Source organism: Conger conger, chromosome 13, assembly GCF_963514075.1.
Source record: "Conger conger chromosome 13, fConCon1.1, whole genome shotgun sequence".
NCBI classification, from domain to species: Eukaryota; Metazoa; Chordata; class Actinopteri; order Anguilliformes; family Congridae; genus Conger; species Conger conger.
The window spans coordinates 45237842-45300870 of NC_083772.1; the positions used below are offsets into that span (position 1 = coordinate 45237842).

At 41.5% G+C, this 63029-nt stretch overlaps 1 protein-coding gene across 1 annotated transcript; it reads left to right on the forward strand.

The window, feature by feature from the left end:
* Positions 1 to 8749: 8749 nt before the first annotated feature.
* On the forward strand, positions 8750 to 53129 carry LOC133107596 (obscurin-like). Its single transcript, XM_061216581.1, has 10 exons — positions 8750 to 9014; positions 28168 to 28434; positions 40387 to 40551; positions 45684 to 45783; positions 48365 to 48604; positions 50501 to 50516; positions 51340 to 51538; positions 52286 to 52361; positions 52543 to 52692; positions 52864 to 53129. Exons 1-10 carry the CDS (start codon positions 8750 to 8752, stop codon positions 53042 to 53044), a joined length of 1659 nt encoding a protein of 552 aa, XP_061072565.1. The 3' UTR covers positions 53045 to 53129.
* The last annotated feature ends 9900 nt before the right edge of the window (positions 53130 to 63029 follow it).

The following is a 63029-nucleotide window of genomic DNA, read 5'->3' on the forward strand; positions in this document are numbered from 1 at the left end:
TCCCTCAAAATGTCTCTACATATCTCACTCGCACTGGGATGGAACATGGACCCGGGCCATCCCTCCAGGAGGTTGCACCACAGCAGCTCTTGGGTTTTTCCTCTCTTTCTGCGTTTCACAATTCTGAGAAATAAAATTCCTGAGAACTGGATCTTCATTTTGTTTTCCCGGCAGAGCCATTAAAAGTTTGCCGGGTGTCACAATGAGAAACGCGCCGTGGCACAAAGTGTGATATTTAGAGGTCCATAACTTTGTAAAGAAAAACCCTAAATCAATGTCTATGTAGGCATATTGTTATGTAGAACTCACCTAAGAAAACATGCATCGACTTTCATTTGGAGAACATACAGCTTTTTTCACCAGGGACTTATTTATTTATTTATTTATTTTTTTTTGGGGGGGGGGGATGGGTCGTATATCCAAAAGTAAACATACTTTTACTGTCATTTAATTTGTAAATGAGTCATCTGAGAACAGTTTCCCATTGTGTAAAGATAAACACGTTACTAATAACATTAGCTGACATATATCCCGCAGAATAATCAACTTGCCTGTTTTTGCCACATTTATACCTGTAACTCCCCTGTAATTTAAAATGGAAGAGTCTGATTGCCATTACCAGTATGGCCACTGTAGACTGTTCCACTTGTTAAACAGGGTTTACTGCATTCATCCTTGATCAACTTAAACAATAATCTGTTAATTTAGTTTATTGTTTTCTATCACTCCAAATGCTACTTGAAAATAGAATTGTTCAGGGAATTTATTGAAAAGAATGCCTCATTTCAAATCACAGCATGAAGAAATGAATTTTATTGCAAAGCATTCGTATGTTCAAATGTATCAAATATATATTGCAAAATATCACAGCTTATGAAAATATCACCAAGAATGTGGTTGAAATCTCTATCAAAAGGTTGGACCTCACCCACCATTCAGGAAATAGCGTCACCCGTGATAAAGGCAGTTATCGTGATAATTTTTCAAATGTTATGATTAAAAAAAAAAAAACTGGGACTGTGTGAATGTTTGCGTTTGTATGATCTTTGCTGTATATTTTCTTTCTTTTTATAAGAAATAATAGTGAGATAGTGAAATGCCAGTTGTATGTGAATTAAAAAAAGAATTGCAGTTAAATAAATAAAAAAATAAGCAAATACACGTTCAGTAAGTGTTGATTGAGAGTGAGAGAGATAGCTTTTATGATCCATCTAAATGGGCAACCATGTTGAATAAAGTTAAAAGAGCCTGGTTGGTGTTGGGAGGGTCAGGTCAGACCTGGGCAGATTTTCCATCTTTTCATTTGAGTACTTATCCCTCAAAATGTCTCTACATATCTCACTCGCACTGGAATGGAACATGGACCCGGGCCATCCCTCCAGGAGGTTGCACCACAGCAGCTCTTGGGTTTTTCCTCTCTTTCTGCGTTTCACAATTCTGAGATATAAAATTCCTGAGAACTGGATCTTCATTGTGTTTTCCCGGCAGAGCCATTAAAAGTTTCCCGGGTGTCACAATGGGAAACGCGCCGTGGCACAAAGTGTGATATTTAGAGGTCCATAACTTTGTAAAGAAAAACTCTAAATCAATGTGTATGTAGGCATATTGTTATGTAGAACTCACCTAAGAAAACATGCATCGACTTTCATTTGGAGAACATACAGCTTTTTTTCCACCAGGGACTTATTTATTTTTTTATTTATTTTTTTTGGGGGGGGGGGTCGTATATCCAAAAGTAAACATACTTTTAGTGTCATTTTATTTGTAAATGAGAGTCATCTGAGAACAGTTTCCCATTGTGTAAAGATAAACACGTTACTAATAACATTAGCTGACATATATCCCGCAGAATAATCAACTTGCCTGTTTTTGCCACATTTATACATGTAACTCCCCTGTAATTTAAAATGGAAGATGGCCAAATGGAATTGCCATTACCAGTATGGCCACTGTAGACTGTTCCACTTGTTAAACAGGGTTTACTGCATTCATCCTTGATCAATTTAAACAATAATCTGTTAATTTAGTTTATTGTTTTCTATCACTCCAAATGCTACTTGAAAATAGATTTGTTCAGGGAATTTATTGAAAAGAATGCCTCATTTCAAATCACAGCATGAAGAAATGAATTTTATTGTAAAGCATTCGTATGTTCAAATGTATCAACCAATCAATCAGTCATCCTTTGTTTATATAACTCATTTCATACACCTTAGTGCAACAGAAAGTGCTTCAGATTGAGATATACACTCACTGAGCACTTTATTAGGTAGACCTGTGCACCAGCTTGTTAATGCAAATATTTAATCAGCCAATCATGTGGCAGACATGGTCAAGATTGATGTGTGTACAAATGTCATTTCAAATCATCCATTTAACCCAATTAACAGATTATTTAGTTTTTTGTGTAAGATTACACCTAGTTTAAAAAGTGGAATAGTCGCAGTGGCTATACTGGTAAATGCAATCAGATTTTAAATAATAGGGCTGCCCGGCCCCACCACTGTTTGGCGGTATTGTGATCTTATCTCTCATTGACTTTCTTATCTCTGAAGCACTGCAGTTCAATGAAGAACATTTGTTTTGAATGGCTTAACCTTAGATAGCTATTACTTGTATTTCCTCTTTTAAAATGCACTCAAAGTAATGAACATTGTGTGTGAAATCTGTACTGTAGCGTATGGAGCATGATGCTGGTATTTATCCGTCAGTGGGGCCAGCCCTACAACCCATAGCCCTGGCAGGGAACCCCTTCTGCACATGTCATAATGCATTTTCTATGTTGGCCTGTGAGGCCCAATCACCTCAGCCTGGTAACGCCTACACAAATGTTAAGTGCAGGACGCAGAAATCATAGCTATGTATCAATTGGCTAGCTGTCTGTAGATATTCTCGTAGTAGTTGTAGCTGTTGTGGCGGCCATGCTATATAACTAGGGGACTTTCGTAGTAGCTTAACTGTAGCCTAATAAATATCACAGCTTATGAAAATATCACCAAGAATGTGGTTGAAAACTCTATCAAAAGGTTGGACCTCACCCACCATTCAGGAAATAGCGTCACCCGCTAGTGACCCGCAGGAAAGCACCACGATTTCACCACAACTTCACCTGGAGTGGTTCCACAGGCCTCCCGTCGGGATGTGGAGGACTCGACTAACTTGGTCAAATTATTTGAAACTACCAATTTTTACAATTTAGCTTGACAAGCATCATGCACTCCTTTGGTAAATTTCACCACAGAAAATATGATTAATTAAGAAAGTTAGCAAAAACAACTACCCGTCAGAGCCGTAAGTGCGATATGAAACCATGAATCATTTCAACTGTTTATGGTACTTTGTAGGGTGAAGCCCACTTAATGCTTCTAACACGTCTGACCACATAGGACAGTGTTGCTGCTCAACCCTTTTCTGATGTAGCTAAACTTGGAGATGGGGCAAGAAGTTGCCTGTCATAGAGAGAGGTGGATTTCTATTCAGGAATTCAGCACCATCCCCATTGTCATGAGAACTGCCCTTTATCCAGTGAGTCACAGGCAGCTTGCTCTGTCCAGACTTGTGGGAGCATCGGGGTAGAGATTTGTTTCCACACCAAAACCAGCTAGCTAAATCACAGACTGTGATAACGTAGCCAACGCTATTCAGCTGCCTACTTTATAGTTTGTATGGAGTTAAATGAGAAAAAAACAAGCAGAACAACTACATTTCTTAATAAAATCAGTTCATTATATGGGAATGACAAAGTTAAGGGATTCTTTAACTTTGATACTGCCATTGAACGTGATGCGATGGCCACAGTGGAGCTGCTGTCATTAATTATGAGTTGTTCCCTCAGCGCTCGATGGCTAATGGCATTGCTGACATCACAGTTTTGAACTTACAGAGGAAGAATTGCGTGAGCGCGACAGACAAGGGCAACTCAGCAACCTGTAAGTAAATATCAAGCTAACAAGCTGTATCAAAATCTTGGCTGTGGACACTTCTTCCACTTAATCTTCCATTTAATCCTCCTATTGCTGCAGAAGAAGTTGGTAAGCACTACAGGATGTACCAAGGGTTCAATCTAAGTTATTATTGGCAGCGATGCAAACTCTGTTGTTCTGGGCAGCGATGCAAACTCTGTTGTTATGGGCAGTGATGCAAACTCTGTTGTTCTGGGCAGTGATGCAAACTCCATGTCCAGTTGTCTGTGTTCCGCCGCTGTCTGTCTCGCCCACTCAGCCAATTCGTCCTCTGTAAATCCTGGCTCAAAACATATTTCCCCCCAAAAAACAGGTTCCACAATTATTGGCACCCCTGGTTTAATACTTTGTGGAAAAACACCTAGCAAAGATGAGAGCCACAAGTCTTTTCCTATCATTGGGGACCATTCCTCCATGCAAAGTCACTGATATCCATGTTATACTCTCCTCTTCAGTTAAGACAGGTTTTTCATGGAATTTAAGTTTGGAGACTGAGATGGCCATTGCAGAACATTGTTGTTGTTTTTACCATTTCTGTGTGGATTTTGATGTAGGCTTGGACTCATTGTCCTGCTGGACTATGTCTAAGACTCTAGCAGAGATTGATTGAATTTGTCATGCCATTGATCTTAAATGGTGCCCCTGGACCACTGGAAGCAAAACATCTCACAATTATCAATTACCCACCTCCATATAGGTATATTTCCCAAAATGTTTGTGTATTCCTTTAAGTTATTTGAGTCATTTATGTAATTATATTTTACATAGCTTTGGGCTAACCACATAATTATTTTGTTTGGGAAGCGGCATCGGAAGTCCATGCATGGGCAGCGGTTTTGCGCTCAGATTTCCAGGCTTATGACAGCAGGAGAATGCAGGAACTGATCCAGGCAGCTGTCACCATTTCTGCAGCTAAAGACATAGGGCTATTTTAGAATACAGGCATCATGGAAATAGCTGTCAGCAATATAGCATAAAGCTTTACCAAGGTAATACACACACACACACACACACATACACACACATATACACACATACACTCACTGACACAATCAACCCACTGCCAGGGACTGGCAAGTGCAGCTCTGGTCTGGATAAATAGATCTTTGGTGATTTCCGTGAAAAAATACAAAGGTTGGATATGTTTCTTTTTTATGAGTTCAGAACTTCTTCTCATGTGATGACATAAATTAATTTATATTTTCATCTTTGAAAGGCTAACCAAAAGGAGGTAAGACAATTATTCGATTAGATACTCGACATACATTAGTCAAATAAAATTCACAAATCTAGCTAAAATGTTTTGTGTGGAAATGAGTGGAGGATTGTGTACTTTTAGAGTCAAACCAACTATAATCAATCAAGTATGTAAATAACCAACAAATAATACGTAAAATTAATTAACGGCTGTTAAAAACTGTAACCACATTTCTCTTCACAAAGGACCATGTTCTTCTGGATTTCTAGCATATTTAGTACTCATGTGTAGATATTAATTTATTTTCAGGCTTACTGCACTCTGGGACCCAGAAGCAAAACAACCCCAGTTCAAATGTGCATGCAGACAGACAGCTGGTGTTATTTTTGGGCCATGGATCATAGAGGATTTAGGTGGCAAAGATGATCATTTTTCTGCACTGTGCAATGCAGAGAGACATGGTCTAAAACTATAACTGGCAATGTGTCCTATATACTTCATGATATTACATTTAAAGGATTTAGAAATAAAATGATTTGTTTCTCCTTAGAAAGGATATCGATTTGAAAATCGAAATATATCAGCTGATCTCTCTTGTGTCTTGATTGACGTAATGCATTGACGTAATGTGACTTTGCATTTGCACTGACATTATTCATTCAACTAAAGGTAATTAACAAATAGTAGAGAATTACAAAAATAAAGTAAAATCTATTATGTGTGGCCACATTAGATTTATTGACTGTTGAATAACAATAAATTGTTATTGTTGTGTGACAGCGTTAACAAATACCAACAGATACAGTGGGCTACAGAATTATAGGCACCCTTAATAAAAATGGAGAAAAAAGGCTGCATAACAACAACTTGGATAATGATCTACATTTTATGTTCAAACATACAGGAAAATGATGTACTTTTATTTTATTTATTTTATTTATTCTCATGTTTCAATGTTTTCTATTTAGTAATAAATTTTTTACTGAAAATCACAAAGGCCAAAATGATTGGCACCCCTAACAATTATTGAGTTCGCCAAACCTCATTGGAATTATGACTGGAAGAGAGTGGAATCGCACCAAAATTGAATGTTTTGGCAATACACACCATCAACAAGTTTGGCTGCAAAATGGAAAGCATACAAGGAGAAGAGCCTCTTACCTACTGTCAAATATGGCACTGGGTCATTGATGTTTCAGAGATATTTTGCTGCCAGTAGTCCAGGGTCACCATTTTAGATCAAGGGCACAATTAACTCAACAAAGTACCAGGAAATCTTTGCAGAAAATGTTGTTGCCTCTGCCAGGAATCTGAGACTTGGTCATAGGTAGATTATCCAGCAGGATAATTACTATAACCATAGATAAAAATCCACAGAGAAATGGTTACGTTGTCAGACACCAGGGCTGAAGAAGCAATCGCAACCAGAGAATGTGTAGAATAGAATTCTATGCATTCAACAGACAGATTCAGTGTCACAAGAAAAGGTTCATGCAGAAACAGGCACTCCGACCAGGTAAAGGTACAATGGCTGCCATCTTAGCCAGGGGTGTTTGCACAAAGTACAGTATTAAACCAGAGCTGCCAATAATAGTGGAACCTGTTTTTTTTTTTTTTTTTTTTCGAAAAATGTAAGACTTAATAAATAAAGCACACTGCTTTCCACGTGTTGGAAAGTAAAACCTTTGCTAATAACTATTATTTTTTTTAGTTTACAGCATTTGTTGTGCATATTTATCAAGGGTGCCAATAATTCTGGAGCCCACTGTACATATGTACTGGAGCATAAAGCGCTTTTTTTTTTTTTTAAGTGTCAATGTAACTCCATTACTTTGTGGCCTTGATAAGTAATTACATTTTATTTTAGAATTTTAAGAATCTGCTTTTTTATTTTATTTGTTAGCATTTTTTTGCCCAACTATTGGTGGAATTAAGGTGTATCCTCCCCCAAGAATATGCGGCCTCTGGCCTTACTGAATCAAGTGAACGAAGTGAGTCGTTCGAAATAGTCATTCTTTTGACTAAACGAATCGTAAGTAAACGATTCAGTAAAAAGAATCACATTGCACACCACCAGCAAGCAACACAGAAACCAGACTAAAACACAATCCTGGAGTTTTCAAACTGAAATGGGGTCATCAGTGTTTTCAAAAGTCTCTGTTTCAGGGGTTCAAAAAGAAAAGTAGCAAGTTATTTGTTTAAACAATACAAAAACACAAAAAACGTCACACTGATTGCACCCCTTAGTAGTTGTGGCCCTAATAACAGTGGTTGCCAGTGCATCATAGTAATGACTGAGCATGGTAGGTTTATAATACACAACACAGTATGCCTTTGCAGACCAAATAAAAACACACAATAGGTGCTATAGAGCTCCATATTCTGTCAAAATATTCCATAAAAATCACTGTTCAATCGCATCATTCTGAAAGTTGATGTAGTGGAACATCTCATATCACTGCTGAATCATATCATTCTGAAAGTTGATGCAGTGGAACATCTCGTATCACTGCTGAATCACATCATTATGAAAGTTGATGTAGTGGAACATCTCATATCACTGCTGAATCACATCATTATGAAAGTTGATGTAGTGGAACATCTCATATCACTGCTGAATCACATCATTATGAAAGTTGATGCAGTGGAACATCTCATATCACTGCTGAATCACAACATTATGAAAGTTGATGCAGTGGAACATCTCATATCACTGCTGAATCATATAATTCTGAAAGTTGATGCAGTGGAACATCTCGTATCACTGCTGAATCACATCATTCTGAAAGTTGATGCAGTGGAACATCTCGTATCACTGCTGAATCACATCATTATGAAAGTTGATGTAGTGGAACATCTCATATCACTGCTGAATCACATCATTATGAAAGTTGATGCAGTGGAACATCTCATATCACTGCTGAATCACAACATTATGAAAGTTGATGCAGTGGAACATCTCATATCACTGCTGAATCATATAATTCTGAAAGTTGATGCAGTGGCACATCTCATTGAAATAAAAATATGGACAGCATAATAGCTTGCCGCTATATTTCATTTCTATGTATGAAGTTTGGAACTCTCTTGTGCCATCTTGTGTTTTCATTGAGCTACTTTTCCAGGCTGTACACTTAGTATGGTTGTTGCAACATGAATACTAAATACTATTACTTCAATTGGCTTGGGAAATATTGACATTATTGAAAAGCCACACCAAAATCCAAGTTTACTGGCTTATCAATCAGGCATGTCATATGTACTTTTATGAAGGTTATGGTATAACAGGGCTATATGCCAAATTTCATGCAAATCGGTCCATTTTTGTAAAAAGTTTTTATATTTTTTATTTAAAATAGTAGAAAATCTACCCAGGTCTTTGGGACAAACTCATCCTCAGGAGGACAGAGACATGTGTACCAAATGTTGCGTGTTGTGACTCTAGGGCAAAGCTTGGACCTCAGCTTGCACCACTAATAAGACCAGCAGATACAATACTATTCCAGCAGCTCACTGCTTGTACTTCTAAAAAGCATGTGAGTTTGGTTTCAGTTCCAGAATAATATTTGTTGTGGTTTTATTTCCTAGCATGCCTATAATCATAAAGAAGAAGCTTGAGAACCGTACAGTTCAAGAGGATGAAGAGGTGACGCTAGAAGTTGAGATAAGGAAGCCTTCACTGGAGGTGACATGGAAGAAAGATCATGTGGCCCTACAGCCTGGGGGCAACATGGAGGTCCATGTTGAAGGGACCAAACACTCCCTTTCCTTTAAGAAAATCTCCAGTACTGACCAGGGACACTACTCCTGTGAGACCATGGATGACAAGACTCGGGCAAAAATAACAGTTGAAAGTAAGTATGAAGAGATCTAGTTTAATGTGTCCAGGGGAAGTTTCAGTATTTGGGAAGAAATATGAACAAATCCATGATATTTATATAATAATATAATATAAAGTGCAATATAATAATATATAGCATATAGAAACAATAAAATATAAAAACAAGGATGAATACATCCATTCAGGTACAGCGCAAAGCAATTGCAATATTGATTGGTATTATGTAATATGGCTCATGTACAGACAATGGGCCTCATGCAAGAACATTTTCTTATTCTTATCATAAATGTCTGTTACTTTTTTAGTACGCAGGACTCATACGAGAGTGTCATGATGGATTCAACAAACGCATTTAGCAAACTTCATAAAACTGTTCTAAATGATGATGTCCTGATTGGGTAGACTGTGGTTCATTGGATTTTGGAAAAACATCATGATATGGCAGAACATTAATAATAATAATTAAACATTTGACATTTTACATACATTCTATCTTAATTTTCGTCCACTAACATATGTTTCTGAAGACATATGAGGCGAGAAATAGGCAATGCATTTTGCTGAATCTTGATTCACATTTAATCTGCAATGCCTAGTTTGAAAGTTTGAGCCAAGGTCCTGCACTGGAAGGCTCGCCATAGAAAATGAACACATTGTTTACATGATTCATATGACAGGTTTGGACCATACATAAATGTTTTTCCGACCTAAGACAAAATTATAAATACAAGGAAATTCGTGAATGTACCAAGTTCTCTGAAATGACTAGTTTTAAGAGATTAAGTGAGTAGGAACAAATATATTCATACGAGTGATTCTTGCATGAGGCCCAATCTGCAGATCTGGCAATGCACAGATTCCACAATGGCTGAATAAATAAAATAATAATGAATGCTATTTCATGTAATAAATAGTAGTAATGACCATGAAGTGTAATATGATCTGTAGCGGAGATATGCGCTTAGTGTTCACACAGATAAAAGACATGGTTAGGTTTTACATGGAGCTGCTCTGAGAACTCAGTCTACTGCAGAAGATGCTCCTTTGCCTTACCAGTGGAGGGGGTTGTGAGCATGGTCCATGACAGTCAGGACCGTGTTCAGTGTCCTCCTTTGTACAACCGCCAGTGAGTTCAGTACCATGCCTAGGATGGAGCTAGCTGTTAGATATCGAGATTAGTCCACAAAATATTGCATTAAGCGGCATGCTCTCTGTTAGACCTAACCATAGGAATGCTGCCTGTTTCTCTCCCCCCTTCCCTCCACAGGCATAGAAAGGAATGTATTTAGGCAATACAGGTCACGCTGAGGGTCTTAGCTCTGCGTAGCTATCTGGGGCGTCCTGGAGCTCCTGTCCTGGGGAGTTTTCTGAAGAAAGAAACACAGAACCCCAGAACACTTGGGGGGTCAAGGGCCCAGTGTGGCCAAAGAATGCCACAAGGATCATGGTTTCCTTTTTTATTTTAAGGTGTAATGTCAACCCATTACATTTACATTTACATACTCAATAATTATCTATTCTTAATGTCTACACAGATAATGGCTTTTGAGGCCTTCCAGTTTCTAGAAGCAGTTACTAGCTGGATTTAACCATTATTGGACTACAATTTTCACCTGTGTAGAAGCATGCACATATAACCTCTGTAGAAGTAGATGTACATTTCCATTATTTATTAGGCTTAGCTGACCTGGATTACTTGACCTGAATTACCCAAATTACCTCCTAACATTGCTTAACCCTGCTGACAACAACACAAGGCAACTTTAATAATTAAATGTGTCAGCTTTCAGATAAGCAAGTGCTTGTCTGACTCCTCCTCCACACCTTCACTCTGACTCGCACAATCAGGACAACCTTCACTCTGACTCACACAACCTTCACTCTGACTCACACTACCATCACAACCTTCACTCTGACTCACACAACCAGGGCAACCTTCACTCTGACTCACACAACCAGGGCAACCTTCACTCTGACTCACACAACCTTCACTCTGACTCACACTACCATCACAACCTTCACTTTGACTCACACAACCAGGGCAACCTTCACTCTGACTCACACAACCAGGGCAACCTTCACTCTGACTCACACAACCTTCACTCTGACTCACACTACCATCACAACCTTCACTTTGACTCACACAACCAGGGCAACCTTCACTCTGACTCACACAACCAGGGCAACCTTCACTCTGACTCACACAACCTTCACTCTGACTCACACTACCATCACAACCTTCACTCTGACTCGCACAACCAGGGCAACCTTCACTCTGACTCACACAACCTTCACTCTGACTCACACAACCAGGGCAACCTTCACTCTGACTCACACAACCTTCACTCTGACTCACACTACCATCAGAACCTTCACTCTGACTCACACAACCAGGGCAACCTTCACTCTGACTCACACAACCAGGGCAACCTTCACTTTGACTCACACAACCAGGGCAACCTTCACTCTGACTCACACTACCATCACAACCTTCACTCTGACTCACACAACCAGGGCAACCTTCACTCTGACTCACACAACCAGGGCAACCTTCACTCTGACTCACACAACCAGGGCAACCTTCACTCTGTCTCACACAACCAAGGCAACCTTCACCCGGACTCACACAACCAGGGCAACCTTCACTCTGACTCACACAATCAAGACAACCTTCACTCTGACTCACACAATCAAGACAACCTTCACTCTGACTTACACAACCAGGGCAACCTTCACTTTGACTCACACAACCAGGGCAACCTTCACTCTGACTCACACAACCAGGGCAACCTTCACTTTGACTCACACAACCAGGGCAACCTTCACTCTGACTCACACAACCAGGGCAACCTTCACTCTGACTCACACAACCAGGGCAACCTTCACTCTGACTCACACAACCAGGGCAACCTTCACTCTGACTCACACAGCCAGCACAACTTTCACTCTGACTCACACAACCAGGGCAACCTTCACCCTGACTCACACAACCAGGGCAACCTTCACCCTGACTCACATAACCAGGGCAACCTTCAGGACTCAGACAACCAGGGCAACCATCCTCCCCCGGTCATTCAAACAGTGCATGGGCCAGGAGAAAAGGGGGGTGTCCCTCCCCCTCTTTCATTACATGAAATGTGAGCCTTTCTTTACTTTACTTTTAGTCAGATAACATCTGGGATGACATTGGGGGTCGACATCCGTTGGTCCTGGGGAATCTGTACCTGCATCTGGATATGATGTTTGATGTGCGCAAGGCCTTACATCCTTAGTCTTACATCTCATCTTGCATTCTTACATTTCCATCCCTGTTTTCTTTTGGAATATTCTGCTTCTGTTTTTTAACTTTGGTCTTTGTTTTCTTGGGATTACCCTGGGAGAAACAAGCTATGATTTCACATGTTTGTTCATTCATTTATTTTGTTACTGTAACCTGTCCATATCTCTAACATTCATTGTTTGTTAAGTTAGTTTAACTTTATATTAGACGTTGAATGCTTGTTGTAACTTAATAAAACATTCCATTTTAAACTGGTTGTGAGTTCTTCATTTTGATAAATGTTGACACAACAGGTTTAACATTGTCAACATTTGCCTATCAGCAAATTTGTCAATTTAATTGATCATTAATATACAGTTGTGGTCAAAAATGTACATGCACTAATGTAATGGACTTGTATATCGCGGCACTATTGGGTTTTCAATGACTTCTACAACTTTTCTTTTTCTGGGGCAGAATGATTGTGCAACGTAGATCTTTATTCCAAAAATAAATCACAAATTTAGCGCATAAATTAAGTTTGAATTTATTGTGGGTTTTCTGAAACCATCACAAGGACAAAATGATACATACAGGATCAAAAATATACATACACCTACTTAGATTATTCATTTTGTTGTGCTGAAAGTTCCAAAATGTCTTTTAATTTGGCGCCAAGGCCTCTCAACTTGATCATGATTGATTACAATCAATAGCTTCTACATGCTGACAGAAAAATGGCTTGTTGCCAGCAGTCACTGGATTGAACAACACACAGTACAATGGGAAAGTCCAAGGAGCTCAGTGCAGATCTGAAAAAGAGGATTGTAGACTTACACACGTTAGTAATGTCTCTTGGAGCCATTTCTAAACAATTTCAGATTCCATGATCATCAGTTCAAACAATTGTTCCTGACTACAAATTATTTAGAGCTGTAGTCACCTTGCCAAGGTCTGGAAGGAGGTCCAAACTGTCACCCTCAGCTGAGAGGAAATTGGTCGGGATGGTCAGATGCAATCCAAGAACCATCAAGGAACAGGTCTGCCATGAACTGGAAGCTACTGGAACATCAGTGTCACTGTCCACAGTCAAGCAAGATTCACATCGCCTTGGGCTGAGAGGCTGCCGTCCAAGAAAGAAGCCCCAGCTCCAGAATCGACATCTTCAAGTTCTTACTAAAGTTTGTAGCTTATCACATGGACATCCTTCTGCAGGAATGTTTTATGGTCGGATGAGACAAAGATTAAGTTATTTGGCTACAATGACCAGAGGTATATTTGGAGGGGAAAGGGTGAGGCATTCAACCCCAAGAACAGGGTACCAACTGTTAAGCATGGTGGGGGAAGCATCATGCTCTGGGGCTGTTTTGCTGCCAGTGGAACTGGTGCATTGCACAAAGTGGATAGAATAATGAAGAAGGAGCATTACCTCAAACCATCAGCTAGAAGGTTGAAACTTCAACACAATTGGGTGTGTCACCAGGAATTGTTAAATCAGGCTGGAATGGCCTTCCCAAAGTCCTGACCTTAACTCTATCGAAAATATGTGGACTGTGCTTAAAAGTCAGGTCTGTGCCAGGAAACCAACTAATTTGGTTGAACTCTACCAATTCTGCCAAGAAGAGTGGTCTAATATCCAAACAAAATTCTGCCAGAAACTTGTGTGCCAAGTTTGTGATTTTTTTTTTGTTGTAATAATGATGATCATGTACTATCATTCTGCCACAGAAAAAGAGCAGTTGTCAAAATAATTGAAAATGCAATACTGGCATGACGTACATGTCTGTCATAAGTGTATGTAAACCTTTGGCCACAACTGTATTTGACAATAATTATGCACTTGTGTTTGGTATTTAGTGCTGAATATTAAACTGCACGGCATTATGGGGTTTTACCAGGAGATTGATGGACATTCTGTGTGTCCAGGAGCTCACACCAAAATCCAGGAGACACCCGGGTATTTTGGGACACTTCAGATGCCTGTAAATCTGCTTGTCTATTATCCAGCCAATAGTCACGACCGGAATCTTTACAACCAGCCCTATGACCTCGGTCTGACTGTGTTTACAGTATGGAAGAAAATGTGTGTAGCCATTTGCCTCATGAATAGCGCACAACATTAGCCTATAGTATCTTACATAAGCACTCTGGTAACTACTGACAGCTGAAATTAATTTACTTTATAATCTATTATATGAAGGCAGGTCATTTTTAAGTTATATTTTTATACATCCTAAATATTAGTTTTGGACATATAGACTGTCTTGCGAGTAAATATCCCTTAATTCAGCAGTTGATTCAATGGGGGATGACCCCAACATCCCCCTGTCTGCCGCTGGTTGCCTGGTCCAACAACTCCCAGCTTTGTTTGCAATTACGCTTTGAGTTGTGCCTGTCTTCTGGTTTTGGCAAGTTCTAAACCTGGGAACCCTACCAACAGTCGTCCTGGAACTGTCCCACAAAGGTCTGCGAACTTGAGATGCCTGGAGTAGTCATTGTTCCAGTTGATGGATGTTCATATCTTGTTTGTATCATGTGTAATGCCCCCTAAAACCCCAATGTGTAGCAGGTGGAAACAGATAAAGGACTGGGCTGACATACTATGTATGGAACTTCAATACCAACCCATTGTTCCTGTGAAGACCTGGATTTCTGGCTTATGGGGCTCAGGTGAAATATATTTACACAAGATTCACTGTGCTGCAACATGGGTTTGGAGAGCTTTTTGTAGACTTCAGGTAGGTAGTTATGCAATATGAACCACATTAAAAACGCAATATTGGCAATATTGACAAAATACCTTCTTTAGTGTAAGAACTTGAAGTCATACTGACTTCAACACTGACATTTTTGGCACAATTTGGTAACCAAAAGAGGGTCACCAATAAAACATACGGGTTTGAGACGCTCACACCAGATCTATACCACAGGTAGTCAGCATATGGAGGAATCATACTATAAACAGGAGTTATGTAGTTGCCCCATAACCTTTGCAGCTCTCAAAAAGTTCAAAAGCTTGAATGTAGGTATATGGTTTTTTTTTTTATTCTGTTTTTTTAATACATTGCAGAAATTAAATATCAACTGAAACTGGATTCATGGTGCAGTTCTTCCCTGCTTTATTAAAAGCTGAGAACCATGTTCGTACATTTTATAGTTTTGAGATATAGACCTTTGACACTAGAGAAAACGGGTGTCATATTTTACTTTATCCTCACTTTGCTTTCTCACTAGCTTTCAATAAATCAACTATTATTCATGATATATACTAAGGGACAAAGTCTAGATAGCCAATAATTGACCCTTGGGGGACTGCATATGATATTCCAAATTTTCTTCATGCATGATATTTTGTCTAATCAGATATGACCTAGATCAGTTCTGAGACCTATGACTTGGTCCAGAACTGGTCCAGCAAGGCCAACCGTTTCTGAAGTCTGTCAAGCAGAATGTGGTGGTCAACCATCAAATGCAGTACTATTTGAGTCTGTATTGATTCTTAAGTCATTAACCACCCAAACCATCAGTTCCTGTTCTATGGTGAGTATGGAACCCAGATGTTTAATAAATGTGTTTTAATTGCCTGAAGACCACATTTCAAGTACTTTGCTGAGAAAGGAAAGGTTGGAAATAGGTCTGTAATTCCTCATTCCTGAATAACCAAGATTACTTTCTTTCATAAAGCCCGAACAATGGAAGTTTTGAGTGAGCTAGGAAAAGTACCAATTTTCTAGAGAGCAATTTACTATAGCAAGAACATATTCTGAGAGACAATTAAAAACAGTTTTAAAAAAGGTGGTTGGAATGGTATCAAGGGGACAAGAAATAAAACTTCAGTCAACCACGACTGAATTAAAGCAGTTCTGCAAAGAAAAGTGGACTAAAATTCCACAGTGATGTGAAAAATGTATCTATTATAGGAAGTGTTTGATTGCAGTTATTACTGCTAGTTATTAAGAACAACACAGTTGTAAGATGAAGGGAGCATTTACTTTTTCACAGGAGTGATATGCATGTCTGATAATGTTTTTCATGAAACAATAATCATTTAAAAAATATGTTTTGTGTTTACTCAGGTTGCCTTAATGTTATATTACATTTTGTCTAAAGATCTGAAACCATTCAGTGTGACAAATATACAATAATAGAAGAAGGTCCAAATACTTTTTCACAGCCCTGTACGTGTCAACAATGAACAGAATAAACCTCTTCAAAGCCACCAGTAAATAGCAAACTGCAGAGCTGGATATGTTGATGGACGTTTTTTCTACATGTTAACCTACAGGCAGGTGACAAATTAAAGGAAAATCCTGACTGAAGAAACATTAAAAATGCAGATGCTTCCATACAGGTGTACTGCATTATATAATTAAGCAATTAACATCCTATAATGCTCTGTGGCATGTACAAAAATGTTGAGCAGGCCCATTTGATTTTGGACTAAGATGGTAAGAAGAAAAATCAAAGTGACTTTGAAAGAGGGTTCATTATTGGGGCACAGACAGCAGGAGCTTCAGCCAAAAGGACTGGTTAATGTTTCAATAGGAACAGTGACTAAAGTGATATTCAATTTAATTATATTTTATTTATATGGTGCTCTATTTACAGAGACTGTCACAAAGATGAGTAACAGTAAGGCAAAAAGGGACAGAACAAACACCATGCCAGAGCCTCAAAATGGCAAGTACAGGAGGAACAGTGTGAAGGTATGATGGATAAACAGAAATGTAGTTGAAATCTATGACAGCAATTCAAATGGGTTGAACCATTTACAGTTAAAGCAAAAGCTAGCTGGAAAGCTGAGCTTGGTTTTGCTCAAGGTTTCTTCCTGTTAGTCTGGAAGTTTTTCCTTGCCACTGTCACCCTAGGCTTACTCTGAGGGGGTCTCAGGCCGGGGTTCTTTGTAAAGCTGCTTTGTGATAATTTGTGTTGTAAAACGCGTTATGCCAGTGCACAGAATTAGATGTTCCTTTGGTGCCAACGCTCCAAGCTCCAAACAAATTACGTTTGAACTAATGTGCCCCACGCACAGAACACCTCATGCACAAAATGCCTGTACCACATGTACCTCCCCTGTGATGAAGGTTGTAGCTAACCCCACTGCCACCGTTGATGCATGCTCAGTGCCACCGGCCACATGTGGACGTTCTAGAACCACTAGCCTGACATGCCAACCATCCCCAAAATGCCGGTAACACACAAACCTTCCGGGTGACTAAAGTTGTAACTAAGTCTAACTGGGGCAGCATGTAGTGTAGTGGTTAAGGTACATGACTGGGACCTGGAAGGTCTTTGTCCCTTAATAGCAAAGTGCAAAGTTCAAGTTGTAAATATATGAGTAATCCTCAACTCTGCGAAACGTGAATAAGACATTACTAAAGTTCAGAACTTCATTTCACAGACTGATGCAGAGAAACCTTCAAGCAGACTAGATTATTCTAATGCCTCTTTTCAGCAGCAATCTGCAGCATCTGCAAGAGAATACAACAAAATGCAGCAGCACGTTTTAACAAAAAACAGAAAGATGAACATATTAAACCTGTCCTACCGTCATTACACTGGCTACGTGTTAACTCCAGAATGTATTTAAAAATTATTGGTTCATGAATCCCTTTAATGGCCTAGTACCAAAGTACTTACATGATATACTCTCAGACAATGAGCCTTTGAGAGATCCCATGGATCATCGGGCACCGGTCTGTTAATTGTTCCAAGGGTTAGAACAAAAACTGCTGGACAAGCAGCCTTTAGTTTCAATGCACCCACCTCTGGAATTGCAGGAAATGTAATCCTATCTTGCAGAATTGTACATTTTTTGAAAGGTAAACATTCAGGGGAAGTGAGGATAAAGTACATTGAAGTTTTTTTTGAAGGTTATGGGACAACTATGTAACTCCCGTTTACAGTATGATTCCTCCATATGCTGACTACCTGTGGTAAAGATTTAAGTTCTTACACTAAAGAAGGTATTTTGTCAATATTGCCAATAAAAGGTCATTTTCAGATGTGTTAATGTGGTTTATATTGCATAACTACCAACCCGAAGTCCCCAAAAAGCTCTCCAAACTCATGTTGCAGCACAGTGAATCTTCCGTAAATATATTTCACCTGAGCCCCATGAGCCAAACTTTAAACCAAGATTAGGTTTTATTTTCATTTTTTACTGTTTCAAAATAATTTAAAAAAAGGAAAAAGGCCCTGTGCAAAAGTTTGGGAGCCCTGTTAGTTAGTACTTTGTAACTTCTGCTCGGGCAAGTATAACAGCTTATGAATGCTTCCTGTAGCCAGCTAAAAGTCTTTCAATTCTCACTTTTGAAATTTTTCCCCATTCTTCCTGGCAGAACACCTCTAGCTCAGAAATATTATTTGGCCTCCTTGCATGTACAACACGTTTGAGATCTCTACACAGATTTTCGATAATATTCAAGTCTGGAGACTGTGGTGGCCATTCCAAAACCTTCTTTCATGGAGGTACTTTGTGTACTTACCAGATATGCTTTGGTCATTGTCTTGTTGGAATACCCAACCTCTCTTCAACTACAGTGTACTGACCTTTGAACATTAGCCTCTAGAATTTCTTGATATTTGGTAGAATCCATTCTTCCTTCCACATGCACAATATCTCATGTGCCCACATAATGGATCCACCTCCTTGCTTCACAGTTGGCAAGGTGTTCTTCTCTAAAAAGGCTTCACCCTTTTTCTCTCCAAACATCCATGCAATTTTGGTTTCATCAGTCCAAAGAGCATTATTTCAATAGACTATTATCAGTGTTTTCTTTTGCATACTTCAGACACTTCATTTTGTGTTGAGGTCATTCTTTCTGGCAAGTCTGCCATGTAGCGGTAGCACCTCTCTAGCGTGTTTGACTAATGTGAGAGGTAGCTAACCTGTGTTCTTTAAAATATATACAGCTTGGGGTTTCACTTATTAACTTATTAGTATTAACCTAATGTGTGTAGGACTACTGACTTTTTAAATGAAATGCTCTTTTCCCTTTAAATCAGTGTTTAAGCATGACTTCTTACATGTTACCATTAACTAAAATGTCTATGGAATTACTTTCCTTCTAAATAAACACTTTTACTCTTTAAACGTTTAAACAAAATAACTACTTGTCTTAATTAACTTAAAATATCAAGAGTAGTCATTAACCACAACTGTTTTATAAAAAAGTATAAAATATTTACTTAGAAAATAGAACTCAGTGTTTAACTCTTTCTTTTCAGATATCAAATGTCACATCAAATGCATTCAAATGAACAGCAAAACCTATGGGCCCAAAGAAATGAAATAGCCGGCAATAAAATAACCTAGCTTGAAATATATAATACCCAGTTCAAATGATGCAGGCCTGAATGTAGCTCGTGTACGTTGTAGCCTAAAACAAACTGGCTGCTTCACCACGCGGGCAAAAACAAAAGAACGGTACCTTTACTCGATGGAATGTAGCCTCACACGCGCAGGTTGCAAGGCGGCAGGAGTAGGAGGAGAGATGACGAGAAGAAGCACGTGGATGAAGAGAATATTCACAGGGCTGAAGAGAAAACTCACGCAGCTGACGATCTCGGCAAAGTCCACCATTCGGCAACGCTATCCGGCTCCGTCGGGGTCTTTGTGTTCGTCGTCGTTGTTCCACACAGGCTTTACTAGTCGAGTTCGCTGGTCGCTAGCTTGTTAGCAAAGTCCATACAAAAGCACTAGCCACTAAGTCAGCAGCTAAACTAAACTTCTTTCTGTCTTCTTGTGCTGAGCAGTTCGCTCAAAACTGACAGAACTATCACCATTAAAGTTTCTGTAAGAGTCCTGGTCGAACACTTTCACAAAAAATTGTGTTGACATTAACTTAACAGTTCGTGTTTCACTTTACAGCAGACAACACGCTTCACACGTCTTCCTTGTTCGTCGCTCTCTCTCAACTCCGCCGTTTTTCCTCACGTTTTTCCATTCCACTCACTTCCTTGTCCTCTGACCTCGAATATGATTGGCTCATTCACAAAAGTTCCAGAAATAAAACAAATCCACAAAACATTTATGTACTTCTCTCTTCCTTATTCTTACAGGCATATTTAATGCATTTTCCCATATTTTTTAACACATATTTACACATTTTTAATCTTTCTTAGTCTTCCAGTCCTTGCCTTGATTCAACTATTCCATTTATCTTCCATTTTCTAATAATGTTTCTGACAGTGGAAATAGGTAGTTTGAAACATTTAGAGATTTTTTATAGCCTTCTCCTTCTTGGTGGAAATTAACCAGCTTCATTCTGAAATCCTTGGACAACTGTTAAGAGGAACACGCAATTCTTCCTCAGGGGGCTCATGGGAGAAGTTGCAGTATTCCATTTTGTATTCACGGAGAGGACGGAAGGCGTCAGTTTCTGGTGAGCTCTAACATCCGTTTAGCTCTCCCCGAAGAAGCTAGTCCTATTAACTGGACACACTACTTCACTAGCTAGCACCACTTCACCGATACCTGTCGGGATCTCCCAGCCGCGGTGTGGCAAGCCCTCAGGTTTGTTTCACTACACCCGGCTACCCAACACAGCAACCTGTTGCCGTCTCCCAGTCAGGGTTCTCCCAGCTCTGGCAGGCAGCACCTCCACGCTACTTCCACTGCCCTTCCAGCTCAGCAACCCTCCAACAGCATCTATCCTAAACTACTGGCTGTTTAGACGTTGTTATGCTGCAGATTTTCATGTGGATTCATGTTGTGCCATTGCCTATCCTGCTTCTGTTCACAAGCTAACACTAGCCTCAAGTTAACGTTTTCCTCTCCAGCCCTGCCACCGCTTTATTCCACCCTGGATCTCATTAGCCACTCCATTCCTGACTGTATAGACACTGTCGAGGAATACTTCACAAACCTTGTTCTGTCCACAGACGCAAGTTTGTTTATAACTTTTTGTCTCCTAACTCCATCCCGATTCTGTGGTCTTGTCGCGCTTTCAATTCCTCATTACATCATCAAAACAAACAGCATGTGAATACAGAAAATCTCCACCCCCTTCCAAAACTCACACAACTAATTAAAAATCAACGTTTGAAGCTGGCCTTGTTCAACACGCGCTCCCTCAACAATAAAAGCCTCATTCTAAGGCTTTTCTAAACAAAGCTGTTCTAAACATAGTCGTCATCATAAGTGCAATTTTTTTTTTTTTTTTTTTTTTTGGAGGGGGTTAGACAAGGATAGGGATATCGAAAAGGAGGGGCGGGGGAAATCAGGCAGGAGGACTAAGGTAGAGTTTGAAAAGGTGGGTTTTGAGTCTGCGTCAAAATAGGGGGAGGGATTCTGCTGTCCTGACAGTGGTAGGCAAGTCATTCCACCACTGAGGAACCAGAACGGAAAACAGGCATGAACGTGCAGCTCGACCGCCAGGTGCACGTAGAGAGGGAACCATAAGGCGACCAGAGCTGGCAGACCGGAGTGGTCTAGCTGGGGAGTAGGGAGTCATCAAGGATTGTATGTAAGGTGGGGCAGTCCCCTTAGCAGCCTGAAATGCCAACACTAGGGCCTTGAAACGGATGCGTGCGGCAATAGGAAGCCAGTGGAGGCCAATGAGAAGCGGGGTGACATGAGCCGACCTGGGCTGACTGGTGATCAGGCGGGCTGCAGCATTCTGGACCAGCTGGAGGGGCTTGATGGCACACGCTGGGAGACCGGCTAGGAGGGAGTTGCAGTAATCCAGGCGGGAAATGACGAACGCCTGGACTAGGAGCTGGGTGGCTTTCTCCATCAGGAGATGACGGATATAGCGTATATTATACAGAAAGAACCTGCATGTTCTGGCAGTGGAGGATACTTGTGGAGCCAGGGTGAGGCAGTTATCAAGAGTCACCCCAAGATTCTTTGCCGTACAGGAGGAGGAAACTACAAAGTCCTCAACAGTCAGTGAGAGGTCGATTGACGGAGAGGACTTAGCAGGGATGTAGAGAAGCTCAGTTTTGGCAAGGTTGAGCTTCAGGTGGTGGGAAGTCATCCAAGCAGAGATATCAGCCAAGCAGGCAGAGATCCGTGTGGTGACTTGGGTGTCGGGGGGGAAGGAAATAAAGAGTTGGGTGTCATCAGCGTAAGAATGATAAGAAAAGCCATGGGAAGAGATAACAGAACCAAGAGACATGGTGTATAGCGAGAAAAGAGGCCCAAGAACTGAGCCCTGCGGGACTCCAGTTTGTAGGGGGTGAGGGTCGGAGACTGAGCCCCTCCAAGTCACCTGGTAGGAGCGACCAGAGAGGTAGGAGGAAAATCAAGCAAGTGCAGACCCTGTGACACCCATCCCAGACAGCGATGAGAGCAGAATCTCATGGTTGACTGTATCGAAGGTGGCCGACAGGTCGAGGAAGATGAGGACAGAGGAGAGGGATTTGGCTTTAGCAGAGTGGAGTGCCTCAGTGACCACGAGCAGGGCGGTCTCAGTGGAGTGGCCACTCTTGAAGCCAGACTGGTTGGGGTCATGGAGATTGTTCTGGAGAAGATAAGTGGACAGTTGGGAGCAGACCGCCCGTTCCAGAGTTTTAACGAGAAAGGGAAGAAGAGAGACAGGCCGGTAGTTGTTCAGGGCAGAGGGGTCAAGAGTAGGTTTTTTGAGCAGGGGAGTGACTCTGGCCCTCTTTTCAGTTTTCACATGTTTCAGTTAAAGCAAGAAAGTCAAGGTTGAGGTGGGAGGCATAGGCAGATATGAAGTCTGCTTTCTGGACGGCGGACTGGCAGTTCCAGAGGCCACCAGCCACACAGAGATCAATACCAGCGGATCTGGGAGGGAAGATGAGGTTTGAGATATTCTGCCCATGTTGGCGGGAGCCGAACCTCCTACCTGACTGGGACCTGGGTAGAAGAGAGAGGACAGGGATAGGAAGGAAACACATGGAGGGAACTAGGGAGGACAAGAGGAATACTACGTAGTGAAATGAGGGCAGGCAGCAAAAACAAAAACACTCGTCAGGCTCTCTGACAGCCTCGATGGACACCCGTAGATAGACACCCTCGACTTTGTCGACTTTGTACCCCTGCGACTTCATATGCCGCGGCAAGTAGCCGAGGCATAAAATGCAGAAAATGCTACCAACCCACTGCAGAACACTAATGCACACTGAAGTGAGTTCAGGTGTGCCAGTAATTATACCCTAAGCAGGGTGCAAACTATTGGCTCCTCCTACAACAAAAGCTGTGGCCTGCCAGCCAGTAAAAACAATAGCCTAACTTAATAGCCTAGCTCACCTGAGAGAAACAAACACCTAACCCAGTTTCACTGTAATCTAAATAAACACCACTTGTATTAGCTAACAAACAAACAAATACACAGCAGAACACTATAATGACAACTAAACTGAATCAGCTTAACTCCATATCATATTCCATTCTCCTCCTGGGTGACTTTAACATTCACATTGACTCCACTGACTGCAAAACTGCCTCAGACTTTGTTTTAATTTCACACCGCACATCGACTTCCCCACCCACAACCTCGGTCACATTTTGGATTTAGTCTGCTCCACTCACCCATCTCTGACCACCTGGCCATCACGATGGACATTGATATTTCCACCCCTATAGAAAAAGAAAAACGCACAATAACCTTTCGTAACATCAAATCCATCTCCCCCTCCTCTTTGTCAGCCTCCCTTGAGGGAAAAAATGTCTATTTCACCCTCTGACTTCCTACTACAACAATACACTCTCTACTGCCCCCCATCAAAACCAAAACAGTCACATTTGCACATTCTGCTCCTTGGTACACTCCCGAAATCCACCAGATGAAATCCCAGGGGCGCCAACTTGGAAGACTCCGCAAAACCTCCTGAAATCTCCCAATCTCCCAATCTCCCAATCCTATTATAAATACAACTTTTTCCTGTCATTCTTCCAAACAAAAATTGACAATATTTACAATAGCCTGTCCCTCCCATCAACCATGTCATTCTTCTCTCCCATTTGGAAACTCCCCTCAATGTCACTGGCACTGCCCTCCCCTGGCTTAAATCCTATCTCTCGGACAGACAACAATACATCAGCATAAACAACTGCAACTCTGCCACTGTTCCTCTCTCCCAAGGTGTCCCCCAAGCCTTAGTTAAGTGCTTAGTGTTTCCGTTTATTGTTACTCTGTGCACACCGTCGTCTGTTTCCTGGTTTGTTCCATTCATTCATTCCTTTCATTTCGTCTCGTTTCGTGTCTCTGCCTTTCCAATCCTTATATGCACTTCCTTCCTGTCTCCTGTCATTCCACTCACCTGTTCCTCATTATCATGCGTGTTAAGTCTGTGTATTTATACCCCTTTGTTAGTTCAGTTCTACTCTCCTGGTTATTTTCTGATTGATTCTTGTTTTGTCCTAGACTTCCACCTCTTGCTTTACCGATTTACCGATCTGTCTTGTTTTGATCCGTAGTTTATCGATCTGTTTTGGCTTGTTTAGTTTCTGGATTTGTAGATTCTTTTTTGTTTGGCTTGTCCATTAGTTATCGACCCTTTGCCTGTGACATCGACTTTGTTTTGGTTTATCCCTGTTATCTCTGTTTGCTGGAATACTGAACACTCATTAACAAACTGCTTATTCCCTGCTGATTCTGTTTGATGGCTATCGACCTTCGCCTGTATACTCTGCCACCAAGTTGATAATAAAAACTCTGAACTCTATTCTGTGGTCTTGCTACTGGGTCCTGTTGTTCTGAGCCCTGAGTTTTGTTTTTTGCCTCACGTTTAATGTCAGTGGTTGCTGTAGAACTGTTTTTCCCAGTCGGAATGTGGTAATTCTGATATGACGTGAACACAGCATTAGGCTTTGTTGCTATTAGGCTTTGTTTGGTGGGATTCCAGATAGCGATGTCTCTCCTATAATTTGCCAATGCGTTCCTCCAACCCAAGGTATACTTTCCTTCCCTCAGTGAAGCCTGGAAGGCAGTAACTTGTCAAAATTGTAAACTAATCCCGACAAGTTTAGCAAACTAGCCAGATGAGTAATATAAATGCAGATACAGTTCATAAAAATACATTCAAGAAAAGCTGCTAGCAAAGTAATAGTATGTACACATAATCTATGGATGGCGGAGCTTTGTTATTTAAATATCTTGTTATGTACTGGTGTTCATGATGACATCTATCTTAATAGATGTTCCAGGACCTCAAGAATCTTTCATATTTAACAAGACTATCTCTTTTGATATATGGTGTTTTAGGGGCGTCAATTTATGCTAATCATAAATTTTGTGATCAATCACTTGGTATTTATCAACATACACACGTGGATACAAAACAACGCTGTGTCTACCCCCGTTCCATAAATTGGGTGCAAGTTGTTCGTTTGTATCCGATCGCACATTTGCACAGGGATTTCTGAAAATATTGATAAATGAGGCCCAATGTGTGCAAAGTATTTTCAATGACTCAATTGGTTCTCGACCAATACATCGAAACTCGAAGACTTGCTTAGAATTTATAAAAAATAAAGTGTAAGTTCCTCAAAATTCCTCAAATTAAAACTTTGTAATCTTCCAGAGAATGCTGTCAATCATATATATTTTTTCTGCTGTGCCTACAGACATCACCGTTGATTTCATCAAGCGGCTGAAAACAGTTGAAGTAAAGGAAGGGGAGACCTGCAACTTTGAGTGTGTTCTGTCCAAATACATAAAAGACGATTATGTGTGGACATTGAATGGTCAAGCTGTAATCAGTGATGGTCATTTCCAAATCTCCAATGAGAAATGCAGATACAAGATGAGCATTAAGGAAGTGAAGACATCTGATTCTGGTGATGTGGTCTTCACAATAAGGAACCTCAACTCCAGGACAATGCTGTTTGTGAAAGGTTAAAATACTTTTTACTTTTACTGCTTATGTGTCTGTGTGTATCACTATGTTCTGTGTACACAACAAAAAAAGTTTTTTAAAGCCCTGAGACATTATGGTAAGCCCTGAGTTTATGTTTCTGAAAGACATTTTTGAAAGAACTTTTATTCACCAAGATAGCATTAAATTGATACTTGCAGCTAGACATTGATAATTGTTTGGTTCTGAGGGTATGCTTATAATGTTTTAATGTCCCAAAGCAAGGCATGAATCTGCATTTTCCCAGCCAATAAATCTCAGCCCAGAAAGCTGAGGCTGCAGTGGGCACAGGCTCACCAAAACTTGACAGTTGAAGACTGGAAAAAAGCCTGGTCTGATGAATCTCAATTTCTGCTGAAGCATACAGATGGTCGCATCAGAATTGGGTGCCAACAGCATGAATCCACGGACCCAACCTGCTTCTGTCAACAGTCCAGGCTGATGGCGGTGGTGTAATGGTGTGGGGAATGTACCAATCTACTTATGACTATTTCCTGCATGATAATGCACCATGTCACAAAGTAAAAGTTGTCTCAAACTGGTTTCATGAACATGAAAATGGGTTCAATGTTCTTCAGTAGCCTTCCCCGTCACTGGATCTACCTTTGGTAGTTTGGTAGAACAGAAGATTTGCATTTTTTTTCTTAGCTCATGTTTTCAGAAAACTCAAGTGGAATTTGAATGCTTGATATCTTTACCATATTTTGTCTCCTAGTTGACACCATGTTTGTACAGAAATATAAAGTAGTGGTCCCTGACCTAGAAATTTAGATATTCAGTGTAAGATACTGGATTCTCTAGTACCAACTTAGCACATTAGCATGATTACTGGAGGATGAGGTGTGTACACTAGTACACTGGAGTAGTGGCTGCTCAAAATCACATGAAATTATTTGATTAAAGACAGTTATTTAAAAAAATTTTTTTTAACATTATTATGTATTGGGGGCGGCACGGATGGTGCAGTGGGTAGCACTGCTGCCTCACAGCAAGGAGGTCCTGGGTTCGAATCCCCGTCGGCTGGGGCCTCTCTGTGTGGAGTTTGCATGTTCTCCCCGTGTCTGCGTGGGTTTCCTCCGGGAACTCCGGTTTCCTCCCACAGTCCAAAGACATGCAGGTTAGGCGGATTGGAGAGTCTAAATTGCCCATAGGTATGAATGTGTGAGTGAATGGTGTGTGTGCCCTGTGATGGACTGGCGACCTGTCCAGGGTGTATTCCTGCCTTTCGCCCAATGTATGCTGGGATAGGCTCCAGCCCCCCTGCGACCCTGTTCAGGATAAGCGGGTTAAGATAATGGATGGATGGATGGATGGATTATGTATTGGTTGTATTCTTTATCAATGTAATGTGACCTTGGTGAATAAAAGTTTCAATTCCTTTCAAAAACATTTCTCAGTGATTCCAAACTTTTGAATGGTAGTGTATATACTGTATACTTACATGTTCATTTTTCCATAGAAAAGCCTGTCATGGTGTACAGAGATATGCAGAGCCTGAGAGTTACCCCAGGAGAGGACGCTGAGCTCAGTTGTGAGATCACAAAGCGTGATGCTAAAATCAAGTGGCTCAAAGATGGCAAAAGGATTAAGAAGAGTCCAAAGTATGAGTTCATCCAGATAGGCAACCTTGTGAAGCTGATAATCCATGAAGCAATGATCAGAGACTCCGGAGAATACTGCTGCAAGGTGGATGGAACTGCCTCAAGGGCCAGGCTGGTTGTTAAAGGCATGTTGCTCTCACAACCTTTCCTTCAACAGGTCGCATTTGTGCCTTTAACTGAACATTCCTAACAATTACACTCTGGGGCATTATATTGTCAATTCACATTAGGTACAGTGTTACTCTGATGGTTCATAAAGTAAACTTGATGAAACTAATCATTTATCCATGAGCCGTATTGTATCGTTTGTTTTCTATGTCATCTACAACATCTTTAATCTACCTGAGCTTTTCACGCCATTCACGATCCACTGATCTACAGAACATGTCATCATTTACACATTTCTCCCAAGTCACATCCTTGTTTAATGTCAAATAAAATGCAATGAAACGGCCGCTCTTGCGTCTGTCCTCCAGACCTGGAGCACGTCTTTTCCAGAGGCCTGAGGGACACAAGAGCCGAGGAGAAGGGTGTGGCGGTGCTGGAATGTGAGACGAGGCGGCCGTCCCTCAGGACCACGTGGCTGAAAGGCGTGGCTGTGCTGAAACCTGGGGGTAAATACCATATGAGGCAGCAAGAGAGAGTCCTCTCCCTCACCATCAACCACCTGGAGAAGAGCGACGGTGACGTCTACACCTGTGATGTAGGAACCGCCCGATCCAGCGCCGCTCTGACCATACAAGGTACGATCTGAACCAGCAAGCACACTCAATGAGCACTTTATTGGGTATTTATTGCCTTGCGATGACTGTTGTGTTTTTGTTTAAAACAGCTGTTCATGTGTGTTTTACTAGTTGCTTTTAACCTGTGGAAGAACCTATGCACTTGTAAGTCGCTTTGGATTAAAAGCGTCTGCCAAATGGCAAAATGTACATTTATTTGACTTATTTTATAAGTCTTCTGCTGCTGTAGCCTAACCACTTAAAGGTTTGATGCATTGTGTGTTCAGAGATACTCTTCTGCATACCACTGTTGTAATGTGTGGTTATTTGCGTTACTGTCACCTTCCTGTCAGCTTTGACCAGTCTGGCCCTTCTCCTCTGACCTCTCACATTAACAAAGTGTTTCTGTCCACAGAACTGCTGCTCACTGCATGTTTTTTGTTTTTCACACCATTCTGAGTAAACTAGATGCTGTTCTGCATGAGATCCCAGGAGATCAGCAGTTACAAAAAAACTCAAACCATTATTATAATAAAAAAATATTTTGATAGATGCTCACCAATATAAAATGGGGTGAAAATCTATTGTGTTGTCAACAGTGTCCTCCTCAGAAATAACTGAGACAAGAGCTTCATTGGAACTCCTCCAAAGGAAGTCCTCTATTTAGATGTAGGCATCACAAAATATATTTTTGTTGTAAAACGTCAACCTTTTTTGGCATAAAATCTCAAGAACTGCTTTTGCTGAAGACTCCACTTGCATATTGAAAATACTACAGTTTTGTTACACAGGCAAAACAATGGTGTGTTGTTTTATGCAAGCCGAACAAATGATATACCGTTGGAAACGTGATGTCATTAGCAAAAATATTTTTTAGTCAAACTTTAGGCAAATATTTTAGCTCATTTTTAGAATGAGAAACTATTATGCATTTGGTCCACTGGACACTTGTTGTGAAAAGGATACTGTCATTACCTTATTTATTGTAGTATGTGGATTTCCAAGGTGAGGTCCCCTCACACTTGTTTTACCACCCACGTATTACAAAATATGGAACAGTTGTCGCTAAAGCAATGGGATCTTAAAATAGGTTAGATAGAGCAGTGAGTTTTAATTCAAACGGTATATCCTAGTACCATAGTGATTGAAAATTGTGCCCTGAAAAAAGGAATTAATGCAAAAATCTAAATCACAGATACAAAATTATTGGGACCTCCAATAATTATTGTAAAGAAAGTCAAACAAAGTGAAATTGGCAATGCTAAAATTTAATCTCCTTAGGACCTACTGTATATTGTGTCACTCCATCATTTCCGGTTTCACTAGAGTATAAAAATGAGGTAACAAGCATGCACAATCCCTTTGTCATCCATCAGCATAGGAAAAACCAAAGAACTGACAGTTCAGAAGATACAGATGCTAACTGACCATTGACAAGTCAATGGCAATGGGCACTAAAACAAACATAAATGGTTAAACAGTCACTTAAGGCATAAAACCTATTGAATGATTGCAAACTTTCCAGGAAGTGGATGCAAGTGCATATTTTCCCCACGGACTTATGAAGATGGTGAGGGAGGCCATAAGTAACCGAAAGATTGCCATTTAAGAATTGCAGAGATTGTTTGTGTCTTGGGGTCACCAAGTCTAAAAACAAACATACAATGGCACCTCCATACCAGCAAACTCTTTGGAAGGGTGTAACGAAAACAACCCTTTCTGAGCACAATAAACAAAACCAAGCATCTTCAGTCACATGCAAAATATATGCAACCATGTACAAAACATGACTATTTTATTTTTATGTTATTTTGTCCCAAACATTTAAACTCATATAGGGCTATATACGACAAGATTGCAACCACAGACAGAATCATTGGGGAGGCTATCGAGTCAATTTAAAAATACAAACAGTAAACTAGGAGAAATAGAAATTCTGGCCAATTGTTTTCCGCTTCAGAAACAGAAATAACAAAAAAGCAATTAATAGTCATGCAATATTCATCTTGTAAACAGAAACTGAACAAAAATCAAATGGTTATTATGAATGCATCAGCCATAATAACTTTTAAGGTAATGTTGTGTAGGGGAGGGCAGGGATTCTCTGACTCTATATGACATATTGAGTGTTTTAAGCCAAAAAAAGGTACAAAAGTAATCATTCTCATCTCATCTATTTTTTGCTTTGCAGTCACGATATTGGAGGTAAAATGGTTTAGCTTCTGTTCTAGTCAAAAGTGATGCTTCAAATTCATGCTAGCTTCTAACCCACATGCCAAAATAGCTGGAAATAAATGATAAGTGGTTGGTGGGGATGATTATGACACTTCATTCTGGACTGAAGATGCTTGTTGGAATATTCATGCGCTTGCTCCACTGACTGCATCAGTGAGCTAATCACATAGTCAAAGTGACTAGAATCTTGTCCAACTGATTCAGTTCAACAAACCGATTTGTCATTTCCACCACCGACACCAAACAGTTCTCTGCTATGGCAATCTCAGAGCTACAAGTGTCCAATTGCAACTAAAACCACAATACACTGCTCTTAAAGCCACTAAAGTTGTTTAATATTCTTTATATTTATTCCTTAATATATTTAAGTAGCCAACTGAGATGGAAATGCCTCAGTGAAGGAAGTGAATGCAGTCTATAAATGGGAGTGATATTTAACATCACTTCATGGGAGAGCTGTTTTATCACTCCCACGAAACCAGAAGGGTCCAGTTCCATTTCTGCACTGACAGGCGGCCCATATAGTTTGTGACTGCACCTTAGGGGTCAGGGTCCGACTAAACCAGGCTTGCCTGGTCTTGTTTTCACAAGACCTATCCTTATCAGAAAATGTAAATGTAGGCCTGGATATGATGTTGTTTATTTGGTGATCCCACTTTGAAATGTATGTAGTATTGTCACTCACTAAAAAAAATATTGATTTGAGTCAGTTCATGTAGATCAAATGGCAGGCATTTATATAGCGCCTTTATCCAAAGCTTCTCCATTCACCCATTCATGCACACACTCACACACCGACGGCGATTGGCTGCCATGCAAGGCCCTGACCAGCTTGTCAAGAGCATTTGGGGGTTAGGTGTCTTGCTCAGGGACACTTCGAAACAGCCCGGGCGGGGGATCGAACCGGCAACCCTCCGACTGCCAGACGACTGCCCTTACTGCCTGAGCCAATGAGACGACTGCTCTTACCGCCTGAGCCAATGAGACGACTGCTCTTACTGCCTGAGCCAATGAGACGACTGCTCTTACTGCCTGAGCCAATGAGATGACTGCTCTTACTGCCTGAGCCAATGAGACGACTGCTCTTACTGCCTGAGCCAATGAGACGACAGCTCTTACCGCCTGAGCCAATGAGACGACTGCTCTTACTGCCTGAGCCAATGAGACGACTGCTCTTACTGCCTGAGCCAATGAGATGACTGCTCTTACTGCCTGAGCCAATGAGACGACTGCTCTTACTGCCTGAGCCAATGAGACGACTGCTCTTACCGCCTGAGCCAATGAGACGACTGCTCTTACCGCCTGAGCCAAAGAGACGACTGCTCTTACCGCCTGAGCCAATGAGACGACTGCTCTTACCGCCTGAGCCAATGAGACGACTGCTCTTACCGCCTGAGCCAATGAGACGACTGCTCTTACTGCCTGAGCCAATGAGACGACTGCTCTTACTGCCTGAGCCAATGAGATGACTGCTCTTACTGTCTGAGCCATGTCGCTCCCATCTTCCTACATTACAAGAACGGCTCGACCGCTCCGCTCCCACAGGGTGACTTGCACATCCTGCCAGCAGTATGATTGGCTCTTCGACTGCGCAGCTTCAGCGTGATTGGCTCTTCGACTGCGCAGCTTCAGCGTGATTGGCTCTTCGACTGATCAGCTTCAGCGTGATTGGCTCTTCGACTGCGCAGCTTCAGCGTGATTGGCTCTTCGACTGCGCAGCTTCTTAACCAGAACTCCCCAGTGGTGGAACCACCTCCTCATTCCTATAGGAACCGCTCCATAGCTGCCCATTTTCCGCTGCAGTGTGAAGACCCATCTCTTCACACTGCACCATAACCATAACACCATAACCATAAGCCATTTGCTTGATCACCTGTCTGAATTCTTAGCCCCTTGTTGTCCAGTCTAGTAGCAGTTGTATTTATATTGTATTTGCATTTGTATTTCTTGATACTGTACTTAGCCCTAATTCCTTACTTGTCCTATTTTCCATGTTAACCGGAATTGATGTTCATGGCTGCACAGTGGTTTCTGTGTGCATTGTAGCTTATCTGACCTGCTCTGTATGTTCTAATGACCTTGAGATGCCCTTCTTTGAAACATCATGCAGCCATATCTATAGGTTTTCTTTTTTTGATTTCAAGCAATATGTTTAATTATGTACAGCAGTAATACATTATAAAAATTAGCATTATTCTTAACTATATTGTAAAAACAAAAATTGGTATTCATGAAGGTATTAATATAATAAGTACTATTTATTTTGTAGCCATGAACTTCATGATTTATAGCTACTGAAGCAGGTACTGTATTGCCTCCAAAACAATGGTTCCAATAGCTGTAATGGTAAATACAGTTGTAGAATATATAGATATTAACGTGAGTATTTTATTGCACAATACCTATTATAATAGTGCTGTTCATGTAGGTTGCGAGTTGCACTTTGTTCAAATTAACTTCCTCAACAAAACAGCTGGAATTTAGCTAAATGAAGGCGTGATTTTCAAACACAAACCCATTTACTGTCCATCTATTCAACAGTTGCTACTAAGTCTCCCTTGCAAAATATCCCCTCCCTTAAAAATATGATCCTACAGTCAGAAATAGGAGTTATTCTAAGGAGAGTGTTTTTTTATTTTTTTGTAATGCAAACTGCATCATTGCTCAGACAGTTCAACAAAATGTGTGTTCTGTTGATCTCTGTGGAAAGATGAGCAATTTTTTGTATTTGTTTTTGTGTTGCCCTGCAGGACGAAAGGTTGTTTTCATTGAAGAGCTGCAAGACAAAAAGTGTTTGGAAGGTGACACCGTCGTGTTTGAGTGTTGTGTCTGTCCCAGCGATTTCTACGATGTCAGGTGGTATCTGGATTGGACTCTGCTGCATAATGACCACTGGAGTGAAATCCAAGTCCTCCCCGGTGGTCACCACACCCTCACCATGAGGAGCCTGGCTCGAAAGGACTCAGGTGTCATCACCTTTGAGGCTGGAGGCAAGAGAACATATGCCTTCCTCCTTGTCAGAGGTAATTATATATTTCCGCAGAACCACAAACCAGGGTTTCATCCCATGCACTGTCAATGAGGTTAGTAGACATTACTGGAAAGCAAAATAAGTTGAGTTATGAATTAGTTAATTCTGCATACCTAGGACCAGATTTCCGTACATGAAACTTGCAGCGCAAATTGCAGCCTGACGAGGGTATGTTGATATGGAATCAACTTTCATGCCAACTGCGTCCCTGCACTGTGCTCCTGCACTGCAACACTGACACTGACTGTGCCCCTGCACTGCAACACTGACACTGACTGTGCCCCTGTACTGTGGCACTGACTGTGCCCCTGTACTGTGGCACTGACACTGACTGTGCCCCTGTACTGCAACACTGACACTGACTGTGCCCCTGTACTGTGGCACTGACACTGACTGTGCCCCTGTACTGTGGCACTGACACTGACTGTGCCCCTGTACTGCAACACTGACACTGACTGTGCCCCTGTACTGTGGCACTGACACTGACTGTGCCCCTGCACTGTGACACTGACACTGACTGTGCCCCTGTACTGTGACACTGACTGTGCCCCTACACTATGACACTGACTGTGCCCCTGCACTATGACACTGACTGTGCCGTGTGATACTGATTCGGGAACGAACAGGTGCATAAATGTACTGGGCCTGTACTGTCCTCCTGTTTTCCTCCATCGAATGTTTGTATTCCTACTTCCTCTTCCTCTGAGCTGCTGAAGACCAGTATTCATGCTTTAACATTCTTTGCAGGTGGTGGTGCTCCTTTAAAGTCAGGCAAAGGAAGCTCAGTTTTCTGTAACTAAATAATCCAGATCATAGAATCTTACAATAGTGGTTTCCAAAGGAAGAAGCTATTAAAACAGATTTAATAAACACATGCTCTTTAAACAGAAACTTTTTTTGCACATTTGCATTTTTGAAACTGGTTTGTTGTACAGTAGTTGGTATTCATGATTAATGCCTTTTTTATTTGTAGAAAAACGCCCAACCATCACAAAGGCTTTACAGGACTGTGAAGCATTTGAAGGAGAACGTTTGGTCCTGTCATGCAAGACCTCCAAAGCCTGCCATATTATGTGGTACAAGGATGGTTGCTTACTATGGAACTCATCAAAGTACTTCACACGTCGTGTGCACAAAGAGGCAATCCTGACAATCTACAAAGTGACGGAGAAGGACAGAGGGCTCTATGAATGTGATGCTGGGCCAGTCAGCTCCAAGGCCCAAGTCATTGTCAAGAGTAAGCACAAAAACATTCCCCATTTCTGAAAATAACCTCATTGAAATCATTCCAACTGAAACTTCTTGACGTCACTTCCAATCCTTCCAATGATTAATATTTTCCTCATGTTAATCTGGTTTGAATTTATTTTACTTGCATGTTTGTTTAAAGTCCGCTCTTAGTTGTATCGGATGACGCATGTGGCAACAACATCGGTTTTAAAGTCTTTATAGAGAAGATGGCTCTCTTGGTGAATCCCAGCCATGTGTTCTCATTTTTATTCATTGCACTATGGCAAAGAAAAATCAGTTCATGAATAACCATAACATAGCCAATTCAGAAGGAAATACTAAATTACTTTAATAGATAAGGCATGCACAGTGCACACGGTTCCAACAATCAGTGCCTGAAACCCTGCGTGAAACAGTTTCTGTGATACTCAAACCACCCTGTCTGGCACCAAAAATCATTCCACGGTCAAAGATCACATTTCTTCCCAATTCTGTGTGAAAAACAGCTCAATCTCTTGATGATTGGCTGATTGAATATTTGCAATACAAACTGATGTACCGGTCTACCTAATAAATTGCTCACTGAGTGTATACAAATCATATAAACATATTTCAATAAAATAAACATATCTCAGTCATAAAGACATATCTCAATCTCAATCATATACACATATGTCAATCTTACAGACTTATCTCAATCATATAAATAATATTTCGATATATTGTATATGAACCTCAATAAAAACAAAATCACATGTTTTCGATTAAACTGTTTTGTTAACCTTCTGAAGCAATGACGCAGTTTGCATTTAAAAAAAAACACTTTCATCTCCATAGAATAACTCAAATTTCTGACTGTTAATTTTACAAGGGAAACTTAGTCGCGACTCTCCAAAATGTTTAATTGACGGACAGGAAAAGTGGTTTTGTGTTTGAAAATCACGCCTTCATTTAGCTAAATTCCAGCTGCTTTGTTGAGGAAGTTTATTTCTTTGCAACTGAGAACAAAATGCCAGACCAAGTATTCTGTCTCCATTTGACACATCACATTAGAATATATTATTTGTAAAAATAAATCAACAAATGCAGCAGGATGATATTGTGTCAGGATATTTGCATTGTGACATCTTGTCCTTTGGATATTATGAATGTGTTTGCACACAACCAAAGTGTATAACTCTGGAGTTAGATAACAAGAAATGTTTAATTTATTTCCCTTTTCCTCTCCCTAGGCCATCATTCCATCCCAGAAGCGGTGGAGGATATTTTCATCCAGAGCACTGGAAGAGCCGTCTTCTCCAGCATGATCACAGAACATCTCACATCACAGGTAGCCTGGTCTGGTTTTCCATGTGGAATGCTATGATTATCTTTCCTTGATTGATCATTTAGAATTGATGAATTGTTCAAGATTCAGTGGTCATTTATCGTCTTAAATAATCTGTTTGTGAAAAAAAACACGCAAATTAGAAGTGGGAATAGGCACATTCTCAGCCACGTGTAAGAACCCACGTGTATATGGAAGACGTTTCAAAACTCTTAATCCTGTAATAAAATAATAACAAAATAAAGCTGTATTGAAGATTGTGACAGAAGATTACTAAATTCGCAGACTCATGGCTAAAGCAGACAGCCATGTTGACCAAGATGCCTGTGTGCTATGATATGTTCTAGAGTACCCGTGTGCTATGATATGTTCTAGAGTACCCGTGTGCTATGATATGTCCTAGAGTACCCGTGTGCTATGATATGTTCTAGAGTACCCGTGTGCTAGGATATGTCCTAGAGTACCCGTGTGCTATGATAAGTCCTAGAGTACCTGTGTGCTATGATATGTCCTAGAGTACCCATGTGCTATGATATGTCCTAGAGTACCCGTGTGCTATGATATGTTCTAGAGTACCCGTGTGCTATGATATGTCCTAGAGTACCCGTGTGCTATGATATGTCCTAGAGTACCCGTGTGCTATGATATGTTCTAGAGTACCCGTGTGCTATGATATGTTCTAGAGTACCCGTGTGCTATGATATGTTCTAGAGTACCCGTGTGCTATGATATGTCCTAGAGTACCCGTGTGCTATGATATGTCCTAGAGTACCCGTGTGCTATGATATGTTCTAGAGTACCCGTGTGCTATGTCGAGGACCCGGCCCTAGGCCCGCCTGATGAGAGATTGACAGAAGATGGGTTAGGCAGGAATGCATTGTTAACCCCTTGCACACGCCAGTGGGGTGGTAGTAAGCATGCCCGTAAGAGGAAAAATATGTGGTTCAAGACAAATGTACAACCGTTTATGGACACTGAGGAGTCTGAAGTCAGAGGACTTAGATTTAGGGTACTAGAGAGCAAGGCTAGAGGTCTGACTGAGGCCATGCGTAGAATGTATTCCAGCATGACCTTGGAGGAGACTCAACATGCTGAACGAGTGATTGGTCTGGCTTTCAAAGAAACGGTAAATATAATAACATTCTTGGTTGAGAAGTGTTGGCTTGCTCCTACAGGGGAGGAGCATAAGGCCTGGTTAAAGCAAAAAGATGAGGAAAACAATATGGATGATTGGGAAATAAAAGAGTATGAGGAGATGGAAAAATGTAGGAAAGATAAGGAAAAAGGGAGGGATGTTAATACCGAAAGAAGATTAAGAGGCTTTAAGGGCCTCCCTGATTATTGCACTGACAATTTGTCGGATAGATTCAAAGGACTGACTGTAGAGGAGTTGGGTGATGAATTACACTCGGCTATTAGTTGGATGTCCTTTGTAGATCCCTTAAGGCGACACAAGAAAGAGCACCTGAAGAATGTATTGAGCTGGTGGAAGGCACTTACTGCTGGCTTGTATGAAGTCACAATATGGAGAGAATCCAGGAGATAACAGTGATGAATAGGCTCATTAAAAAAGTTGCATAAGAGCTAGTGTTTTCCCACTCGGTATAATGGGGATATTTCGGGATGAATGTCTTTCCAAAATAAGTACACTTGTATACAAGTTTCAGGATATATAAGGAGTGAGCTTTTAGACTTTAGAAAAGCCTCTTATAATTTCGCTTCACAAGATATCTACGGGCTGTTGAAGAAAGAGCAACGCAGAACAACTATAATCAAGCTTGAGTGGTAATTATAATTTATATTACTTGTAAAAGTAGGAAAAGTAGCACATAGAAGTTCAACGTTATAAGTTTCCTTTCATTTTTATGTCTTTTATTTTTCAGTAAGATACTACATAATGTAGGAAAAAAGTAGAGAAGTTTTAGGGTGTTTATGCCCATAATATTCTAGGAATAGTTACGTTTAAATCCCTGAAGGGGGAGCTATAGGATAAGGTAAAGGCCAAAGAGGATGGATATTTAAAGGGTGTATCTTGACATTAACATCTGGTGGAAAGGTGAATTATAAAAACAAAGGGGTTATATGAACCTTATGTGAATCACGTAAAGGGACCGGTATACGGTTGAAAGAATATAAAGCAATGTATGTGACTAGCAAACTGAAAGATCATATTTAAGCTGTGAACTGTATAATTCTATTTACTTGACTACAATAAAATAAGCTTAATCATAATTATAATTGAGTGGAATTGAGTCAACTAGAAAAACTACAGTGAATACAGGAGATCATATAACAGTGTTGCGTCACACCACTTCACTTCGAGACTGGGCTGGAAGTTCAGTAGAACTTACCAGTTCTCCAGGACGTTCGAAAGTACTTAAAGGAAAAGAGAGTTTGTCTCCGAGACACCTCCGCGTGGGGTACTGCTCGTGGGAACGTGAGGTCTGAGCTCGGCACAGGGTCTGGGCTCACGACAGCTATGACATGTCCTAGATCAGTGGTTCTCAAACTCGGTCATGGGGTACCACTGTGTGTGATGGTTTTCACTGCAACCACAACTGCATTCCCCAGTATTTTAACAAGCTGTAATTTGTCTTAAGTAGATGTCATTTCCTAATTTGGTTTACAGGGATTATTTACCCATTAAGCTACACTATGTCAGAATGGCTATGTAGCGCCACCAACGGGTCAAAGTTGGAGGTACGATTACGCATGTAAGTTTTGAACTGTATGCCCAATTTAAAAAAAGTTAAATGCACCAATTGATGGGCGGCAGGGATTGTACAATGGGTAGCACTGCCACCTCACAGCAAGGAGGTCCTGGGTTCGAATCCTGGTCGGCCAGGGCCTCTCTGTGTGGAGTTTGCATGTTCTCCCTGTGTTTGTGTGGGTTTCCTCTCACAGTCCAAAGACAGGCAGGTTAGGCTGATTGGATTGGATTGGAGGGCTCTGCAATAAACAAAAAAATATTTATGTTCTTCAGTCCAAGCTTCACGAAAGTTATCAGATGCATTTTTGATTCTCAAAAACTTTCATCCATTACAGCCGAATCAAAGGCAAATTACCTAAACAGGACATGAGCTCAAATCTCAGTTACACCCAGTCGAGTCAATTGACATAAAACTTGCTATCAGTGCTTACAGCCATGCTTTTAACATGATCTGATCAAGTTGCCATGGCGACCCTGCCCTGCTGGACTGCTGGACTCACTTACTATTGTTATTTGAAATTAAACTTTATTATTTGTGTGATTGTGAAGCAACACAGTACTGTTATTCTTTAGCTTTCCTACTCCTCCCACAGTTTTGGTGATATCGACACCAAACCAACTGGCAAATGTCCGGCTTCGTCTAGAATGGTGTGTTCATAGCATTTCAATATTCCCATTCATTTCTGAGATATTTAAACCACTCCAGATTGAGTAGAAAAGTACAAAAAACAATAATAATAATAATAATAATAATAATAATAATAATAATAAACACTGTCAACATTGTCAGAAAGTCACTGACTGATGTTGACTAACTCCCAACTAAGAACCTCTTCCACTTTAGATTTGCACGTAGGTGAGGACAAACAGTGCAGAAACATCTGCATACAACTGGCTGGAGCCGGCTGATTTCATGTCTTTAATGTACAGCACAAAGAGAAGGGCAAAGAATGTCAATGAGAGATGAGAACACAATACTGGCAGCTAGTGGTGGGGCCTCTGCTGAAGGGTGATCTTTACTGCACATGCGATTCTGTGATGTAACTCTTAGCTCCTTGTTTCCTTGTAGCACCCTCACACCCATGATAGATCCGTGATGCTACTGCAGTCTAAGCCAGAGCTACTGGTGGCTCCAACCCAGCATACATCATTGATTGTCTCCAAAGACCAGCATGACCAGACCATCACTTCTCTTAGCAGTGAATCCGTGTTTGAGTATGATAAAATGGATGCCTGGGATGAACTCTACGAGCACAGCCCAGAAAACGGCAGGAAGGAGGAACACAATGAATGCTCTGTGCTCTCGGAGAGAATAATGATTTCAGATCCATCAAATGAAGTGACAAAACATCAAGGTAAAGTACTGAACAGGGTGTTGGGGGTATCAAGTGCCCTCCCTGTAAATTGTGGTTTACATAAAAGTCTGTTTTGTATCTTCAGAGCAAACCAAGGAGTCCAGAAAGGCGGGGTGTCTGGAGCAGTGTCACAAGATGCTGTCGTCACACCAGTCTGAGACAGAAGACTCTACTCTTGGTGTGAATCCCATCCCCACGCAGGGGCTTATCACCAGCACCTTCTACAGCCGCTCCCGGGAGCGTTCTGTCCGTGGGGTGATTTCGGATGAGGCAAAGGAACAAAGTTATCAGCACCGCCGGTCCCATCTTAACAAACAGCTGAATGAACCCCTTCTGGAGGACAATGCAGAAGGAGAAAGAAGCCAGAGGAGTTTGAGGTTTGAAGATGAAGAGGATGATGATGTTCCTAAAGACGCTTCTGATACCAACCCTGAAAAATCAGTAAAGTTAGCTGTGGAAACAAAAATGGGGAGCAGGTCTTTGCATTCACTTGCTGCTGACAAGACTGGCATGATTAAGATAACTCAGTCTTTAATGGAGCAGTCCCTATCTGAAGAGGTTAAAGCTATGACACATGTAATATCTGCTCCGGGGATGGATCAGGAACTCAGATACAGCCCCATTCCAGAGACAAGGCAAGCTGAGCACACATTTACACTGAGCTGCATGCAGCCAGCCAAGAAGGACCAGCTGCAACAAAGACCCTTAGTCACAAAATCCCAGCTGTTCATCCCTAGTTCCTTGGAGCAATCTGACAGGCTCCAAAATATATCTCTTGACACTCGAGAGGCATCCCAAGAGATCCTTTCACCTGATCCTCAAAAGGAGGAACAGGGTCCTTTCAGTTTACACTGTCCCCTCAATATAACGGATGTGGGGTTTAAAAATTCAAAAAAAGATAACCAGGTGGCAGTGTCAGAGGGAATTGACAACCCTAGCGTGCTGGAGATCAAAGAGGGAGAAAAGTCAGAGGATAGGAAAACTGTGGACAAATCAGGGAGTACTCACACAATCTCTTGTATAAATGATTATTGGGAAATGTCTACAACAATTAAATTATCTTATAGGAAACCGTCTAACAAACAGCTGAATGAACCTTTTCTGGAGATCAGAGAGGACAGTACAGAAGGAAGAAGAAGCCAGAGACGTGGTCCATCAAGCTGTAGAACCTTGGCTAAGTCCATCTCTTGTGACAGCGAGGTCAAAACACCTCAGTTCAACACACCAAAGAAATATCAGTGGTGGAGCAGGTCCTTAGACAGTCATGTGAGGATGATCCCAGGCTTAACTGAATTGAGAGAATCAGGGGTGAAAAGTAAAATGGTGGATGCTTTTAGCACTAAAGAGGCTTTCAAAGGTGATGAGGATGATGAAGTTCCTCAAAACGCTTCTGATACCAACCCTGAAAAATCAGTAAAGTCAGCTGTGGAACCAGAGATTGGGAGCAGGGCTTTGCAATCACTTGCTGCTGACAAGACTGGTATGACTGAGATGACTCAGTCTTTAATAGAGCAGACCCTATCTGAAGAGGTTAAAGCTATGACACATGTAATATCTGCTCCGGGGATGGATGAAGAACTCAGATACAGCCCCATTCCAGAGACAAGGCAAGCTGAGCACACATTTACACTGAGCTGCATGCAGCCAGCCAAGAAGGACCTGTTGCAACAAAACCCCTTAATCACAAAGTCGCAGCTATTCATCCCTAGTTCCTTGGAGCGATCTGACAGGCTCCAAAATATATCTCTGGACACTCGAGAGACATCCCAAGAGATCCTTTCACCTGATCCTCAAAAGGAGGAACAGGGTCCTTTCAGTTTACACCGTCCCATCAATATAATGGATGTGGGGTTTAAAAAGTCAAAAACAGATAATCAGGTGGCAATGACAGTTGAAATTGACAAGACTAGCCAGCTAGAGATCAAAGAGGGAAAAAAGTCAGAGGATAGGGAAATTGTGGACAAATCAGGGAGTACTCACACAATCTCCTGTATAAATGATTTTCGGGAAATGTCTACAACTGTTCAATTATCTTATATGAAACCGTGTAACAAACAGCTGAATGAACCTTTTCTGGAGATCAGAGAGGACAGTACAGAAGGAAGGAGAAGCCAGAGACGTGGTCCATCAAGCTGTAGGACCTTGGCTAAATCCATCTCTTGTGACAGCGGGCTCAGAACACCTCAGTTTAACACGGCAAAGAAATATCAGTGGTGGAGCAGGTCCTTAGACAGTCATATGGGGATGATCCCAGGCTTAACTGAACTGAGGGAATCTGGGGGAAAAAGCAAAATGGTGGATGATTTTAGCACTAAAGAGGCATTCAAAGGTGATGAGGAAGATGAAGAGGATAATGAAGTTCCTCAAAACGGGTCTGATACCAACCCTGAAAAATCAGTGAAGTTAGCTCTGGAACCAGAGATGGGGAGCAGGGCTTTGCAATCACTTGCTGCTGACAAGACTGGTATGATTGAGATGACTCAGTCTTTAATGGAGCGGTCCCTATCTGAAGAGGTTAAAGATATGACACATGTAATATCTGCTCCGGGGTTGGATGAAGAACTCAGATACAGCCCCATTCCAGAGACAAGGCAAGCTGAGCACACATTTACACTGAGCTGCATGCAGCCAGCCAAGACGGACCTGCTGCAACAAAACCCCTTAATCACAAAGTCGCAGCTATTCATCCCTAGTTCCTTGGAGCGATCTGACAGGCTCCAAAATATATCTCTGGACACTCGAGAGGCATCCCAAGAGATCCTTTCACCTGATCCTCAAAAGGAGGAACAGGGTCCTTTCAGTTTACACTGTCCCATCAATATAACGGATGTGGGGTTTAAAAAGTCAAAAACAGATAACCAGGTTGCAGTGTCAGAGGAAATTGACAAGACTAGCCAGCTAGCGATCAAAGAGGGAAAAAAGTCAGAGGAAAGGAAAATTGTGGACAAATCAGGGAGTACTCACACAATCTCTTGTATAAATGATTTTCGGGAAATGTCTACAACCGTTCAATTATCTTATATGAAACTGTCCAACAAACAGCTGAATGAGCCTTTTGTGGAGAGTAGAGAGGACAGTACAGAAGGAAGGAGAAGCCAGAGACGTGGTCCATCAAGCTGTAGAACCTTAGCTAAATCCATCTCTTGTGACAGCGGCATCAAAACACCTCAGTTTAACACGGCAAAGAAATATCAGTGGTGGAGCAGGTCCTTAGACAGTCATATGGGGATGATCCCAGGCTTAACTGAACTGAGGGAATCAGGGGGAAAAAGCAAAATGGTGGATGATTTTAGCACTAAAGAGGCATTCAAAGGTGATGAGGATGATGATGTTCCTAAAGACGCTTCTGATACCAACCTTGAAAAATCAGCAAAGTCGGCTGTGGAACCAGAGATGGGGAGCAGGTCATTGCATTCACTTGCTGCTGACAAGACTGGTATGATTGAGATGACTCAGTCTTTAATGGAGCGGTCCCTATCTGAAGAGGTTAAAGATATGACACATGTAATATCTGCTCCGGGGTTGGATGAAGAACTCAGATACAGCCCCATTCCAGAGACAAGGCAAGCTGAGCACACATTTACACTGAGCTGCATGCAGCCAGCCAAGACGGACCTGCTGCAACAAAACCCCTTAATCACAAAGTCGCAGCTATTCATCCCTAGTTCCTTGGAGCGATCTGACAGGCTCCAAAATATATCTCTGGACACTCAAGAGGCATTCCAAGAGATCCTTTCACCTGATCCTCAAAAGGAGGAACAGGGTCCTTTCAGTTTACACCGTCCCCTCAATATTACTGATGTGTCAGTTGAAGTTGAAAACCCGAGCCAGCAGGAGATCAAAGAGCGGAAACATTCAGTGAAAATGGGGGACAAATCAGGCTGTACTCACAACATCTCTGATACAAACATTTTTCAAGAAGAGTCTACAGTCCCTCAATTATCTAACAAGAAACCATCTAGCAATCTTTGGCGCTATCCTTCCCAGTCAGAACTCGACACCAGCCCCCCGACTGGTAAATCTGAAAAATCTTTGCTGAAGAAGTTTTTTGGGAAGGAACCTGGGACAGCTGGGTCCGCACTAAAAAAAGGACATGACTTTCCCTCCTCACTGCACCCGCAACAAAGAGCTGAAGATCTGTCCATCTCAAAGAAGCTGATTGAATCTGTGTCCAGTTTTTCTAAGCTGCTGTGCAGGAAATACAGTAAAGACAAATGGGAAGGTATGCCCTCATTACATTTCACAAAACGTACAATTGTCATATTGCTTCAGTTGTATTTGCATTTGTATGTTAGTCTTCCTGCCAGCACAAGCCTTTGCCATTATAGCCTGTCACTTTCATTCACATCAAATCAATTTTATTTGTATAGCACTTTTTACAGTGTCATGAAAAAGACACTTTAAAGAGTAGCAGAAAAAGAGCAAAAACTAGGCATAAACCCCAAAATGGCAAGTACATGATTCAAGGGTATATATCTCTGCATTTCTGTGTATGTTCTGTAGAGTTTCTGTTGCAGAGTAATACAGAAAAACTTTCAAGGGGATATTTCATTACACTTCATGTAATTAAATATTACACTAAATTTGTGTATTAACTTGTTTTTAAGGCAACAGGTCAAAAGAAGAATCTCCCCTTCCAAAGGGAAAGCTGCTAGGCGTTGGAGATGCAAGATCACACAAGAGGGCATCCACGGAATTCTGCAAATCGCCACTTTCAAAGAAAAAGAAAGGTGAGAACATTACCCAAATAAAGATTAGAGTGGATGGAAATGTATGAAATCTGGGATCTGAGGGAAGGATGTAAATGCGTGTAAATAGTAGGGAGATGCAACATTGTATTGCTTTCAGTGATGTGGAAAAGGAAAGGTAAAAATGCCCGCCCACACACACACACGATAACAATCCTCAGAGCTCAAAACAACTGTCAAAGGTTTCTGCTTTTTCATAAAGGTGGTCACACTTCCTATTGCCTAATTTTGTGCACTCAATTAGCAACACCTGGTTCTAATTACCTCCTTAATTGATATGGAAGCAGTTTGGGTGCACTTCTATTTTCACTCAGGGGTTCTGCATGCTGGCTTGTTTTTGGTTGAATATTTTAGTTGTGTCGGTATCTGTATGAGTGTATATGAAGAAAAGAGTAACAAAATACAGATTGCTGCAGTTAAAAAAGCATCAAAGAAGTACTCAGAAGTTCCTTAGTTAAAATGTGAGAAGCATAAGAAATGTATGGAACATTGTTGGGATTACAGGGCTTGACCAATGGGACTAGAATGAGTATAGTGGTATTATGTGTGTTACCTTATCTGGAATAGTGCTCCCTGCTCCAATGTCTGGGTAAACCTAACCTCATACAATCCTTGTTTCTTTTCCATCCTTCAGACACCCACATTCCCCTCGTACCTGTGGACTTGCCAGTGGTAGCAAACCCTGGTTCAGACAGATCCCACCAGACCTACAGCTTCCTCTCTGAAATCAACAGGTTATAAACATGCAACATTTTCTTTTCAGCACGATCCACCAGTTTTAGCATGTCATATATATTGTAATTTTAAAATGTATCCATAAATGATGAACATATTTATGAAATGTAGCTGCAAAGCAGCAATTCTGTGGGGCAAACAGCTGGTGCGACAAAATGCTGCATGCTTAATGTCCATGGTTGTTGAAAAAAGTTCCCAATGTCATGTGATAAAACTTTTTGTTTCATTTGCTGCTCCTCCTTTGGGAGATCTGCTGGGCAGTGGTAAATTAGCATATATTACTTAGTTTTTTCACAGTAACTAGTTGTTTGCACAACCACCACCAGGTGGCATGTACGTATTATCATTACAGAACTGAAAAGTCTTTTTCTGGAAGTAAATACTCGCCAGAGGGAAACAGGCATAGTTATGTTTGGTTTCTATTTATACTCAGTGAGCACTTTATAAGGTATTTTCTAGATTTCTTTTTTAGATTTCTACTGCTGTAGCCTATCCAGAGGTGCATTGTGTGTTCAGAGATGTCCTTCTGCATACCACTGTTGTAATGTGTGGTTATTTGTGTGACTGTCACCTTCCTATCAGCTTTCCTGTCTGGCCATTCTCCTCTGACGTCTCTCATTAACAAGGCGTTTCTGTCTGCAGAACTGCTGCTCACTGACTTTTTAGCTGTTCATTGTGAAAATCCCAGGAGATCAGTCGTTTCTGAGATACTCAAACCACCCTGTCTGCCACCAACAATCATTCCATGGTCAAAGTCACGTAGATCCCATTTTTCCCCATTCAGACGGTTAATGTGAACATTAACTGAAGCTCCTGACCTGTATCTGCATGATTGTATGCATTGCACTGCGACCACACAATTGGCTGATTAGATAATTGCATTAATAGGGTAAATGGCAGGCATTTATATAACGCCTTTATCCAAAGCGCTGTACAATTGATGCTTCTCCATTCACCCATTCATACACACACTCACACACCGACGGCGATTGGCTGCCATGCAAGGCCCCGACCAGCTCGTCAGGAGCATTTAGGGGTTAGGTGTCTTGCTCAGGGACACTTCGACACAGCCCGGACGGGGGATCAAACCGGCAACCCTCCAACTGCCAGACAACTGCTCTTACTGCCTGATCCATGTCGCCTAATAAGTAGGTGTAATAAAGTGATTGTATGTATAGAAGCCATAGAGTGGCACTACTGCCAGTGACAGTATCTCTCACAGCATCAAAGCTGACAGGAAGGTGACAGTATATAGCATATACAATCTCTCCTATTTTGTTAGCCAAGGCTGTTGTCTGTATAACTAGGTTAATTTTCTTCATTTTTCCGCTGGCTTTCTCATTATATCTTAATATCACAATGCATTTTCTTGGTTCTTTATCTGCTCTGCGCTGTGTGGAATAGGTCACTATGTGGAATAGTTATAGTGGAGGCAGAAACACAGACCAGGCTTCAGAGGATGTGAAATACTATTTAGCTTTTGTGCTAATTAAGCAGTAGGTACAACACTGTGCTGTTAGAGTGGGACGTGGTTAACACTGTGCTGTTACAGTGTGACATGGTTAACACTTTGCTGACGTGGTTAACACTGTGCTGTTACAGTGTGACGTGGTTAACACTGTGCTGTTACAGTGTGACGTGGTTAACACTGTGCTGTTAGTGTGACGTGGTTAACACTGTGCTGTTACAGTGTGATGTGGTTAACACTGTGCTGTTACAGTGTGATGTGGTTAACACTGTGCTGTTACAGTGTGACGTGGTTAACACTGTGCTGTTACAGTGTGACGTGGTTCACACTGCTGTTACAGTGTGACGTGGTTAACACTGTGCTGTTACAGTGTGATGTGGTTAACACTGTGCTGTTACAGTGTGACGTGGTTAACACTGTGCTGTTAGTGTGACATGGTTAACACTGTGCTGTTACAGTGTGACGTGGTTAACACTGCTGTTAGTGTGACGTGGTTAACACTGTGCTGTTAGTGTGACGTGGTTAACACTGTGCTGTTACTGTGTGACGTGGTTAACACTGTGCTGTTACAGTGTGACGTGGTTAACACTGTGCTGTTACAGTGTGACGTGGTTAACACTGTGCTGTTACAGTGTGATGTGGTTCACACTGTGCTGTTACAGTGTGACGTGGTTAACACTGTGCTGTTACAGAGTGATGTGGTTAACACTGCGCTGTTACAGAGTGATGTGGTTAACACTGCGCTGCTACAGTGTGACGTGGTTAACACTGTGCTGTTACAGAGTGACGTGGTTAACACTGTGCTGACGTGGTTAACACTGTGCTGTTACAGAGTGATGTGGTTAACACTGCGCTGTTACAGAGTGATGTGGTTAACACTGCGCTGTTACAGTGTGACGTGGTTAACACTGTGCTGTTACAGAGTGACGTGGTTAACACTGTGCTGACGTGGTTAACACTGTGCTGTTACAGTGTGATGTGGTTAACACTGCGCTGTTACAGAGTGATGTGGTTAACACTGTGCTGTTACAGTGTGACGTGGTTAACACTGTGCTGATGTGGTTAACACTGTGCTGTTACAGAGTGATGTGGTTAACACTGTGCTGTTACAGAGGCCGTTTCAGCGTTGTGTGGCAGTGCCAGGACGACTGGAGCAAGCAGCTATTTGCAGCAAAGTTCACCCCCTACGCCCAGGAGCAGCAGCAGCGGGCCCTGGGTGAATACCAGCTGTTGAAGAAGCTGAGCCACATTCACATTGTCCAGCTACGTTCTGCGTTCATCACCCCATGCTACCTGGTGCTCATCCAGGAGCTCTGCGCTGGACGTGAGCTCCTGCATAACCTGGCTGAGAGGTACGAGACTCACCATCACACACAGAATGCGCCTTATCCGCCTTCTGAATCACATTACTGTCATTATCAAGGGTGAAAACAATCTCTTAGCTCGTTGGCAATATCGCTCAACAACATTTTCAACAGCAACATTTCTCTGCAATGCTCTTGATAGCGTTTGACCTCAGCTGTGTCAAGTATGTTGTGAAGCTATTAGACTCTATTTAGAAACGGACAAAGAGTGGGCTCCAGAATTATTGGCACCCTTGATAAATATGCACATAAAATACAAATAATGCCATTATTCACATGAACTTATGTTCCTGCATGCATAAAATAGTGTGCTTTATTAATGATTCAGTGGAATCAACCAAAGTCATACATTTTTCATTTGGAAGGGTGGCATGAAGACAGCCCTTACTGAGCACAATAAACAAAACCAGGCATCTGGAGTTTGCCACACCTCATTGGAACTATGAGTGGAAGAGAGTGCTATGGTCAGATGAGACCAAAATTGAACAGTTTGGCCATACATACCCTCGGCATGTTAGCCGGTGAAATTGAATTCATACAAGGAGAAGCACCTCATACCTACTGTCAAATATAGCAGTGGGTCATTGATGTTTTGGGGATGTTTTTCTGCCAGTGGCACCAAGATGAATAAGATGAATGGCACAAGGAAGTATCAAGAAATCTAGCCAGAAAATCTGGTTGCCTCAGCTAGGACGCTGAGATTTGGTTGTATGTATTACATTACATTACATTATTGGCATTTGGGAGACACTCTTATCCAGAGCGACGTACAGTTGATTAAACTAAGCAGGAGACAATCCTCCCCTGGAGCAATGCAGGGTTAAGGGCCTTGCTCAAGGGCCCGACGGCTGTGCGGATCTTATTGTGGCAACACCGGGGATTGAACAACCGATCTTGCGGGTCCCAGTCCCGTGGCTTAACCACTACGCTACAGGTGGCCCTACACGGTAGGTGGTAGTTGTAGGTAGATTGTTCAGCAGGATTATGACAACCATACATCAAAATCCACAGAGAGATGACCAAGTAAAAACAACACCCATGTTCTGCAATGGCCATCTCAGTCTCCAGACTTAAATCCCATATAAAACCTGTGGTCTGAACTGAAAATGGGAGTATCCCAGTCACAAAACTATGTTAAGATTATAGCACATCTCCCCTATCTTATCACTCGGTGAACAACTGAGGGAAACTGATGCTATCATGGGGTAATAATAATGGATCAAAATGAATCTAAAGACAAGTGCATCTACAGTTGCCTGAGCTCACCATCAGAAATAGCGCTGTGACTAACGACTATTTTGATAGTAAAATTCTCCAAAACCTGTTGTCTTTTTGGCACGTGTGGATACTATAATTATTATGACAGATCTGTCTCTCTGTCTGTCAAAACGCCGGTCTTGACGAGACCAAGTGCTATGACTAGATAATGCTATTCCTTTAAAGAAATTCTCGCCCACCACAATGAGAACAAAAATGTAAAAGGCCAGTCTCCTGTATCCTTTGTTTAAGATGCCATTTTCAATCTGTTTTTTTTTCCATATCACTATAGAAATGGTTTGGTTTCAACAAATTAATACGATCTAGTCATAGTCTCCACATACGTAGGCAACAAGGATGATGCACAGTGTCGCTAACATTGATATGAACATTATGTAAATTAACATTAACTAAGATTGAAACTGCATGGTTAGCATCAGCTTAATTTCGAATCCAATGTGCAGAACAAAGCACTTATGGACTGCACTGTAATACAGGGATGATATGACTCACTGAAAATACATTTCTCAGATGACAATCTCGGAAATATAAATGTATTTTGCTGTAAATTGTGAAAAAAGTGGAAGAAGATCATTCCTAAGCCCAGTCCCCCTCTTGTCTGTGCAGGGACCTGTATGCAGAGGTGCTGTTCCTAAACTCTGTTCCCCTCTTGTCTGTGCAGGGACCTGTATGTGGAGGTGCTGTTCCTAAACTCTGTTCCCCTCTTGTCTGTGCAGGGGCCTGTATGTGGAGGTGCTGTTCCTAAACTCTGTTCCCCTCTTGTCTGTGCAGGGACCTGTATGTGGAGGTGCTGTTCCTAAACTCTGTTCCCCTCTTGTCATGCAGGGACCTGTATGTGGAGGTGCTGTTCCTAAACTCTGTTCCCCTCTTGTCTGTGCAGGGACCTGTATGCGGAGGTGCTGTTCCTAAACTCTGTTCCCCTCTTGTCTGTGCAGGGACCTGTATGTGGAGGTGCTGTTCCTAAACTCTGTTCCCCTCTTGTCTGTGCAGGGACCTGTATGTGGAGGTGCTGTTCCTAAACTCTGTTCCCCTCTTGTCTGTGCAGGGACCTGTATGTGGAGGTGCTGTTCCTAAACTCTGTTCCCCTCTTGTCTGTGCAGGGGCCTGTATGTGGAGGTGCTGTTCCTAAACTCTGTTCCCCTCTTGTCTGTGCAGGGACCTGTATGTGGAGGTGCTGTTCCTAAACTCTGTTCCCCTCTTGTCATGCAGGGACCTGTATGTGGAGGTGCTGTTCCTAAACTCTGTTCCCCTCTTGTCTGTGCAGGGACCTGTATGCGGAGGTGCTGTTCCTAAACTCTGTTCCCCTCTTGTCTGTGCAGGGACCTGTATGTGGAGGTGCTGTTCCTAAACTCTGTTCCCCTCTTGTCTGTGCAGGGACCTGTATGTGGAGGTGCTGTTCCTAAACTCTGTTCCCCTCTTGTCTGTGCAGGGACCTGTATGCGGAGGTGCATGTCTCAGAGCTCCTGCAGCAGATTCTGAGTGCAGTGGAATACCTTCACCACCGCCTCATCGTGCACCTGGACCTGAAGTCTGAGAACATGCTTGTGACAGATCACAACCTACTGAAGATTGTGGACCTGAGTTCAGCCCAGACGTTCACCCCAGGACAGACCCTCCCTGTGGATCACATTCAGGAAATGAAAGGTTGCTTTTAAACTGCTTTTACTGGGGGGGGAAAGGAGTTAGTTTGGTTGGTTTGCCAATTAACAGGCCTAGCATCAGATTTACTAAGGAAATAGTCACAGCACAGAAACATTTGCAATGTTCTGCAATGCAGTAATAAATGGACAGTGAGCAGCCAGGCATACAGTGGGGTGCAAATATTTGGGCACCCCTGGTTAAATATCTGTCACAATCAATCTGTAGGTGATCAAAAGCAAACCTGAACTGTGAATGAAGTTAAGTTAAACATGAAACTTTTCTGTGAATTTTAAAGATTGTAGGGGTGAGCGAGTGCTGCATTACTCGTATCTATTTCCGTATCCGAGTAAACCAATTAAATGATCCTTTACTCGTTACTCGAGTGGGCATGACGTAACCCGGAAGTGGTGTCATTTAAACAGTCCCCCATGCTACATTTGGATTTGCAGTACATTGAAACCAAGACTTCCACCTGAAGCACAACTACTAGATATTTGCACTCTGTTATGCAGGTAAATTTCTATTAAATCTTTCTCTGTATTCTTGATTTAACAACACCTGTGAGAACAGCCTGTTTTTGTTGACTGTTGTGCCCCTAATTTACCCAAGTATTTATTTTTGTTTCGTTTTTGTGAAAGAAAACGCTGTTTTATTGGATCCGTTTGTAACTGCCTCGTGTGAAATTCATTGTGATACAAATAAATAGTCTTTCTCTGTTATAGTTATCAGTTTGTATTGTCCTTCTCACAGCTCCTGAAGTTTTGGAAAAGCAAGGTGTGGGACCTGAGACAGACATATGGGCCATTGGTGTTTTGGTTTTCATCATGTAAGTGTACATGTCTCCTGTTCATGCTTCGCATCTGTTTCAGATTTTTTTAACGTTATTTCTCTGCCTCATAATTGATTTGACTATTTTATGGTGTGACAGGACAAAATGTAAAAAAGTTCTAGCAGTATTATAAGTATCTGTGCATATATTTTCTGAGATCTTTTGTTCCCACCTATAGGTTGAGTGGAGATGACCCCTTCCAATCTGAGCTACACTGGGAGAGCAGAAGCAACATCAAGAAAGGGAGGATCCAGTTTAGCAGGTGTTATCCGGGACTTTCTGAGGGATCTGTCAGTTTCATTAAGAGGACCCTTAACCACAAGACCTGGTGAGATTACAGAAGCTTTTCCACTGAGGTGTGAGTGCAGCTTTTAGCAGTAGTCAAGCCTCCACCAGATCAAGGCTCTCGCTCTTTGATAAAACTGATTCCCCATTAATGTGGAAGTGAAAAACTGACAGGTGAGCATCTTTTTCCTGATGAACCACTCCATTTTGGCAGGGGAAGACCGTCAGCTGCAGAGTGCCTCCAGCTTCCATGGGTGAAGGGGTGGCATGGGTCATCCCGGCACAGCGACTCCATTGTGTGCTTCTCCACAGACAAACTGCAGGCTTATCTTCAGGAGCAGGAGACCAAGCGGGAGAAAGTCCGCACAAAGATGGATATGCCACTCTCCAATTAAGAGCAGGTCCAGCTTAGCAATGTGGATGTCTCATTCTTTGACCAGCAAGCAATCACATCCTCATGTCTGTGAAACCAAACCATATGCGAACAACAGGAAAATAAAATTGTCTTCCTTCATGCACAGTTATTGTGGAATACCACCACATGTTTATTTTTTGGTTTGGCCTGTTTCTGATTTGGATTTTCTGTAAGAGTTTGCGTAAATGTTATTAACTCAATAAATTGTAAAATCAGATACTGAGATATCCATTTCCACAGGAATTGTTAGCTTGTGAACAAGCTAATTGGACTGAGGAATTGTCTACAATTTAAGAAAGAAACTGAATTTTCATAGATTAGCAGATTAGTTATTTACATTCTGTTGTCAATAAACATATATTTTGTGTTTTTTGTGCATGCTAACTAGTACCTACCGTATGGTGAAAGTGAAAGCTGAAACTAGAAAAGCCAGTGGAGGGACTGGAGGACAGGAGTGATTGAGGATTGTGTAGGGTGTGCCATTGAGGATGCTGTTGCAATAATCAATGCGGGATGTGATGAAGGCATGGGCCAGGGCTTCAATGAGAGGAATGGACGGAGATGGGCAATGTTTCTGAGGTGAAATTTAGTGCTTTTTGTGTGAATTTAGTGCTTTTGAAAAGAGGTTATTGTCAAAATAACAAACAAGTTTACGGGTATGAGGGGAGCACTGTGAAAGTGTCTGGTGAAGGAGAGGTTGTGAGGGTTGTGAGTGGTTGTGAGGGTTGTGAGGGTTGTGAGTGGTTTTGAGTGGTTGTGAGAGGTTGTGAGGGTTGTGAGGGTTGTGAGTGGTTTTGAGTGGTTGTGAGAGGTTGTGAGGGTTGTGAGGGTTGTGAGTGGTTGTGAGGGTTGTGAGTGGTTGTGAGGGTTGTGAGAGGTTGTGAGTGGCTTTGGTGACATCTTTAGAACCGATAATGATCATTTCAGATTTGTCACAGTTCAGTTTCAGAACGTTGACTTGCATCCATGATCTTATTTCTGTCAGGCAGTCAGTCAGGGTGGAGTGAGAGGCAGGGGAGATGGGTTTGGTGGAGATGTGCAGCTGGATGTCATTGGCGTAGCAGTAGAAACGGAGATTGTGACAATATCACCGAGGGGGAGCCTGTAGAGTATGAAGAGGAGAGGGCCAAGCACTGAACCTTGGGGGACACTTTGTGAGAGGGGAACAGTGGCAGAGTTGCAGTTGTTAATGCTGATGTATTGTTGTCTGTCCGAGAGATAGGATTTAAGCCAGGAGAGGGCAGTGCCAGTGGTATTGAGGGACGTTTACAGGTGAATGCTATTTTATTCAGCTGATATAAACTGAATTTCAAAATGCCAAAAGTCTGTCATACAGTAGTGTGCAAAAATGTCACCCCTGGTGAAAAAGCCTTTTATAGTTAATATCAAAGTGAACAGAAGCAAACCTGACCTCAACACCATGGTACAACACTAAAGAAAATTTTTTTTACTGTTTCAAAATAAAAATACAAAAAAGGGAAAAGGCCCTGTGCAAAAGAACCCAGCCAGGCCTCCTTGCATGTTCGGCGTGTTGAGATCTCTCCACAGATTCTCAATAATATTCAAGTCTGGGGACATTCCAAAACCTTCATCCGTCTTTCCTGGAGGTACGTCATGGTTGATTTTGAGGTATGCTTTGGATCACTGTCATTTGCTGGAATACTCAACTTCAGTGTCTGGACTGACCATTGAACATTAGCCTCTAGATTTTGGTGTTCTACTTGCACAATATTTCCTGTGCCCCCAGCTGCCACGCCTCCATGCTTAACAGTTGGCAAGGTGTTCTTCTCTACAAAGGCTTCACCTTTTTTTCTCCAAACATAACTTCTTTGGTGGTGGCCAAAAAATTACATTTTGGATTTGTTAGTCCAAAGCACATTGTTCCAAAAGGCTACAGACTTCTCAATGTTTACATACTTCAGGCGCTTAATTTTGTGTTGAGGTTGTTCTTCCTGGCAACACTGCCATGTAGGCCTTTGTTGTTTAAAGTATGTTGTATTACTGTCCTGTCAACAGCTAGAGAGTTTTTGTAACCTTCTCCTTCTTGGTGGAAGTGAACCATCTTAATTCAACCCATGGTTCTTACCAGACAGGACAGCCACTGCAGTTGGATACTTTAGAAGGCATGGAGTTACTTCAGAATAAAAAGTTCAGCACTGGAATTATAATCACCTGAGTCATTGTAGCCCTAATGAGTAAATTACCTGGGTCTGGGCTTTAGTAATCATCTTTTTAAAAAGTACAAAGAATAATCCAAAAGGGTTCCAAAACTTTTGCGCAAGGCCCTTTTCCGTTTTTTATCATTTCTTAACAGTAAAAAATTTTAATAAAAAGCAACCTTGCTTTAAGATTTGCAGAAAGGGCTCATGTTTAACTCAGTGCCATTTAGAGTTCAGGTTTGCTTTTAATCACATACAGATTCATTGTAACAGACATTTAAACCAGCGAGTAGTTTTAGATATGGGCATGTAAGAAATGTTAGGTTTGAGAAAGTTGGTTGTGCATCTGTGACAGATTAAAAAGCACCACCTCCCCTGCATGATTGTTGCATATTGTGCATTGTCTTATTGTAGTTATAATGAATGAAAAAAAATTATGAAAAAATATATTCATGTACCCAAAACATGGGTAAATATCATAAATTATAAATACTATTATTAATTGTCATTGGATGTGTATTATATTACTGCCATTGGCTTATTTAAATGATCTCACTCAATCTGCCGGTGAAGTGACTGAGTAAAATATACGTATATTGAGTTCTGAATCTATCGGTTTTAATAGCAAAAAGCCTAGTTTAATAGTCAGCACTCTAAATTACAAGTTAGAAAAATATATATTTATATGATTTTGTAATTAAAGATAACAATTGTCAATTCATAAAAATGTTGATAGGCACAGCAACCTGTGGGATCAACCTTCATCAAAATGTACAATTCACAACCATATTACAATAAGAAATATAGTAAATTGCATCATCTAATCTAAATGGACTGGTTGCAGTCATAGAAGCTATGAATGAAAGAAAATACCCAAACACAGCTTGTTTCTCCCAGTGGAATCTTATAAGTTGTAATTGATGTCATATCTTGGGCAAAAATGGTAAAGCATGACATGAACATTACGTTTTGGAGAAAGGACTTCAACTATAATAATGCGAGTTTCCAATAAATATCCAAGAAACTGGATATTGCTACAAGTTATTAATTATTTAGAAAAGCGAGAAAGTTTGAAATAGTCATTTTGGTCATATCAAGCTCCAAAAGTTGTGCATTGCTAAAGTAAGTATATATGGCCGGAAACCAACCACCATAAATTTGACTTTTAGAATCAAGTAGTGCATTCTTCAAGTTGTGCACATTTTGACAAACTAGGTTCCTTAAAGCGCAAAAGTTTGAAATGTTGATTTATGTCATATGTCTAGCTCCAAAAGGTGTGCATGAAAAAAATAAGTAAGATAAGGAACCAAAAACCATCATACATTTGTCATTTCAAAACAATTAGTACATTGTTAAAGAAGCACTGGCACAGTTGAGCTTATTTGGATTAAATGCTTAAATTATGTGTGTAGGCATCACTGTCAGTGTAGCCATTTCCTAAATATGGGGCAAAACTTCTCAAAACAAACATGTCCAGTGTCGTCAAAGTCAAACTCACAGGTCTGGACTCCTATTAATGTGTAAAAGAGAGAAAAGAGTGCACACGCATCCATTGGGAGGCTCAGCGCAAAAAAGAGAAAGAGAGGCCCTGTTTGGATAACCTTGGATTCATTGCTATGCCTGTTTCTTGACATATTAGGAATGCCCAATTTTGAACACAGTGCCGCTTTCCCTTCAATCTCCTCTTCAGGAGGTGAAATGAATGCTCAATTGGGTTACGGCCTGGTGATTGACTTGGCCAGTCTAAAACCTTCTGCTTTTCTCCCTGATGAAGTCCATGCAGTTGCTTTGCTGCATGATGAAGTTCTTCCCAATTAGTTTGGACATACAGTATATATAATATTGTGTTATACAGTACTGTGCAAAAGTTTTAGGCAGGTGTGAAAAAAATGCTGTAAAATAAGAATGCTTTCAGAAATAGAAATGTTAATAGTTATTTTGATCAATTAACAAAATGCATGAACAGAAGAAGTGAATGAACAGAAGAAAAATCTAAATCAAATCAATATTTGGTGTGACCACCCTTTTCCTTCAAAACAGCATCAATTCTTCTAGGTATACTTGCACAGTTTTTGAAGGAACTCGGCAGGTAAGTTGTTCCAAATATCTTGGAGAACTAGCCACAGTTCTTCTGTGGATTTAGGCAGCCTCAAATGCTTCCGTCTCTTCATGTAATCCCAGACAGACTTGATGATGTTGAGATTAGGGCTCTGTGGGGGTCATACCATCACTTTCAGGACTCATTGTTCTTAATGACATTGGCTGTATGTTTGGGGTTGTTGTCCTGCTGCATAATAAATTTGGGGCCAAACAGATGCCTCCCTGATGGTATTGCATGATGGATATCTGCCTGTACTTCTTTGCATTGAGGAAACCATTAATTCTGACCAAATCCCCAACTCCATTTGCAGAAATGCAGCCCCAAACTTGCAAGGAACCTCCACCATGCTTCACTGTTGCCTGCAGACATTCTTGTACCACTCTCCAGCCCTTCTGACCAGACTTCTCCACACAGTAGATGGGTGTACCTGGGTCCCACTGGTTTCTACCAATTCTGAGCTGATGGCACTGCTGGACATCTTCCAATTGCAATGGGAAGTAAGCATGATCTGTCTTTCATGTCTCCTTGGCCAACCACTGCATCTACGGTCCTCGACGTTGCCCATTTCTTTGTGCTTCTTCAACAGAGCTTGGACAGCACATCTGGAAACCCGTCTGCCTTGAAATTTCTGTCTGGGAGAGACCTTGCTGATGCAATATAACTACCTTATGTCTTTTTGATGTGCTCAGTCCTGCCATGGTGTATGACTTCTGACATTGAACTGTCTACAGCAACCTACACAGCTGTTTCTTTTCAGTTAATGATTGTGTTTCAACTTACATATTAAATTGATGATCATTAGCTCCTGCTTGGTATAATTGGTTAATCACACACCTGACTATATGCCTGTGAAATCCTTGACTTTGTACAAGTGTACCTAGAAGAATTGATGCTGGTTTGAAGGCAAAGGGTGGTCACACCAAATATTGATTTGATTTAGATTTTTCTTCTGTTCACTCACTTTGCATTTTGTGCCTAAAACCTTGGCACAGTATTGTATTTCTCTGCAAGTTGGCAGACTTCATGAATTCATCATGCTGCTACCATCACGAGTTACATCATCCATAATGATTAGTCAGCCCACTCCAACCTTTGGTCGAGGTTAATCTTGGTCTCAAAGTCCATGAAACATTGTTCCAGATCTTTAGTGGCTTATCTCTATACTTCTTTGCAAATTGTAATCTCGCCTTCCGATTCTTACTACTGATGAGTGGTTTGCATCTTGTGGTATAGCCTCTATATTGCTGCTCTCTAAGTCTTCTTCAAATGGTTGACTGCAATACCTTCACCCCTGCCCTGTGGAGATTTGTGATGTCAGTCACTGATGTTTTGGTGTATTTCTTCACAGCTCTTGCAATGTTTCTGTCATCAACTGCTGTTGTTTTCCTTGGTCGACGTGTTCGATGTCAGTTGCTCAGTACGCCAGCGGGTTCTTTCTTTTTCAAGACATTCCAAGTTGTTGTACAAGCTATCTCCAATGCCTGTGCAATGGCTGTAATTTCCCCTCTTTTCTAAGCTTCAAAATGGCTTGCTTTTCTCTCAAAGGCGGCTCTCAGGTCTTCATGTTGGTTTATGTCAGGCAAAACCCAAGAGTAGAAATTCGGAACTATTTCTTGTTTAACCAATCAATCTAACACAACACAAGAAACACCTGTCAGTCACATGTTCCAATGCTTTTGCTCACCTAAAAATGGGGTGGTCTGATACAAAAGGTGATATGTTCTAAGGTGCTGAACAAATCTAGATAAAAATACGAGGAAATTTGGATCAGTCAACTCATGTACATCTTTTGACCTCAAACTGAATTGTCTTCAGTGCATAGCAAAAACAATGGAATTGATCTTACTGTTCCAATACTTTTAGAGGGTACTGTATATCTCTTATTTGTGGATAATTCCCACAAATTGTTTTAGATTTGCACGGTAACTCCAAAGTGTGGATGACAGCTATTTCAACGCCATGTCTACCTTAATGTCTGCATTATTGAAAAAACTGAAAATAGACTGATGAAAAAGAGCTGTCCCAGGTTTTACTCAGTACAGATATCCAGCTAACTCAATAATCCTGTTTTGTAAAATACCAATGAAGCTGGCTGAGTAAAACCCGGAACAGCCATTTTTACTTTAGTCCCTGTTCCATATTTGAGGGGGTCCAGGTTTTAATCAGTGCAGAAGTCAAGCTTAGCGAGTTAGCCAGCTTTGTGAAATGCCCCCCTAGTACTAGTGAACAGATTGGCCAATGGCCACACAGGACTAGGACTGTGTTTATTAAAGATTCCAAACACAATTGGTCACCCAGAAAACATGGAGCACCAATGTCCTCGGTTCACATTAAAGTATAAGGGCAGCTCCGGTCTGTATCCACTGGGTTCAGGGAGTTCACAAGTTATGAAGCCAAAATTAGTTGGACGTGGGGACATTCATGAGATGGTCAACATAGAGAAGGGGCTAAAAAACAACTGAGACTGAAAACATTTGTTTATTCAATACAGGGGTATGCAGTAACATTGAGAACAGGGGGTGTAATTCCACACTGAGACTGTACACGGGGCGGACACTGCGGCAGAACGGATGGCTGTCACATTTCACAATCGCAAATATCCCACATGAAATTAACGTCCAAGTGCACCAGGTATTCAAGCCACTGCCATGTCCATAAAAAGTGAGGTCTCTGAAAATTAAAACAAACATAATACAAAAAAAATGTAAAAAAGAATAAACCTAAACAAAGAAATATCAGATGGTTCATGCAGAATCCCTGAAATATAAAAACACCCTTGCTAATAATAATAACAGTGCCACATCACACTTTAAAAACGGATACTAGGACCAGAATGGGGTATGGACAGAGGAAAAATTGTTTGAAATTGCACTTTGGTCTTGAAGAACCAGTAACCCTTATCTGACCAGTGACTGTAGAATCAGGAGCAAAGGTAAAACATCCAGAAATCTAAACAGAGGTCCAATGAAGAAAGACAGCAATCAACCACCAGAAAACAAACAAACAAAAAAAAGATTTGAAAAAAAAAAAAAAAACCTATATCCTTAGTTTGACCCTTTAAAAGTTACACACAAGTGAGCATGTTATCTGCATTTTCACACCGAAGAACCAGCACATTTATAAAATATTCACATTGAAGTGTTCTTCAGTGTGAAATGACAGCATAGAAACATTTTTTTTTAAACCAGCACCCAATGCAAGAGGCAATCAATGCTTCTGTTCTGCATGTAGAACACACAAGATTTATGATGGAGGTCAGCCTTCGATGGGACATCGACAGGAACACGTTCAGCCATGGAAAAGCAGGTGAGCGTTTGGACAGTTAAAATGGACCCTTCGTGAACAGTGTAAAGCTAAGGGAGAAGACTCCTTGTGTAGACTCTGCTTCAGATGCACTGCATTGGTCTTCTGTGGAAATCTCCCTTGTCCCAAGCAGGAGTCCAAACCCACCAATCAGCAGGATTTATAAAATGGTCCATGTGGGGTTTGTAGTTTCCTGTAGTTCCTTGAGGAACAAGCTGCCTGGATCATTGGCCCCTTAGCAAACCGCCAAGATGAAACAGAAATGGGGCAAACAAGCTGGACCAATAGGAGGTGAGGATGCAGGGCCAATGAGGGATGGGGAGCCAATCAGAAATGGTCTCACCCCCCCAACATCATCCCAGAGGAATTCCACCTCCAAAATGGCAAACATTGCCCACCACAATGAGGGTCCAGTCGGGGGTAGTTGCCAAGCAAGGACCAAGCAAGCACTTAATCATCAGGACCATCCAGGAAGTTCATCCTGCCAATCAAAGCTTGCTGTGTCGCACACACTTTAGTCATTCAGATCAACAGACTAAGTCATAATCTGCATAGCATCCGCAAAACATCATCAACACTGCAGTCTCGTTCTGCTCTTTCATAGCTACCAGATACAGAGGAGACGTGTTGGAAAAGGTCAATTCCCTCCCTCAAGGTCAGAGGCGAGAGGTTAAACCGGAGGGTAAACAGACAGGCACCCCCCCCCCCCCTTACAGCTTGTCTCTGGTGTTGTGGTATTTCCACTGGTTACCATAGCAGCACCGTTAAGTCTGGATGGACGTTCGTCCCATCCAATTAAAGAAAGAAAAATATTTTTAAAAAACACAGACATGCACTTCAAAACCAGAAGCCAGAAACAGTCCAGTTTTGGGATTAGTCTGTGGACAATGCAACACTTATTACAACAACCCATTTGTGATCCAACTTCATCATGTTAAAATGGTGCATCCCTTTGAGCCTGGAGAAATTAAAATAAAACAATGTATAAAATATATATATTGCTTTACTCAAAGTAGAATATGGGCCTTTTTCCTTGGAGGAGTATTTACAAATGACCAAATGCGTAAGGAGCAACAGAAGGGATTAAAGCAGTGTTTCCCAACTCCAGTCCTCGGGACCCACATGCCAGAAGGTTTTTGTTGGAACCAGTAACTCACACACCTGATTTAATGATTGAACCAATCAAACCACAAAAATGCCTTTGATTAGTTAAATCAGGTGTGTGAGCTACTGGTTACAACAAAAACCTTCTGGCAAGTGGGTCCCGAGGACTGGAGTTGGGAAATACTGGATTAAAGGGAAACTCAAAGAGACACACCAGACAAAGTAAAATCACAGACCGCAGCTACATCGACAGCTGGATGTGTTTTCACGGAGGAAGAAAATGCAGAGGGACATCCAGCATGACTGTGGATATCGCTTGTAATCCTCTCCAGTTTAAATATACTCATATATAGATTCACATATAAAAAACACAGTTAATAAACTTGCCTATAAAAGTATTCCTGTAGAGGGAACGGTGGGTCTCTGTGACCCTCGGTTCCACACCATGGAAGTTTCATTCCTTCTGAATGGTACAATGTACAAATCTTACATGGGTGTTCAATCTATGACAACGGCTAACCTCTCACACACTCACACACTCACACACTCACACACTCACACACTCACACACTCACACACTCACACACTCACACACTCACACACACGCCACGAGGAGTATGTGAGATGTGAGGGACGGAAGGAGCAGCAGGTCCATACAGTGTGTGTGTGTGTGTGTGTGTGTGTGTGTGTGAGTGTGTATGTGTGTATGTGTGTGAGTGAGTGTGTATGTGTGTGAGTGTGTGAGTGAGTGTGTATGTGTGTGAGTGTGTGAGTGAGTGTGTATGTGTGTGAGTGAGTGTGTATGTGTGTGAGTGTGTGAGTGAGTGTGTATGTGTGTGAGTGAGTGTGTATGTGTGTGAGTGTGTGAGTGAGTGTGTGTGTGTGTGAGAGTGTGTGTGTGTGTGTGTGTGAGTGAGTGTGTGAGTGTGAGTGTGTGAGTGAGAGTGTATGTGTGTGTATGTGTGTGAGTGAGTGTGTATGTGTGTGAGTGTGTGAGTGAGTGAGTGAGTGTGTGAGTGTGTGTGAGAGTGTGTGAGTGAGTATGTGTGAGAGTGAGTGTGTGTGTGTGTGTGAGTGAGTGTGAGTGAGTGTGTGAGTGCGAGTGAGTGCGAGAGTGAGTGTGTGTGTGTGTGTGAGTGTGAGTGTGAGTGCGTGTGTGTGAGTGTGTGTGAGAGTGTGTGAGTGAGTGTGTGAGTGAGTGTGTATGTGTGTGAGTGAGTGTGTATGTGTGTGAGTGTGTGAGTGAGTGAGTGAGTGAGTGAGTGTGTGAGTGTGTGTGAGAGTGTGTGTGTGTGTGA

Excerpts from the sequence above, each read along its gene's own strand:
- LOC133107596 (XM_061216581.1), top strand. The coding sequence starts at position 8,750 with ATGCCTATAATCATAAAGAAGAAGCTTGAGAACCGTACAGTTCAAGAG. Across the intron at positions 28,435-40,386 it reads CGCCGCTCTGACCATACAAG|AGCAAACCAAGGAGTCCAGA; the intron begins GTACGATCTGAA and ends TTGTATCTTCAG. Across the intron at positions 52,693-52,863 it reads ACCCTTAACCACAAGACCTG|GGGAAGACCGTCAGCTGCAG; the intron begins GTGAGATTACAG and ends CCATTTTGGCAG.